Here is a 72089-nt window from a genome sequence, read left to right as displayed (position 1 = left end):
ATTATAGTAGTTATACTCTTGTACATAGGAGCAGTATTATAGTAGTTACATTCTTGTACATAGGGGCAGTATTATAGTAGTTATATTCTTGTAAATAGGGGCAGTATTATAGTAGTTATATTCTTGTACATAGGAGCAGTATTATAGCAGTTATATTCTTGTACATAGGGGCAGTATTATAGCAGTTATATTCTTGTACATAGGAGCAGTATTATAGCAGTTATATTCTTGTACATAGGGGCAGTATTATAGTAGTTATATTCTTGTACATAGGGGCAGTATTATAGTAGTTATATTCTTGTACATAGGGGGCAGTATTATAGTAGCTATATTCTTGTACATAGGAGCAGTATTATAGTAGTTATATTCTTGTACATAGGGGCAGTATTATAGTAGTTATATTCTTGTACATAGGGGCAGTATTATAGTAGTTATATTCTTGTACATAGGGGGCAGTATTATAGTAGCTATATTCTTGTACATAGGGGCAGTATTATAGTAGTTACATTCTTGTACATAGGGGCAGTATTATAGCAGTTATATTCTTGTACATAGGGGCAGTATTATAGTAGTTATATTCTTGTACATAGGGGCAGTATTATAGTAGTTATATTCTTGTACATAGGGGGCAGTATTATAGTAGCTATATTCTTGTACATAGGGGCAGTATTATAGTAGTTATATTCTTGTACATAGGGGCAGTATTATAGTAGTTATATTCTTGTACATAGGGGCAGTATTATAGTAGTTATACTCTTGTACATAGGAGCAGTATTATAGTAGTTATATTCTTGTACATAGGGGCAGTATTATAGTAGTTATATTCTTGTACATAGGGGCAGTATTATAGTAGTTATATTCTTGTACATAGGGGCAGTATTATAGTAGTTATACTCTTGTACATAGGTGCAGTATTATAGTAGTTATACTCTTGTACATAGGAGCAGTATTATAGTAGTTACATTCTTGTACATAGGGGCAGTATTATAGTAGTTATATTCTTGTACATAGGGGCAGTATTATAGTAGTTATATTCTTGTACATAGGAGCAGTATTATAGTAGTTATATTCTTGTACATAGGGGCAGTATTATAGCAGTTATATTCTTGTACATAGGGGCAGTATTATAGCAGTTATATTCTTGTACATAGGAGCAGTATTATAGCAGTTATATTCTTGTACATAGGGGCAGTATTATAGTAGTTATATTCTTGTACATAGGGGCAGTATTATAGTAGTTATATTCTTGTACATAGGGGGCAGTATTATAGTAGTTATATTCTTGTACATAGGGGCAGTATTATAGTAGTTATATTCTTGTACATAGGGGCAGTATTATAGTAGTTATATTCTTGTACATAGGGGCAGTATTATAGTAGTTGTATTCTTGTACATAGGGGCAGTATTATAGTAGTTATATTCTTGTACATAGGAGCAGTATTATAGTAGTTATACTCTTGTACATAGGAGCAGTATTATAGTAGTTATATTCTTGTACATAGGGGCAGTATTATAGTAGTTATATTCTTGTACATAGGGGCAGTATTATAGTAGTTATATTCTTGTACATAGGGGCAGTATTATAGTAGTTATACTCTTGTACATAGGTGCAGTATTATAGTAGTTATACTCTTGTACATAGGAGCAGTATTATAGTAGTTACATTCTTGTACATAGGGGCAGTATTATAGTAGTTATATTCTTGTACATAGGGGCAGTATTATAGTAGTTATATTCTTGTACATAGGAGCAGTATTATAGTAGTTATATTCTTGTACATAGGGGCAGTATTATAGCAGTTATATTCTTGTACATAGGGGCAGTATTATAGCAGTTATATTCTTGTACATAGGAGCAGTATTATAGCAGTTATATTCTTGTACATAGGGGCAGTATTATAGTAGTTATATTCTTGTACATAGGGGCAGTATTATAGTAGTTATATTCTTGTATATAGGAGCAGTATTATAGTAGTTATATTCTTGTACATAGAGGCAGTATTATAGTAGTTATATTCTTGTATATAGGAGCAGTATTATAGTAGTTATATTCTTGTACATAGGGGCAGTATTATAGTAGTTATATTCTTGTACATAGAGGCAGTATTATAGTAGTTATATTCTTGTATATAGGGGCAGTATTACAGTAGTTATATTCTTGTACATAGAGGCAGTATTATAGTAGTTATATTCTTGTATATAGGGGCAGTATTACAGTAGTTATATTCTTGTACATAGAGGCAGTATTATAGTAGTTATATTCTTGTACATAGGGGCAGTATTATAGTAGCTATATTCTTGTACATAGGGGCAGTATTATAGTAGTTATATTCTTGTACATAGGGGCAGTATTATAGTAGTTATATTCTTGTACATAGGGGCAGTATTATAGTAGTTATACTCTTGTACATAGGAGCAGTATTATAGTAGTTATATTCTTGTACATAGGGGCAGTATTAAAGTAGTTATATTCTTGTACATAGGGGCAGTATTATAGTAGTTATATTCTTGTACATAGGGGCAGTATTATAGTAGTTATACTCTTGTACATAGGTGCAGTATTATAGTAGTTATACTCTTGTACATAGGAGCAGTATTATAGTAGTTACATTCTTGTACATAGGGGCAGTATTATAGTAGTTATATTCTTGTACATAGGGGCAGTATTATAGTAGTTATATTCTTGTACATAGGAGCAGTATTATAGTAGTTATATTCTTGTACATAGGGGCAGTATTATAGCAGTTATATTCTTGTACATAGGGGCAGTATTATAGCAGTTATATTCTTGTACATAGGAGCAGTATTATAGCAGTTATATTCTTGTACATAGGGGCAGTATTATAGTAGTTATATTCTTGTACATAGGGGCAGTATTATAGTAGTTATATTCTTGTACATAGGGGGCAGTATTATAGTAGCTATATTCTTGTACATAGGGGCAGTATTATAGTAGTTATATTCTTGTACATAGGGGCAGTATTATAGTAGTTATATTCTTGTACATAGGAGCAGTATTATAGTAGTTATATTCTTGTACATAGGGGCAGTATTATAGCAGTTATATTCTTGTACATAGGGGCAGTATTATAGCAGTTATATTCTTGTACATAGGAGCAGTATTATAGCAGTTATATTCTTGTACATAGGGGCAGTATTATAGTAGTTATATTCTTGTACATAGGGGCAGTATTATAGTAGTTATATTCTTGTACATAGGGGGCAGTATTATAGTAGCTATATTCTTGTACATAGGGGCAGTATTATAGTAGTTATATTCTTGTACATAGGGGCAGTATTATAGTAGTTATATTCTTGTACATAGGGGCAGTATTATAGTAGTTATACTCTTGTACATAGGAGCAGTATTATAGTAGTTATATTCTTGTACATAGGGGCAGTATTATAGTAGTTATATTCTTGTACATAGGGGCAGTATTATAGTAGTTATATTCTTGTACATAGGGGCAGTATTATAGTAGTTATACTCTTGTACACAGGTGCAGTATTATAGTAGTTATACTCTTGTACATAGGAGCAGTATTATAGTAGTTACATTCTTGTACATAGGGGCAGTATTATAGTAGTTATATTCTTGTACATAGGGGCAGTATTATAGTAGTTATATTCTTGTACATAGGAGCAGTATTATAGTAGTTATATTCTTGTACATAGGGGCAGTATTATAGTAGTTATATTCTTGTACATAGGAGCAGTATTATAGTAGTTATATTCTTGTACATAGGGGCAGTATTATAGTAGTTATATTCTTGTACATAGGGGCAGTATTATAGTAGTTATATTCTTGTACATAGGGGCAGTATTATAGTAGTTATATTCTTGTACATAGGGGCAGTATTATAGTAGTTATATTCTTGTACATAGGGGCAGTATTATAGTAGTTATATTCTTGTACATAGGAGCAGTATTATAGTAGTTATATTCTTGTACATAGGAGCAGTATTATAGTAGTTATATTCTTGTACATAGGGGCAGTATTATAGTAGTTATATTCTTGTACATAGGGGCAGTATTATAGTAGTTATATTCTTGTACATAGGGGCAGTATTATAGTAGTTATATTCTTGTACATAAGGGCAGTATTATAGTAGTTATATTCTTGTACATAGAGGCAGTATTATAGTAGTTATATTCTTGTATATAGGGGCAGTATTACAGTAGTTATATTCTTGTACATAGGAGCAGTATTATAGTAGTTATATTCTTGTACATAGGAGCAGTATTATAGTAGTTATATTCTTGTACATAGGGGCAGTATTATAGTAGTTATATTCTTGTACATAGGGGCAGTATTATAGTAGTTATATTCTTGTACATAGGGGCAGTATTATAGTAGTTATATTCTTGTACATAAGGGCAGTATTATAGTAGTTATATTCTTGTACATAGAGGCAGTATTATAGTAGTTATATTCTTGTATATAGGGGCAGTATTACAGTAGTTATATTCTTGTACATAGGAGCAGTATTATAGTAGTTATATTCTTGTACATAGGAGCAGTATTATAGTAGTTATATTCTTGTACATAGGGGCAGTATTATAGTAGTTATATTCTTGTACATAGGGGCAGTATTATAGTAGTTATATTCTTGTACATAGAGGGCAGTATTATAGTAGCTATATTCTTGTACATAGGGGCAGTATTATAGTAGTTATATTCTTGTACATAGGGGCAGTATTATAGTAGTTATATTCTTGTACATAGGGGCAGTATTATAGTAGTTATATTCTTGTACATAGGGGCAGTATTATAGTAGTTATATTCTTGTACATAGGGGCAGTATTATAGTAGTTATACTCTTGTACATAGGAGCAGTATTATAGTAGTTATACTCTTGTACATAGGAGCAGTATTATAGTAGTTATATTCTTGTACATAGGGGCAGTATTATAGTAGTTATATTCTTGTACATAGGGGCAGTATTATAGTAGTTATATTCTTGTACATAGGAGCAGTATTATAGTAGTTATATTCTTGTACATAGGGGCAGTATTATAGTAGTTATATTCTTGTACATAGGAGCAGTATTATAGTAGTTATATTCTTGTACATAGGGGCAGTATTATAGTAGTTATATTCTTGTACATAGGGGCAGTATTATAGTAGTTGTATTCTTGTACATAGGGGCAGTATTATAGTAGTTATATTCTTGCACATTGGAGCAGTATTATAGTAGTTATATTCTTGTATATAGGGGCAGTATTATAGTAGTTATATTTTTGTACATAGGAGCAGTATTATAGTGGTTATATTCTTGTACAGTGGGCAGTATTATAGTAGTTATATTCTTGTACATAGGAGCAGTATTATAGTAGTTATATTCTTGTACATAGGGGCAGTATTATAGTAGTTATATTCTTGCACATTGGAGCAGTATTATAGTAGTTATATTCTTGTATATAGGGGCAGTATTATAGTAGTTATATTTTTGTACATAGGAGCAGTATTATAGTGGTTATATTCTTGTACAGTGGGCAGTATTATAGTAGTTATATTCTTGTACATAGGGGCAGTATTATAGTAGTTATATTCTTGTAGATAGGAGCAGTATTATAGTAGTTATATTCTTGTACATAGGAGCAGTATTATAGTAGTTATATTCTTGTGCATAGGGGCAGTATTATAGTAGTTATATTCTTGTACATAGGAGCAATATTATAGTAGTTATATTCTTGTGCATAGGGGCAGTATTATAGTAGTTATATTCTTGTGCATAGGGGCAGTATTATAGTAGTTATATTCTTGTACATAGGGGCAGTATTATAGTAGTTGTATTCTTGTACATAGGGGCAGAATTATAGTAGTTATATTCTTGCAATAGGGGGCAGTATTATAGTAGTTATATTCTTGTACATAGGAGCAGTATTATAGTAGTTATATTCTTGTGCATAGGGGCAGTATTATAGTAGTTATATTCTTGTACATAGGGGCAGTATTATAGTAGTTGTATTCTTGTACATAGGGGCAGAATTATAGTAGTTATATTCTTGCAATAGGGGGCAGTATTATAGTAGTTATATTCTTGTACATAGGGGGCAGTATTATAGTAGTTATATTCTTGTACATAGGGGCAGAATTATAGTAGTTTTTTTCTTGCAAATAGGGGCAGTATATTCTTCTATTGGAGTTTTGATATATGTAATATTCAGTTCTTCCATTCATTCTTAAGTACAACATTGTGTGCAGGCCATTATAAAGGGTATTACGATTGAAAAATCTCCTCTCTTTGAAGTTCAGTGGGCACCCCTGGTCAAAATTACTGTTTTGAAGATGAAATGTAATCTCTATAAGGGTTAAAGTTAAAGCTGACACATTTCCTTTGTATTTTAGGAAGAAAAAAAATATTTTTATACTGTAACAGAATCACTGGCTTTGTAAAGGAAGGGAGGTACATGTCACTGCGCATGTCAGTGATGTGAAACCGAAGTGTTTTTGTGCTTCCAGCACACTAGGTGCTGAGAGGCAGTGTACAGAGTTTAATGGGCTGGTTTCATAGAGCACCCGCAGTGTGAGTGGGAGGGTGCTCACCATACCCCTTTCCCTGCAGGACTTGCAGGTGTTTGAGGACCTGCAGTGATGTCATGATCACGTGACCAGCATCAGTCGGTGTGTGGTGCTTTGGGGAGAAGTTGTACTTCCCACAGAAGTAAGGACTAACAGTGGGTTTCTTCCTAACTGTGTGCGGGAGGAACCCGCACCAAGGAGGACTGAACTGTATGTTATATTTTTGTTTTGTTTCCTACCGTGCCCAGAGGGCTGTGTTTTTTTTTTTTTTTATGCATCGTGGTTTATGCTGCACACAATAAAACCTCTGGTGTTTTCAAGTGCATGTGCTCCTTAGTCTACCTGAAGGCTTCTACCGAGAGTGGCAACCCCTCACAATATATATAGTATATGTACAGTATATATATATATATATATATATATATATATATATATATATATATATATATATATTTATATATATATATATATATATATATATATATATATATATATATATATATATATATATATATATATATATATATACAGTGGGGCAAAAAAGTATTTAGTCAGTCAGCTATAGTGCAAGTTCCACCACTTAAAAAGATGAGAGGCGTCTGTAATTTACATCAAATGTAGACCTCAACTATGGGAGACAAACTGAGAAAAAAAAATCCAGAAAATCACATTGTCTGATTTTTAACAATTTATTTGCATATTATGGTGGAAAATAAGTATTTGGTCAGAAACAAACAATCAAGATTTCTGGCTCTCACAGACCTGTAACTTCTTCTTTAAGAGTCTCCTCTTTCCTCCACTCATTACCTGTAGTAATGGCACCTGTTTAAACTTGTTATCAGTATAAAAAGACACCTGTGCACACCCTCAAACAGTCTGACTCCAAACTCCACTATGGTGAAGACCAAAGAGCTGTCAAAGGACACCAGAAACAAAATTGTAGCCCTGCACCAGGCTGGGAAGACTGAATCTACAATAGCCAACCAGCTTGGAGTGAAGAAATCAACAGTGGGAGCAATAATTAGAAAATGGAAGACATACAAGACCACTGATAATATCCCTCGATCTGGGGCTCCACGCAAAATCCCACCCTGTGGGGTCAGAATGATCACAAGAACAGTGAGCAAAAATCCCAGAACCACGCGGGGGGACCTAGTGAATGAACTGCAGAGAGCTGGGACCAATGTAACAAGGCCTACCATAAGTAACACACTACGCCACCATGGACTCAGATCCTGCAGTGCCAAACGTGTCCCACTGCTTAAGCCAGTACATGTCCGGGCCCGTCTGAAGTTTGCTAGAGAGCATTTGGATGATCCAGAGGAGTTTTGGGAGAATGTCCTATGGTCTGATGAAACCAAACTGGAACTGTTTGGTAGAAACACAACTTGTCGTGTTTGGAGGAAAAAGAATACTGAGTTGCATCCATCAAACACCATACCTACTGTAAAGCATGGTGGTGGAAACATCATGCTTTGGGGCTGTTTCTCTGCAAAGGGGCCAGGACGACTGATCCGGGTACATGAAAGAATGAATGGGGCCATGTATCGTGAGATTTTGAGTGCAAACCTCCTTCCATCAGCAAGGGCATTGAAGATGAAACGTGGCTGGGTCTTTCAACATGACAATGATCCAAAGCACACCCCCAGGGCAACGAAGGAGTGGCTTCGTAAGAAGCATTTCAAGGTCCTGGAGTGGCCTAGCCAGTCTCCAGATCTCAACCCTATAGAAAACCTTTGGAGGGAGTTGAAAGTCCGTGTTGCCAAGCGAAAAGCCAAAAACATCACTGCTCTAGAGGAGATCTGCATGGAGGAATGGGCCAACATACCAACAACAGTGTGTGGCAACCTTGTGAAGACTTACAGAAAACGTTTGACCTCTGTCATTGCCAACAAAGGATATATTACAAAGTATTGAGATGAAATTTTGTTTCTGACCAAATACTTATTTTCCACCATAATATGCAAATAAAATGTTAAAAAAACAGACAATGTGATTTTCTGGATTTTTTTTTCTCAGTTTGTCTCCCATAGTTGAGGTCTACCTATGATGTAAATTACAGACGCCTCTCATCTTTTTAAGTGGTGGAACTTGCACTATTGCTGACTGACTAAATACTTTTTTGCCCCACTGTATATACACAGTTATATTTATTTATTTTTAATGCATTTTCAAGCTGCCCTTTCCCTAGTTTGAATGGTAATTAAAGGGAACCTGTCACCTGAATTTGGCGGGACCAGTTTTCGGTCATATGGGTGGAGTTTTCGGGTGTTTGATTCACCCTTTCCTTACCCGCTGGCTGCATGCTGGCCGCAATATTGGATTGAAGTTCATTCTATGCCCTCCGTAGTACACGCCTGCGCAAGGCAGACCTTTGTCTGGCATACCGTGTAGGCCGAAAATATGCTTGATAAACAACGTTACCATTCCCGCGCAGAAGGTAGCCGTGGAAGAGGCACCAAGTGCACCATTTTGGAGAAGTGGTCGGTGACTACCCAAATAATGGTGTAGTTACGGGACTTTGGTAAGCCCACCACGAAGTTCATCCCGACTATTTCCCAGGGCCTGTCTGTCACCGGCAGGGGGTTAAAGTAGCTCAGCAGGCCGTTGTCGAGGAGACTTATTCTTGGCACAGGAGACACACGCCCGAATATAGTCTCTGACATCATCGGCAATATGTGGCCACCAGTACGTCCTCACCAGAAGCTCAGCTGTCCTCTTCGTCCCAAAATGGCCACCCACCCTGGACACGAGTGGGCCCAAGAGAGAACCTCCGGTTGCAAATTAGATGGCACAAAAGTCTTGCCCGGGGGCACAGACTCTAGAGACAATTAACTGAGACAATTAACTGAGGCTCCTCCTCAACTGATGATACTATGGAGCGCGAGAGAGCGTCGGCATGAATGTTCTTCTCCCCAGAAAGATAATGGAGAGTGAAGTGGAAACGGGAGAAGAAAAAGGACCATCTAGCCTGGCGAGAATTTAGCCGCTGGGCAATCTGCAAGTAAACCAAATTTTTGAGGTCGGTATAGACTTGGAAGGGAAAACGAGCTCCCTCCAGGAGGTGTCTCGACTCTGAGAAGGCCAACTTCATAGCTAGCAACTCCCTGTCCCCAATGGAATAATTCCTCTCCGCCGGTGTGAATGTCTTAGAGAAAAAGAAGCAAGGATGCTTCCGACCTTGAGCATCCTTTTGGAATAGGATTGCTCCAGCACCGACTGATGAGGCATCCACCTCCATTATGAAAGGTTTATCTACATCGGGGGGATGTAGAATGGGAGCGCTAGCAAAGTGGGACTTAATAGAGAGGAAGGCCTTGGAGACCTCTTCCGACCACAATTTGGGATTTGCTCCCTTCTTGGTGAGGGCTACGAAGGGAGCTACCAAAGTAGAGAAGTGGGGAATGAACTGCTGATAATAGTTAATGAACCCCATAAAGCGCTGCACCGCTTTGAGAGAATGGGGTTATTGCCAGTCCATCACAGCCTGTAGCTTGGCAGGATCCATAGCCAATCCCTGGGCGGAGATAATATGGTCCAAGAAAGGCAAGGACTCCTGCTCACACACTTCTCCATCTTGGCATAGAGGGAGTTTGCCCATAGGAGGTCAAAGACTTTGCAAACATCTCTCTGATGGGAGTCTATATCTGGAGAGTAGATGAGAATATCATCCAGATAGACTACGACCTAGGTGGATAACAGATACCGGAAGATGTCGTTCACAAAGTCTTGGAAAACGGCAGGAGCATTACAAAGCCCAAAGGGCATCACCAGGTATTCATAGTGCCCGTCCCTGGTGTTAAATGCCGTCCTTAATTCATCCCCCTCATGGATGAGAATCAGGTTGTAAGCACCCCGCAGATCAAGCTTAGTAAATACCCTTGCTCCCCGCAACCTATTGAAGAGCTCAGATATCAGGGGCAGAGGATACTTGTTCTTAATGGTGATGGCGTTAAGACCCCTGTAATCTATGCATGGACATAATTCTCCATTCTTTTTCTGCACGAAGAAGAACCCAGCCCCTGCAGGTGACACTGACTTCCTAATGAATCCTCTTGCCAGATTCTCCTGGATGTATCGGGACATCGCCTCTGTTGTCTCCGGGAGAGATAAGGGATAGACTCGACCCCAGGGAGGCACCAGGCAAGAGGTCAATAGGACAGTCATAGGGGCTGTGGGGCGGAAGGGTCTCCGCAGTCCTCTTGGAGAACACATCCGCATAGGGCCAATAGTGCTTGGGGAGAGAGGAAAGATCTGCGGGTACCTCAGTAGTAGCAACCTGAACGCACTCCCTCAGACATCTACCCTCACAGGATTCACTCCATCCCAGAATTCTCCCAGAGGACCACTCTATATGAGTAGAGTGGTAGCGTACCCATGGTATCTCTAACAGTACCTCACCAATTCCCTCGGGAATGACTAGCAGGGAGATAATTTCCTGATGGGATGGCGACATAGAAAGAGTAAATGGGATGGTCTGGTGTGTTATCTGTGAGGGCAGTGTCGACCCATTCACCACTTGTATGGTCACTGGTTTGGCGAGCATCACCAGACGTATTGCGTGCCGTTGGGCGAAGGCAGAAGACATGAAGTTACCCTCCACCCCGGAATCCACGCAAAGCTCTACCATATGAGTGGATGGGCCTAAGGAAATTGTCCCCTTGAAGGAAAATTTGGAGGAAAACATTGCCTTGTCTAGTGTACCTCCTCCTACAACCACTAGACGCTGATGTTTTCCTGACCGCTGGGGACATTACCTGGCATAATGTCATTACCTGGCATAATGTCCCGACTGCTGGCAGACAGGACAGACCTTGAGTGCACGAGTGGTTCGGGACTTAGACCCCGCTCGTGACACCTCCATGGCCTCATGTGACTCGGACACCTGCATTGGAGATTCCAGAGGTTTGGCGAATGTGGGAGCCAGCATAAACCCCTGCCTACACTGGGCTCGCTCCAACCTCCACTCGTTAAAACGAAGGTCGATGCGGGTAGATATAGCTATTAGCGTCTCCAGTGTGGCAGGAATCTCCCTAGTGGCCAAGGTGTCCTTCACATGGTCAGCCAGTCCTCTCCAGAATACAGGAATGAGGACTTTATCCGGCCACTCCAGCTCAGATGCTAAAGTCCGGAAGTGGACAGCAAAATGACTGACCATGGATGAACCCTGTGCCAATGCCAGCAGTTGGAGCGCCGTATCATGGGTGACATGAGGTCCCAAGAAGACCTGTTTCAGAGTGCCCAAGAACCGTGGAGCACTCTGCACCACATAATCGTCGCCCTCCACAGCGGCGTTGCCCACTCCAATGCCCTGTCCGACAGGAGGGATATGATAAATCCCACCTTAGCCCACTCTGTGGGAAAACGTGAAGCCAGGAGCTCAAGATGTATAGCACACTGGCTCACGAATCCCAAACACAGTTTACTGTCACCAGCAAACTTGCCTGGCAATGGGAGACGGGATAATGTCAGAGCAGTGGTGGCAGTGAACAAGTAGCTGCAGCCACGCCAGCAGCCTGAACAGCAACTGCGGTAACATCTACGGCTGAGGTTGTGCGCTTGAGAGCCGCCAACCTGCCCTCCAGCTGCTGGATGTACCGCTGTAGTCACTGTTCGTCCGCCATTACAAGCCAGACCCTGGTGCTAGTATAATGTTAGGGCTGGCGGAACGTACCAAATAATTATAAGGATGGTATAAGGTGTGTTCGGAGCCCGGGGTCCACCGTGCAGAGATGACACCTGCTGCTCGGTAATGGCGGACAGTATATGGCGGTATAATGTGAACACACATGGGTTAGCTTCACCCAGTCTGTAAGGAAGTGAACCCTGTTGCGTCACAGGGCCGCAGTACTGCAGAGTGAATGCTAGTATTGGGTCACAGGACTCTGCCCAGAGGACACGGGGTTAGAGTCCCTCTAGACCACTAGCGCTCGGCGCCGCAACTGCGGTGCCAGGGAAAAACTTAAATAATGATTTACCGCACTGAGTGCGTGCAGTGCCGCTCTGGCGAACACCACTAACCGCCCTAACAAGGGACAGGTAAGCGCACTAGTTGCGCACGGTGCCACACTTGCTAATGCTGCTGTTAGACGCTATAGATTGTGCCTCGTGCTGGATGGCACTATCTGGCGCTAGACAGCTCCAACATTCACAAGCACTCATCAACATTAGGGATGGGAATGATTCGGAGCTTTCACTAGAACACACACACACACACATATACACACACGCACACTTATACTAGCCATGCGAGCCTTTTCTATCTGTAGGCTTCAGGACCTTCCCAGTGCTCCAATTGGAGCCGCTACAGCACCTGAGCATGTGACCCCCGACCACCAATGAGAGGTTGTCCCGTGGGCATGCTCAGTAGAAGAAAAGCAGGACTTAGTCCCTGGAATGTCTGCTCGCCTCTGATCAATGCTGGTTACAAAGGCTGAGCCTGGAATGGTAGCTGCAACCAAATGCACAGGATCTGCTTGAGCTAGATGCTGGGACCAATGTCTCTGCTGAGCAGGCTCCACTGCGGCTGAAGGAGCATGGGAGACCGCAGCGGACATGGTTTGAGATTCCCCCTGTGCAGCGGTGGGAATTCGACACCTAGCTTCTCTCTTTGCTTCCAATCTTTCAGTTGAGCAATTTCCCACTGGCACTATCTGTTACACCTGGATTTGACTTCATATTCTATGCTAGAATCTTTGGTGGAAATATAAGAGATCTTAATCTCAGTCGAGTACTTGTTGAGAAGCAGAGAGACATGGAAGATGTTAAGAATTTTAAGATTAGGAGGCAGTTACAGACGAAAGGTGACCAGTGACCACTTGGATTTATTTAATCAACTTGCATGGACTAATGATTCTGAAGGCAAGCTTTTTTCAAGCATTTGACAAACCTTTTACCCAGAAGTGATATTTGGAGTGGAACGTCTCTGTTTATCTGCTTTCTTTTTTGTCTTATGGCTGCAGATGTCATGATTGTCAATATAAAACTTATCCATAGCAAGAATTTGGCTCTGAGAGATGTTCGGCTAAGGAAGACGAAGCTCTCGACAGAACACAGCGAAGAATGGAGATTTTTCAGTGGTCTCCAATACTAAGTTTCTCTGAGCAAATTCAGCCCAAAGAAGAAGATACAGCCAATTGTTTTTCCATGTGGATTCAGCAAAAGGTCGAGCTGTCCGCCATTTTTATGGATGGTCATAATCATCAAAATGTTAAAATATCAAAAAAATATCCACCTCTCCAGCCCCTCTTCTACTCCTCGCCACCCTTCAGTCCTTGTCGCATCATCAACATTGAAATTCCTGGGGTTTTTGTCACTAGGTCAATGCTTCCCGGTTTTCTAAGCATGGGAGGTTATCTTTGCATGAGCCACAAATAACTTCTCTGGGAATTGAATTTCCCAGGAAAAACATGGTGGCCCAATAATGGCCCAATGAATCAGAACCTTGTTTCAAGCAAATAAGGGCATCAGTCGTCAAATTAAACTGGCCCATCTCATCAAAGACCCCGTAAGAGACCAAGAGCGGACTAATTGCTCACAGAACAGGGGTAGGTAGATGAGGATCTCCAAGAAGTAGATCCTGAAAATAAGTTTCTGGAATTAGTTGACAGACAGGAGTTGATGTATCTGGAGTTAGTCCTTTAGCATCCATATACAATGGCTTGCTAAAGTATTTACCAACCACCCCCCCCCCCCCCCTTGGCATTTTTCAATGTTTTGCTACATTACAACCTGGAATTTCACTGTTTTTGTAGGGTTTGCATCAGTCCATGTAAAGACCATGCCTACAACTGTGAACATTTGGTTTTCTTTTTTTGTGAAACAAACAGGACAAAATAACTGAAAACTTCAGTGTGCATAACTATTCACTCCTAAAGTCAGGAGTGTAGAGCTTACATTTTGGGGTAATTACAGCTGAAAGTCTCTTTGGATTAGTCTTTATGAGTTGTTGTCCATTCCTCAAGGCAAAACTCCTCCAGCTCCTTCAAGATAGATAGTTTTTTCTGGTGAACAGCAATTTTCAAGTCAGACCGTGGCTGGCTGCCAGTAGGAATTTCAGGGCCCCATACTGGCAAAATTTTCGTGCCCCCTTGACACTCTACCCAAGCTCCATTCTAGCTCTGCCTCTACCCCTCGAACCTTTCAAAGTCCCACTGCCTACTCTTGCAAAAGCTCCACTTCGGCACCACATCCTCACAATCACACATTATCAGTTCCCATCGAACACCATATCATATACATAGCCATCAGCTTTTGTTTTGGACAAAAGATTTTTTTTGCCACCATCATGACAAGATAAGCTCTTTTGGATGGACCATACTCTACTCTAACCTATAAATAATTTCTTAAATTATCCCATATTCTTTTAGGTATATTTATATTTAGTATACTTTAAGGGAATGGGTCACATACAGTTTTTAAAATGACCAACACTTCCACATACAAGTGACAAATACTGCCACACCATAGCGAGACCATATAATACCACCACATAGTGACCCAATAATACCACATACAAGGGACAAATACCACCACACCATGGCCAGATCACATATTGTATAATACCACATATAAGGATGAAATATCACCACACTATGACCAGACCACATATTACCACCACATAGTGACGGAATACTACAATACTGATCATTAAGAAAACAACACAAAGATAGTATTACCATAAGGGACATTATACACAGGAACTCTTTACATAGTATACAGTGTAAGGTAATACAGGAATCACGGTGACATTATATGCAGGAGCTCTGTATATAGTGTCCAGGTAATACAGTGATCACCAGTGACATTAGAAACAGGAGCTTTGTACACAGTATACAGTGTATAGTGTCAGTGTACAGAAAACACACTGACTCAACGGTGACGTCTTTAGTTGAAGTCCATCATCTTTGCTTTTCTCCATCATCCAGCACAGACCGCCAATCAATTCTTCCAGCCAGGACTCGTCTCTACATAAAATAACATACAGTTATCTAGAGCACCGCTTCCAGATCACATTCCCCAACTTCTACTCTACATAGCTGAATACAGACATGCACTCACTATTAATATATAATTAGTTATTATGCAACCCACCATTCCAAATATAAATTGTAATCCACTACTGTGCCCCCACTAACTATAATTAGCCACTCTCCCCAAACAATATATAAATTAATTAGCACCTTTACTCTTTTCCCCAATTCATTACCAGTAACTCTGTCATCCTCAACACCCCCACTCTGTTCCCCCCATTCCCCCAATTCATTTTAATTTAATGCACCCCTCTGCCCCAATTCATTATTGTCATGTCCTCTCTCCCACCCCCACCCCCAATTCATCATCATATGTTGTCCTTAACCCTCAATTCATGATTTGCTCTCCCCCCACCCTCAATTCATTATCATTTGCTCTCCCCAACCCCACCTTCAATTCATCGTTTACTTTCCATAATCCTCCACCCTCAAATCATAATTGTCACGATCCATGTTTGGATCTGTGGCAGATCTGGTTTCCCTCTGATTTAAACCTTTTTTCCTTTCTGGTCATTGGGGGTTAATGCAGTTCCCCTTCCCCCCCCCCCGGTGGCCGCTGGTGTTATTGCATTGCATTGCTGCTGGGTCAGCTGATGTTTGTGACCACTCCCACCATCCTTTATAAGGTCACCTGGTGCATCAGCTGACTGTTGGTAATACAGGTCCTTTTTGGAGACCAACCTCGCAGTAGCAGCTCCCTGGTGTCAGCCAAGTCTGGTGTTTGGAGCTCAGTTGCTGTACTATCTATGTTGTGGAGTCTACAGCGGCGTGCACAAGCTAAGTTCTGAGTTTTGTTTCTTTGTAGTTTGTGCATTCACCGTTTGGTATTGTGTTCCCTTCACTGTTATATTGTTTATTCCTGTTTATTTACTTTGTGGTGCTGTTTACACTGTTCACCTCCTGGGGTGGGGGTTGGGGGTTTAGTTCAGGGTTTAACAGGAGACAGGGACAGGTCGGTGACTTGGGCCTCCCTACTTTCAAGGGTATCCCCAAGTTAAGGAAAGACAGGGCTTCCCCTAGCCTGAGGGGCAGTTCAGGGGCCCAGATTCCTAATCTCCTGTCTTCCTAAACCTTGCTCCGTGACAATAATTTGCTGTCCCCACCTTCACTCCCAATTCATCATTTGCTCTCCCCCCACTCCCAATTTGTCATTTGCTCCCTCCCACTCTCAATTCGTCATTTGCTCTGCCAACCCCCACTTCATCATTTCCTCTCCCCACCCCACCCTCCCAATTCATCATTTTCTCTAACCCCACCCCACCATCCCAATTCATCATTTTCTCTTCCCATCCCACCTTCCCAATTCATCATTTGCTTTCCTCATATTTCCAATTAATCAAGACCATTTAATTGTATTAAAATAAAAGTTTTATATACTTACCTCTCATATGATCTCCTGCAGGCTCCACTTTTGAACTGGCATTCTGGCTCTCTTACATGTGTTGTGAATTCAGCTTTTGGGCTCCCTCCGGTGGTTGTAAAGGGTAATGCAGTTGTGCCTGGACTGCAGGAGTGGCCAGGTGTATCTACTAATTGCAAAACTGACTGGGGTATATAGCTTTGCAGGATCCTTTAGTCAGTGCCAGTTGTCCATTGTTCTTGAAGGATTCACTTCCCTGCTGGTCTCTCCAGTTTGCTGTGCTTTTCTACAAAGATAAGTCCTGGCTTTGTTTTTGCTGTCCACCTGCAGTGGACCTTATAGTTCTGTGCATTTTCATGTTTTTGTCTTGTCCAGCTTGGTCTGTGAAGCATTTTTTGCAGCCTAGCTATTTCTCTGGAGATGCAGATATACCCCCCATGTCTTTAGTCAGATGTGGTGATCCGTATTTTCTGCGGTGGATATTTTCTAGCGTTTTTATACTGACCGCATAGTACTCTGTTCTATTCTTTCTTTTTAGCTAGTATGGCCTCCTATGCTAAAATCTGATTTCATATCTGCGTATGTTTTTTCCCTCTCCTCTCACAGTCAATATTTGTGGGGGGCTATCTATCCTTTGGGGATTTTCTCTGAGGCAAGATAGGTTTCCTGTTTCTGTCTTTAGGGGTAGTTAGATCTTAGGCTGTGCCGTGGGTTCTAGGGAGTGTTAGGTACCACCCACGGCTGCTTCTAGTTGCGCTGCTAGGTTCAGGGTTTGCGGTCAGTACAGGGACCACCTTCTCCAGAGTACGTCTCATGCTGCTCCAAGGCCACCAGATCATAACATACATGACAGCTCGTACGTGATTATGTAATAGCATATGCGCCATTAACAGTGCATTAAAGAGGAGGCAAAGGGACTCCCTTGGAGCTGCACAGCAATTTTTGATGGCTGTGAGAGCTCCAAGCCCCCCCTGTGCCAAGATGTGCTCCACCGACACACAATAGCCTGGGGCCCGGTGAGCAGAAGCACAAGAGGGGAGCCTGTAGTGGGTCGAGGCCCCCCCCCTGTACTCCTGTTCACCAGGCCCCATACAGCAGTGAGGGCAATAATTCACTGACCCTGAGTCAGACTACAGATTCTCAATTGGATTAAGGTCTGGGCTTTGACTACTACATCACTCCAAAACATTTACAGTTGTGGCCAAAAGTATTGACACCCCTGCAATTCTGTCAGATAATACTTTACTATAATACTACCCCTATGTACAAGAATATAAATACTATAATACTGCCGCTATGTGCAAGAATATAACTACTATAATACTGCTCATATGTACAAGAATATAACTACTATAATACTGCCCTTATGTACAAGAATATAACTACTATAATTCTGCCCCTATGTACAGGAATATAACTACTATAATACTGCCCCTATGTGCAAGAATATAACTACTATAATACTGCATCATATGTACAAGAATATAACTACTATAATACTGCTCCAATGTACAAGAATATAACTACTATAATACTGCCCCTATGTACAATGATATAACTACTATAATACTGCCCCTATGTACAAGAATATAACTACTAGAATACTGCTCCTATGTACAAGAATATAACTACTATAATACTGCCCCTATGTACAAGAATATAACTACTATAATACTGCTCCTATGTACAAGAACATAACTACTATAATACTGCTCCTATGTATCAGAATATACCTACTATAATACTGCTCCTATGTACAAGAATATAACATACATGGGGCAGTATTTTAGTAGTTATATTCTTGTACATAGAAGTATTATAGTAGTTATATTCTTGTACATAGGAGCAGTATTATAGTAGTTATATTCTTATACATAGGGGGCAGTGTTATGTTAGTTATATTCTTGTACATAGGAGCAGTATTATAATAGTTATATTCTTGTACATAGGAGAAGTATTATAGTAGTTATATTGTTGTACATAGAGGCAGTATTATAGTAGTTATAGTCTTGTACATAGGGGCAGTATTATAGTAGTTATATTCTTGTACATAGGGGCTGTATTATAGTAGTTATATTCTTGTACATAGGAGAAGTATTATAGTAGTTATAGTCTTGTACATAGGGGCAGTATTATAGTAGTTATATTCTTCTACATAGGGGCAGTATTATAGTAGTTATATTCTTGTACATAGGAGCAGTATTATAGTAGTTATATTCTTGTACATAGGGGCAGTATTATAGTAGTTATATTCTTGTACATTGGAGCAGTATTATAGTAGTTACTAGATGGTGGCCCGATTCTAACGCATCGGGTATTCTAGAATATGCATGTCCACGTAGTATATTGCACAGTCACGTAGTATATTGCCCAGCCACGTACTATATTGCCCAGCCAAGTAGTATATTGCCCAACCACGTAGTATATTGCCCAGCCACGTAGTATATTGCCCAGCCACGTAGTATATTGCCCAGTCACGTAGTATATTGCCCAGCCACGTATTATATTGCCCAGCCACGTAGTATATTGCACAGCCACGTAGTATATTGCCCAGTCACGTAGTATATTGCACAGCCATGTAGTATATTGCACAGCCACGTAGTATATTGCACAACCACGTAGTATATTGCCCAGCCACGTAGTATATTGTAGTCACGTAGTATATTGCCCAGTCACGTAGTATATTACTCAGCCACGTAGTATATTGCTCAGCCACGTAGTATATTGCCCAGCCACGTAGTATATTGCCCAGTTACAAAGTATATTGCCCAGTGACATAGTATACAGCACAGAGCCACGTAGTATATTGCCCAGCCAGGTTTGTCACAGGTTAAAAAATAAAAAATAAACATATACTCACCTTTCCGAGGGCCCATTGTAGTCCACGGCTTCCGGTCCCAGGGTTGGTATGAGCGCAGGACCTGTGATGACGTTGCGGTCACATGACCGTGACGTCATGGCAGGTTCTTCTCCCATACCATCTTTGCCACCGGAACTTGCAACGGAAGATGGCGGCCGGCGCGAGCGACTACAGAGGGTGAGTATAGCAGGTTGTTGTTTTTTTTTTAAATTATTTTTAACATTACATTTTTTACTATTGATGCCGCATAGGCAGCGTCAATAGTAAAAAGTTGGGGACACACAGGATTAATAGCGGCGGTAACGGAGTGCGCTACCCGCGGCATAACGCGGTCCGTTACCCCCGGCATTAACTCTGTGTTAGCGGTGACCAGAGGGGAGTATGCGGGCGACAGGCATTGACTGCGGGGAGTAAGGAGCGGCCATTTTCTTCCAGACTGTGCCCGCCGCTGATTGGTCGCGTGTTATGACCTGGTGGTTAGGAGCACCCGGAATGACCTGATAGTTAAACCTCATACAGGACGAGCTCTGAGATGTGGGAACTCTGCTGACCGCAAGCCCTAATCCTATCACACACACTAGAAATAGCCGTGGAGCGCTCCTGACCAGACCTAGGCGCCTCGTCACAGCCTAAGAACTATCTAGCCCTAGAGATAGAAAATAAAGCCTACCTTGCCTCAGAGAAATTCCCCAAAGGTAAAGGAAGCCCCCCACATATATTGACTGTGAGTAAAGATGAAAGTCACAAACGCAGAAATGAAACAGGTTTCAGCAAAGGGAGGCCAGACTTACTAAATAGACAGAGGATAGGAAAGGTAACTTTGCGATCAGCACAAAAACCTACAAAAGACCACGCAGAGTGTGCAAAAAGGACCTCCGCACCGACTCACGGTGCGGAGGGGCCACTCTGCATCCCAGAGCTTCCAGCTAGCAAGACAAAATCATGATAACCAGCTGGACAAGAAAACAGTGAACAAATAATGACGATCAGGAACTTAGCTTCTGCAGGAGAAGGCAGGTCACCAGAGAGATCTAGGAGCGAACTGAACCAATGCAAAAACATTGACAGCTGGCATGGAGTAACGATCTGAGAGGAGTTAAATAGAGCAGCCAACCAAAGGATAAATTACATCACCTGTGTAAGGAACCTCAGAAGCAGCAGCTTCACTCATAGCCACCAGAGGGAGTCCATAGACAGAACTCGCCGAAGTACCATTCACGACCACAGGAGGGAGTTCGACAACAGAATTCACAACAGTCGCGGCAGCCATGACAGGCAGCTGGCGAGACCAATCAGCGAATGACTAACCGTGACAGAAGGACAGACAGAAAGACGGAAGTGACCCTTAGACAATTATATAGTAGATATTCTTGTACATAGGAGCAGTATTATAGCACTTATATTCTTGTGCATAGGGGCAGTATTATAGTAGTTATATTCTTGTTCATAGGGGCAGTATTATAGTAGTTATATTCTTGTACATAGGGGCAGTATTATAGTAGTTATATTCTTGTACATAGGAGCAGTATTATAGTAGTTATATTCTTGTACATAGGAGCAGTATTATTGTAGTTATACTCTTGTACATAGGGGCAGTATTATAGTAGTTATATTCTTGTATATAGGAGCAGTATTATTGTACTTATATTCTTGTACATAGGGGCAATATTATAGTAGTTATATTCTTGTATATAGGAGCAGCATTATATTAGTTATATTCTTGTATATAGGGGCAGTATTATAGTAGTTATATTCTTGTATATAGGAGCAGTATTATTGTAGTTATATTCTTGTACATAGGGGCAGTATTATAGTAGTTATATTCTTGTATATAGGAGCAGTATTATTGTAGTTATATTCTTGTACATAGGGGCAGTATTATAGTAGTTATATTTTTGTATATAGGAGCAGTATTATAGTAGTTATATTCTTGTATATGGGGCAGTATTATAGTAGTTATAGTCTTGTACATAGGGGCAGTATTATAGTAGTTATATTCTTGTATATAGGAGCAGTATTATAGTAGTTATATTCTTGTATATAGGGGCAGTATTATAGTAGTTATATTCTTGTATATAGGAGCAGTATTATAGTAATTATATTCTTGCACATATGAGTAGTATTATAGTAGTTATATTCTTGTATATAGGAGCAGTATTATAGTAGTTATATTCTTGTATATAGGAGCAGTATTATAGTAGTTATATTCTTGTACATAGGAGCAGTATTATAGTAGTTATATTCTTGTACATAGGATCAATATTATAGTAGTTATATTCTTGTACATAGGATCAGTATTATAGTAGTTATATTCTTCTACATAGGGGCAGTATCATAGTAGTTATATTCTTGTACATAGGAGCAGTATTATAGTAGTTATATTCTTGTACATAGGGGCAGTATTATAGTAGTTATATTCTTGTACATTGGAGCAGTATTATAGTAGTTACTAGATGGTGGCCCGATTCTAACGCATCGGGTATTCTAGAATATGCATGTCCATGTAGTATATTGCACAGCCCTCGTAGCATATTGCCCAGCCACGTAGTATATTGCACAGTCACGTAGTATATTGCCCAGCCACGTACTATATTGCCCAGCCAAGTAGTATATTGCCCAACCACGTAGTATATTGCCCAGCCACGTAGTATATTGCCCAGCCACGTAGTATATTGTAGTCACGTAGTATATTGCCCAGCCACGTAGTATATTGCCCAGCCACGTAGTATATTGCCCAGCCACGTAGTATATTGCACAGCCACGTAGTATATTGCCCAGTCACGTAGTATATTGCACAGCCACGTAGTATATTGCACAGCCACGTAGTATATTGCACAACCACGTAGTATATTGCCCAGCCACGTAGTATATTGTAGTCACGTAGTATATTGCCCAGTCACGTAGTGTATTGCTCAGCCACGTAGAATATTGCTCAGCCACGTAGTATATTGCTCAGCCACGTAGTATATTGCCCAGCCACGTAGTATATTGCCCCGTTACAAAGTATATTGCCCAGTGACATAGTATACAGCACAGAGCCACGTAGTATATTGCCCAGCCAGGTTTGTCACAGGTTAAAAAATAAAAAATAAACATATACTCACCTTTCCGAGGGCCCCTTGTAGTCCACGGCTTCCGGTCCCAGGGTTGGTATGAGCGCAGGACCTGTGATGACGTTGCGGTCACATGACCGTGACATCATGGCAGGTTCTTCTCCCATACCATCTTTGCCACCGGAACTTGCAACGGAAGATGGCGGCCGGCGCGAGCGACTACAGAGGGTGAGTATAGCAGGTTGTTGTTTTTTTTTAAATTATTTTTAACATTACATTTTTTACTATTGATGCCGCATAGGCAGCGTCAATAGTAAAAAGTTGGGGACACACAGGATTAATAGCGGCGGTAACGGAGTGCGCTACCCGCGGCATAACGCGGTCCGTTACCCCCGGCATTAACTCTGTGTTAGCGGTAACCAGAGGGGAGTATGCGGGCGACAGGCATTGACTGCGGGGAGTAAGGAGCGGCCATTTTTTTCCAGACTGTGCCCGCCGCTGATTGGTCGCGTGTTATGACCTGGTGGTTAGGAGCACCCGGAATGACCTGATAGTTAAACCTCATACAGGACGAGCTCTGAGATGTGGGAACTCTGCTGACCGCAAGCCCTAATCCTATCACACACACTAGAAATAGCCGTGGAGCGCTCCTGACCAGACCTAGGCGCCTCGTCACAGCCTAAGAACTATCTAGCCCTAGAGATAGAAAATAAAGCCTACCTTGCCTCAGAGAAATTCCCCAAAGGTAAAGGAAGCCCCCCACATATATTGACTGTGAGTATAGATGAAAGTCACAAAAGCAGAAATGAAACAGGTTTCAGCAAAGGGAGGCCAGACTTACTAAATAGACAGAGGATAGGAAAGGTAACTTTGTGATCAGCACAAAAACCTACAAAAGACCACGCAGAGTGTGCAAAAAGGACCTCCGCACCGACTCACGGTGCGGAGGGGCCACTCTGCATCCCAGAGCTTTCAGCTAGCAAGACAAAATCATGATAACCAGCTGGACAAGAAAACAGTGAACAAATAATGACGATCAGGAACTTAGCTTCTGCAGGAGAAGGCAGGTCACCAGAGAGATCCAGGAGCGAACTGAACCAATGCAAAAACATTGACAGCTGGCATGGAGTAACGATCTGAGAGGAGTTAAATAGAGCAGCCAACCAAAGGATAAATTACGTCACCTGTGTAAGGAACCTCAGAAGCAGCAGCTTCACTCATAGCCACCAGAGGGAGTCCATAGACAGAACTCGCCGAAGTACCATTCACGACCACAGGAGGGAGTTCGACAACAGAATTCACAACAGTCGCGGCAGCCATGACAGGCAGCTGGCGAGACCAATCAGCGAATGACTAACCGTGACAGAAGGACAGACAGAAAGACGGAAGTGACCCTTAGACAATTATATAGTAGATATTCTTGTACATAGGAGCAGTATTATAGCACTTATATTCTTGTGCATAGGGGCAGTATTATAGTAGTTATATTCTTGTTCATAGGGGCAGTATTATAGTAGTTATATTCTTGTACATAGGGACGGTATTATAGTAGTTATATTCTTGTACATAGGAGCAGTATTATAGTAGTTATATTCTTGTACATAGGAGCAGTATTATTGTAGTTATACTCTTGTACATAGGGGCAGTATTATAGTAGTTATATTCTTGTATATAGGAGCAGTATTATAGTATATTCTTGTATATGGGGCAGTATTATAGTAGTGATAGTCTTGTATATAGGAGCAGTATTATTGTAGTTATATTCTTGTACATAGGGGCAATATTATAGTAGTTATATTCTTGTATATAGGAGCAGCATTATATTAGTTATATTCTTGTATATAGGGGCAATATTTTAGTAGTTATATTCTTGTATATAGGAGCAGTATTATTGTAGTTATATTCTTGTACATAGGGGCAGTATTATAGTAGTTATATTCTTGTATATAGGAGCAGTATTATTGTAGTTATATTCTTGTACATAGGGGCAGTATTATAGTAGTTATATTCTTGTATATAGGAGCAGTATTATAGTATATTCTTGTATATGGGGCAGTATTATAGTAGTTATAGTCTTGTACATAGGGGCAGTATTATAGTAGTTATATTCTTGTATATAGGGGCAGTATTACAGTAGTTATATTCTTGTATATAGGAGCAGTATTATAGTAGTTATATTCTTGCACATATGAGTAGTATTATAGTAGTTATATTCTTGCATATAGGAGCAGTATTATAGCAGTTATATTCTTGTACATAGGAGCAGTATTATAGTAGTTATATTCTTGTACATAGGAGCAGTATTATAGTAGTTATATTCTTGTACATAGGAGCAGTATTATTGTAGTTATACTCTTGTACATAGGGGCAGTATTATAGTAGTTATATTCTTGCATATAGGAGCAGTATTATAGTATATTCTTGTATATGGGGCAGTATTATAGTAGTGATAGTCTTGTATATAGGAGCAGTATTATTGTAGTTATATTCTTGTACATAGGGGCAATATTATAGTAGTTATATTCTTGTATATAGGAGCAGCATTATATTAGTTATATTCTTGTATATAGGGGCAATATTTTAGTAGTTATATTCTTGTATATAGGAGCAGTATTATTGTAGTTATATTCTTGTACATAGGGGCAGTATTATAGTAGTTATATTCTTGTATATAGGAGCAGTATTATTGTAGTTATATTCTTGCACATAGGGGCAGTATTATAGTAGTTATATTCTTGTATATAGGAGCAGTATTATAGTATATTCTTGTATATGGGGCAGTATTATAGTAGTTATAGTCTTGTACATAGGGGCAGTATTATAGTAGTTATATTCTTGTATATAGGAGCAGTATTATAGTAGTTATATTCTTGTATATAGGGGCAGTATTACAGTAGTTATATTCTTGTATATAGGAGCAGTATTATAGTAGTTATATTCTTGCACATATGAGTAGTATTATAGTAGTTATATTCTTGCATATAGGAGCAGTATTATAGCAGTTATATTCTTGTACATAGGAGCAGTATTATAGTAGTTATATTCTTGTACATAGGATCAGTATTATAGTAGTTATATTCTTGTACATAGGAGCAGTATTATAGTAGTTATATTCTTGTACATAGGGGCAGTATTATAGTAGTTATATTCTTGTACATAGGAGCAGTATTATAGTACAGTAGTTATATTGTTGTACATAGGAGCAGTATTATAGTAGTTATATTCTTGTACATAGGGGCAGTATTATAGTATTTATATTCTTGTGAATAGGAGCAGTATTATAGTAGTTATATTCTTGTACATTGGAGCAGTATTATAGTAGTTATATTCTTGTACATAGGAGCAGTATTATAGTACAGTAGTTATATTGTTGTACATAGGAGCAGTATTATAGTAGTTATATTCTTGTACATAGGGGCAGTATTATAGTATTTATATTCTTGTGAATAGGAGCAGTATTATAGTAGTTATATTCTTGTACATTGGAGCAGTATTATAGTAGTTAATCTTGTACACTGGAGCAGTATTATAATAGTAATATTGTCCACCTTTGGGCCAGAATTATATATTATTTAATTGCATGTAAGGGCTCATACTCACTCCAGAGCGGAGCGTGCGGCCGCATAGCAATACATGGAGCTGCACGCTCCGCTCCCAAGTGCCGGCAGCAGAGCCGGGTTTTAACATGCGAGACTCGGCCGTATTTCACGTATGTGAGTATGAGCCCTCTTTTTCCTTTCGCCCGCTCATGTGTCTATATACGGTAATCTTTACTGAATTATCACAATTGACCTTCACTTCTCCACCTGGAGATATGTTCTGCAGATCTTGACCCTCTATCCGGTTATGATAACATCTGTCACTCGTGGAATTAAACAATGTTGTACGGATATGTGTAACATGCGATTGTAGATGATTAACAGACAGATGTAATCAGCTACTCTGTGACGAATTGTTCATGTCCACCCTTGTTTTGTCACCTGCCTGGAGTATCTGTGTATCCTGTGCCTGACAAAGAGGAGGAGAGGGATGAATTGGGTGCAGGGATGAAAGCTTTACGATTGGAGCAAGGTCATAATCAGCCACTGAATGATGCCAGTGAAAGATTGTGCGGCATACATCCATTAAAGACCCATTTATTGAGCGGCCATGGTTACACACAAATATTGTTCTTCATCGGCTATAATTCAACAATGGCGATTGTTGACATCTTGCAGAAAATTCGGAAGGCAGTATGTCTGTCCTATCAGCAAAAAACATTTTCCTTGGTTATCAAAATGTATAATGGAGAATTGGATGAAATTCCAAATATCACAAAGGAAACCAAAGACGGACTGATCTGCAACCACTTCTATTGCCCCGTTGCATGTAGAATAAAAATAAGCAAGCTAACAAATATTAGTATTGTGCCCCTCTCAACATCCCACTTCTAGGAGCTTTTCTGACCTCACATCCTACATCCATAGACATTAATATGGAGTCTTCCCCTCTGCAGATGTAACGGCTCCTGCTCTCCTGGGAAGGATTTCTAGAAGATTTGGGGAATTTTTGCCCCTTCAACCAAAATACCATTAGTGAGGTCAGACCCTGATGTTGGGGGGAGGCCGGGACCAAAATCTCCATGTTGGATGGGGCTGAGGTCCGGCCTCTGTGTGGCCACTCATGTTCTCCTCCTTCCATGTCTGTATGGATCTTGTAGACATGAGGAACAGAAAAGGGTCCTTCCCCAAACTGTTCCCACAAAGCTGAAGCTACAAGTGTCCGCAGTGTCTTGTTCTGAAGAATTAAGATTTATTTTCTCTGGAACTAATGGGTGTGACGACACAGTACTTCTTCTCAATTATGCCAGACATCTTTTCCATAAGCCCAGAATCATAGACTATAGTCTGAATTTTTGATTCTTCTTCTAGGTGAATAGATATTTGTAAATTGATGAATGGTTATTAGTTACCTCTTATATCAGGTCCTAAAGTTCATTGCACTGTTATCTCTGCAAAACAGGGATGCAAGATCACTGAGCAATGATGTTTGCTAATATGTTGATTACACATTATATCAAGCCATGCAGTTTGTTGACTTGCAAACATTGAATAAACTATAATCAAACAATGCGAGCTAACCTCATCACCCCTTTCCCTTGACTTGTCAGTTATGGCTTGAATGACAGTTGAGAACTATATAAGGAGACTATGCTTCTGTTTCAAGTGACTCTACAGGATGTCAGCTTACGGGACCACGGCCCCGGCTGGAAGAACACAGATCTGTGCCAATGACCATCGCTGAACCCTCAGAAAAGTCTTGAAGGATCCAGGTTGGGACAATCAGGTCACCTGGTCACATACCTGATTGCTTTCAGTTAGCTTCCTAAGCTTGTTCGTATCTCCTCTCTGTGGGTGGCCACCAAAAGTGCGGTGCCACTGGTGGGGTAGTCAGCCCTGGAAGTGGCTCTAATACCATCAAGTCAGAGGAAGGGTGAGACTGTAATTTGCACCATCTTGGGTATTTGCTGAACTGTTCTATATGTTGTTTGTTAGTGGTTCAATATATTATTGCCACACTGTTTAACCCTCGCCCTGTGTTGTCTGTGGTGTTATGCCCACAGTAAAAGCAGAGCGAGCGTTCAGTTTGATGATTCCGTGCTACATACTTGCTCGAGCCCTCAGACTAGAGAACCCACTGACCTCCATGTCTCCACACTTGGCAGCAGTGGGATACTCAGCCCGGCTGATCCAGGGGAGCTGCAGGGACTGGTGTTCATAGACACCGTCCAAGGGCTCCACATCCAGGGAAGCCTATAGACAGACCCAGCAGACCATACAATAGTGTTCAAAATAATAGCAGTGTGTTCAAAAACATGAGTAAATCACAAAATCTTTCTCCAAATTTTTATTTCCAGCATCGGGAACATTGCACACTTTTGTCTAACTCAAAACATGACGATAAATGTATATACTTTTTAACTACTTTACAGAAAATAACAAAAAATTAACATTTGGCTGTTCTAAAAAATATCAGCGTCTGCATTTGTCTTTGCAAACTCACAATATGTATTTTTTAGAGGATTTGGCATAGCTCTGAATCACTAACCTAATATTTAGTTGTCTACCCACAGTATTTTAGAACTGCTTCACATCCATATTGCATAGAATCAACCAAGTTCTGGCACCTGCCATCCGTTATTCCAGCCCAGGATGCTTGGACTACATTCCACAATTTTTGGGCATTTGTTGGCTTTCCCTCAAAAATGGCATTTTTAATGTCACCCCACAAGTGTCTATCGGATTAAGGTCTGGGGATTGGGCTGGCCGCTCCATAACCTCAATTTTGTTGGGACTGGAACCAAGATTTTGCTTGTTTATTGGGGTGTTTAGGGTCATTGTCTTTTTGAAACCCTCATTTCAAGGGCATGTTCTCTTCAGCGTAAAGCAACATGACCTTCTCAAGTATTGTAATACTGTATATGCAAACTGGTCCATGATCCCTGGTTTGCGGTAAATAGGTCCGGCACCATAGTAAGAGAAACATGCCCATATCATGATGCTTCACCACCATGCTTCACGGTCTTCAGTGTCATGATGCTTCACCACCATGCTTCACTCTCTTCAGTGTCATGATGCTTCACCACCATGCTTCACGGTCTTCAGTGTCATGATGCTTCACAACCATGCTTCACTGTCTTCAGTGTCATGATGCTTCACCACCATGCTTCACTGTCTTCAGTGTCATGATGCTTCACCACCATGCTTCACTGTCTTCAGTGTCATGATGCTTCACCACCATGCTTCACTCTCTTCAGTGTCATGATGCTTCACCACCATGCTTCACTCTCTTCAGTGTCATGATGCTTCACAACCATGCTTCAATGTCTTCAGTGTCATGATGCTTCACTCTCTTCAGTGTCATGATGCTTCACCACCATGCTTCACGGTCTTCAGTGTCATGATGCTTCACAACCATGCTTCACTGTCTTCAGTGTCATGGTGCTTCACTGTCTTCAGTATCATGATGCTTCACGGTCTTCAGTGTCATGATGCTTCACCACCATGCTTCACTGTCTTCAGTGTCATGATGCTTCACCACCATGCTTCACTCTCTTCAGTGTCATGATGCTTCACCACCATGCTTCACTCTCTTCAGTGTCATGATGCTTCACCACCATGCTTCACTCTCTTCAGTGTCATGATGCTTCACCACCATGCTTCACTCTTCAGTGTCATGATGCTTCACCACGATGCTTCACTCTCTTCAGTGTCATGATGCTTCACCACCATGCTTCACGGTCTTCAGTGTCATGATGCTTCACCACTATGCTTCACTGTCTTCAGTGTCATGATGCTTCACCACCATGCTTCACTGTCATGATGCTTCACCACCATGCTTCACTCTCTTCAGTGTCATGATGCTTCACCACCATGCTTCACTCTCTTCAGTGTACTGTGGCTTGAATGCAGAGTTTGGAGGTCGTCTGATGAACTGTAAGTGACTCAATGAAGTCACCATTATAGACGCCTACCCCACGCCCCGGGTGGATGAACTACTAGACAGATTAGGCGGATCCTGGTTTATATCTACCCTTGATCTGAGCTAGAGATACTGGCAGATCCCACTCACAAAAGAGGCTCAAGAGAAGTCTGCATTCATCCCCTCGTTTTGACCTGAATGAATTTACCAGCAAGCCATTTGGGATGAAAAATGCAGCAGCTACCTTCCAAAGAATGGTGGACCAGTTACTTGAGGGATGTCAAGAGTATGCCCAGGCCTACCTGGATGACATAGCTATCTTCAGCCACACCTGGGAAGAGCATCTTTGCACAAGTCCCAATGTGCTGCAGAGGGTAGCAAAGGCCCAGCTTACCACCCGTCCCAACAAGTGCCAGATGGAGATGGCAGAAGTACTATACCTGGCACATCGGGTGAGAAATGGGTGCATTCGTCCACAACCTGCAAAAGTAGAAGCCATTACCCAGTGGCCTCATCCAGCCAACCAAAAACTGGTCTGCGCATTCCTAAGGGACCGCAAACTATTATCGAAAGTTTATCCCCAATTATAGTACAATGTCCCTCACTGACCTTACCACCATGGTAATAAAAAAATTACAAATTGTGAATTGCGCTTGCAATTTTATCGCACTTGCAATTTTTTTTCAGTTTTCCAGTACACTATATGGTAAAATCAATCGTGTCATTCAAAAGTACAACTCGTCCTGCAAAAAACAAGCCCTCATACGGCCATATTGATTGGGGTGGGGGGGGGGGGGAAATGATGGCTCTGGAAAGAAGGGGAACAAAAAAAACGAAAACGCAAAGATGGAAAGTTGCAAGGTCGTAAAGGGGTTGAAGAATATTTGAAGCAGTTTTGGGATTTTTGGAGAGAATACTCTTAAATATCCTTGGGTAAAAAACTCTGAATATACTCTTAAAGGGGAAATGTCAATTTTCTTATTGGACTAAAACTGGCCAATGGGGAGAGAAAAATACGCTGCAACACCCTACTGACAGCGGCTTATTTTCACTGAGAACAGAAGGTTGGGGTATTGAAATCTGGTCCTCCTTTTCCCTGACAGATGGTTATTAGTGATGAGCGATCGTGCCGGGATAAGGTGTTATCTGATCATGCTCGGGTCCTAACAGAGTGTCTTCAGCGTGCTTGAAAAATATGTTCGAATCCCTGTGGCTGCATGTTCGACGGATTCAACACATGCAGGAATTGCCTAACAAACAGGAATTTCCAAGTTCCCATCCCAATATGTAGTAGGTGTAATAATAATATTAGCAAATACCTCCAATTACAAATGGAGTATAGTTCTTCTGATAAACTATGCTGCTCACCCCATCTGCAGGAAATTACAGTAGCTTCGGTATTTATGGTTATTATGACCACTAGCAACTGTCACTATATGAGTGGTCGTAATCATGGATACCTAAGCTACTGCAATGCCTTGCACATGGGGTAAGCAACATAGTGAATCAGAAGAACTATCCTACATTTCTAATTGGAGGTATTTGCTAATATTATTATTAGTACACCGACTCCATATTGGGAGAGTATTTTGGAGATGGGAATACCCATTTAATGATGGCATTGCTGGAGGTGGGCAGCAAAAGAAGATGCGAGATAAAGAACAAGAGATGCCTATTTTTTGTCAATTTTTATTGGGTCAAATTTAAAAAAAATATGCATTGTATCATAAAATTTGACGTATAACTTGACGGTTCAAAAAAAATAAAATAAATACATAACAGGCAATTCCTCAGAGGATGTTAATTGGTAACGTCTGATGACTGTTCGTGATGGAAATTAAGAAACCATGAAACAGGATCTTTCCTCCTCATCTCACTTCTTCCTCAACTTGGCTTAAGATTCACGTTTCAAAAGTACAAACGCTCCCATGATGGCCAAAACCGCATACTGGAAATAAAAAAAAAAAAAGGAGAGGTAAAGTCTGCTGTAGTAGTAGCAGGAGGTTAGTACAGAACACTGGGAGAGACAGATCTAGAAAAAGGCACAGGAGAGGCAACAGGCTATGCCATGTGGAGCAGCATCAACTGCACAAGTGGGGGATAGACTCAAGTCATCTGCAGCACAAAAAAAGCCATGAGGAAACAATATTATGATCAAATTCGTTTCCAAATATTATGGTATAACTGCTGAGCTGTTCCTATTACAAGCAGAGGCGGGTCTTCGCAATTCAGCTTTCTAACAAAGAGTCTCAGTGTGACCGAGACACTCTCGTGATCAGCTTTTTTTTTGTTAAATAAATAATGGCATAGAAACTAGAAATGGTGAAATAGGTGTGTAATATTTAGTTACCTTAAATTTTGGATAATCATTCATCACAATCGTTACCATTCCGACGTACGGTAAAAACCTAAAAGAAAAGGTTAACGGTTAATGCCTAAAAGTAAAGTATGATATTGTTCAAATCAAGTTTTCATGTTATGCATTTTATTTTATATACAGTTGACTTTTAAAAAAAAAAAAAAATGTTCATTGTCATTTATATTAAAAAAAAACAAAAAAAAAAAAAAACACACAAATACCACTCAGGCTATCATCCAATCAAATTTTCCTTTTTTCTTGGCCATCACAGGGTATGAAATATTTAGGTATACGCATACATAGTGATCTTTCGCGACTGTTTGACCTCAATTACAATCCCTTAGGCTACTTTCACACATCAGGTTTTTTTTGCATCAGGCACAATCCGGTGAATGTTGGAAAAAACGGATCCGGCGCAGATTGTGAAAAACTGATGCGATGGATCCGTTTTTTCGATGGATCCGACTAGCATATCCAGATTATTGGATTAAAAAAAATTGGAGCATGCTCAGTTTAAAAAAAAACAGAATCCAGCACCGGAATCCATGAATTTACGGATCTGGCACCCATAGGCTTCCATTCTAGCAAACAGCCAGAAGCGCCAGATCCGGCGCTTCTGGCTTTTTCGCCGGAGACAAAAAACGTTGCTATGGACGTTTTTCCCAGAAACCGGAAAAGGCAGGTTTGCCGGATCCGGCGAAAACCGCATGAAACGCAATGTCATCTGGTGCAATATGGCACTAATACATGTCTATGGGGAAAAAAAACGAATCCGGCAGCAACATTTGGTTTTTTTGAAATTTAGCCGGATTGAGCCTGACAGCGAAAACCTGATGTGTGAAAGTAGCCTTACTTGGTCAAGTCCATAAGGACTTTAATTCATGGACTGTGAAGGATTTCTCATGGTTTGGCAGAGTAAATATATTAAAAATGAATATTTTACCTAGACTGCTTTACCTTTTTCAAACTATCCCGACCAGAATCCCTTTAAATTTTTGGAAACATCTATGTAGTAGCTTTTGTAAGTTCATCTGGCCGACTGGTCATCCACGTATTCGTGTGATATATTAGTCAGGTCTAAACAGATGGGAGGCCTCGGTCTCCCAGATTGTAGAAAATACTACATGGCAGCAGTCCATGCCAGAATACTTGATTATTTTCACCATCAGCATTGGAAGGTTTGGGTTCGTATAGCACAAACTATATGTCCAAGGGCATTAACTACACTCCCCTGGAACCCACATTCCTCAGCCCTTAAACTCTCTCAACAATCCTACAGCACATACTGTACAATCCTATCTCTACGTCAAGACAATAAGACAATCTCTCTAATTGACCCTCAGGACCCATTATACCCAATATCAGACAATCCCACTCTTTTACCGGGGCTATCTTCCAATCGATTTTTGGGTAGAAGTAAATATCACCCTCTTCACCTTATCTAACGCATGTTTAATACCCCTCAAGGAGATATTTCGGGACTGCTCTATCCCTCCAAGAGCCCCCTATGCCTATAGACAGTTGCAACATTTTTATTGCCATGTTAGAAAAGATGGGCTGTGCTATACACGGCGTGGGCTGTGCTATATACTGCGTGGGCTGTGCTATACACTACGTGGGCTGTGCTACACACTGCGTGGGCTGTGCTACACACTGCGTGGGCTGTGCTACACACTGCGTGGGCTGTGCTATACACAGCGTGGGCTGTGCTATACACAGCGTGGGCTGTGCTATACACTGCGTGGGCTGTGCTATACACTGCGTGGGCTGTGCTATACACTGCGTGGGCTGTGCTACACACTGCGTGGGCTGTGCTACACACTGCGTGGGCTGTGCTACACACTGCGTGGGCTGTGCTATACACAGCGTGGGCTGTGCTATACACAGCGTGGGCTGTGCTATACACTGCGTGGGCTGTGCTATACACTGCGTGGGCTGTGCTATACACGGCGCGGGCTGTGCTATACACTACATGGGCTGTGCTATATACTGCGTGGGCTGTGCTACACTGCGTGGGCTGTGCTATACACAGCGTGGGCTGTGCTATACACAGCGTGGGCTGTGCTATACACAGCGTGGGCTGTGCTATACACAGCGTGGGCTGTGCTATACACTGCGTGGGCTGTGCTATACACTGCGTGGGCTGTGCTATACACTGCGTGGGCTGTGCTATACACTGCGTGGGCTGTGCTATACACTGCGTGGGCTGTGCTATACACTGCGTGGGCTGTGCTATACACTGCGTGGGCTGTGCTATACACTGCGTGGGCTGTGCTATACACTGCGTGGGCTGTGCTATATACGGCGCGGGCTGTGCTATACACTACATGGGCTGTGCTATATACTGCGTGGGCTGTGCTATATACTGCGTGGGCTGTGCCATATACTACATACATACTCTAGAATACCCGATGCGTTAGAATCGGGCCACCATCTAGTTACTTCATAAGTGGTTTTCCGCAGTATCAGATAGATGCTGGAGATGTGGCGTGGAAGAGGGGACGATGACACACATTTGGTGGAGCTGTCCCAAAATAAGAGGTTTCTGGACTCAGGTAATTCAGGCTATTAAAAAAAATGTTAATTTGCAGTTCTCCAAAAAAGGAAGAAATTTCTCACTAGGAAACTAACTTTCTTCGTAGAAAAAAAAAAAGCAACATTTTACTGTACCGGCAAAAATGCAACGTGTGAACATACCCTTTATCAACATACGGTCTTTACTGGCCAATCGCCGCAGATTTGAGGTTCACGCCCCTCACGGTTCTGGCGATCCAGAAGGTTTCGGAGCACTTGACCATTGAGTTCTAGAACAATATTTCTCCTTGCGGAGACCCAGCAGGTACAGGGACTCCAACAGGGACCCTAAAACTTCTATTATAAAGCCAAAATAATGCAGGATCCAACAATGAAAAGAGATGATGGTCACAGCTCACCTTCTCCCCCTCCCTACACAGTGACCTGTGCACAGAGCATGCCCACAACACTCTCCCAAAGGAGTCAATGAGAGACCCCGTTTTACATGGTTGCTGTGAAGAAAACCTCTGAACAGCAAAAAAACAAAGTGGCAAAAGCTTAGGTAAGATGGCCACCCCCATAGTCATGTATGGAACGATATACGGATTAAAAAAAAGTGAAAGGTGAAATTCATCTTCATTTTCAGCTTTTTAGCAGAGTTCTGATGATGCAAATTTGCCCAACAATTTATACTGCAATTTTGCTTTAAAGTGTAACATTATTTTTTTTATTACATATGCCACAAAACAAAACAAAAAACACACAAAAAAAAAGAAGTAATTTTCGGATGTCACTCATGTTATTTAGGTCTATGTGCAATCCTCATTCACCAGTGTAAAAAACAAAACAATTCGTCATCCAGATGCCAGTAAACACCTACATAGAAGAACCCTCCTATATGTATCATATTTGAAAGAGGGTGATAACATGGAGAAAAGCTCCTGTAGTCCCCTCCCCTGGGATCATATAGTGAGAACTTTCTTCTTGCTATCAGCCCAATAGTATAACAAACCTCTAGGTCCATTTGACTTGGCCATGGACAAGACATTTACAACCCTAGGAGAACATCTCATTGGAATTACTGTAAAATAACCATCAGGCTACAACCAACTCTAGGCTAAACTAATTTCTTAAAGGGGTTGTCCACTACTAGGACAACTCATTCTCATTATTCATGATTGGCCCTGATAAAATAAAAACACTTACACTCGCCATCCGTGCCGACGCCGTTATAGCGGTGTCGCCACTCGAGTCCTCGGCACCCAATCAGCGCTGGACAGTCGGTGCTCCAAATCCTTCGCAGAGACCCAACGAAAGCATACTATTTTGTCTTCTTGCAGCCTCCACTAGAGGGCGCTTACAAGCTTCCTGCATAGTGGTTTATTATGTAGTATGCGGTGCGCTCCTGAGCTCCCCCTAGTGGTGGCTGCAGTTAGGCCGAATGTTCTCTTTTACATCCAATGTGAAGCAGAGGATTTTTAGCCTATTTAGATTATGTAAAAGAATGATTTACAAGGGCAAACATTTACTGGAATTTTTGGAGTCTCAAATTCTGTTTTCTTTCCCAATAATCACATTTAATGGCACTGGATAAATAAACAGCCTCTCAAACTCATACTGATGTGGGAGTAAATATATGTCCTATGTAAGGAGTGTGCAATATGGAGCTCAAAACACGGCAAATACCGGCTGTGATGTATGGCTGGCGCCAGCTGCAGTCTATTTAACCATTTATAAACGTATGAAACGTCTGTCCCCCACTGGACCCATATCGCTGGCATCTTGAAGTACCGCAGTATATAGTACAAGTGATCAAATAATTCCAAAAAATGGCGGTGAAAATACAAATGTATTTTTTTATATTTATTTTTGATTTTTTTTTTATTATTTATATATTTTTTTATTTTTTTATTTATTATTTTTTTAACACATTTTAACCACATTTAAAATTTTCTTCAGTAAATGATATGGTTAAAGTACAACTCATCCCCAAAAATAAAAAAAAAAATTGACAAGCCCTAGTATTTCTATGTGAAAGGAAAAGTAGAAAAAAAAAATATCGCTCTTTGAGGAAGAGGAGGAAAACAACAAAAGTGTAAAAATGAAAATTGTCTTTGATTCTCCATATAATTTGTTATGAATTATCTACATCCTAAAGGGACTTCTGAGAAGAATGATGTCTGGCGTTAAGCAGTGTGATGGGATCTCGCTCCCCCGGCCAGACGAGCGGTGACGGCAGTGGAATTACCCAGCTCTGTCTGCTTAGATCACACGGACATTCATCTGCGCCGCTTCGGGTGCAACATGTAAAGACTTTCACCAGGTTCTTGAGAGAAGAGCTGCTCGCGATCTCTCTCGGGTCCTTCCCGCTGTGTTCTCAAGTCATTTACTCTGGATTTTCTACGTGTGCAAAATTGTCCTTTCCGAAGCTGTAAAAGTTGTTTGCTCGGCCATAATTTATACGATCACTGGAGGCCGGGCTGTCTCCATTAAAATTTTGTAGATTTGTAAAAATCCTTCTTTGGCAACAGTTCTGTTTGGTAGTCCACACATCCAAACTACAGGATAGAAGAAATACGAAGGACCTTCCAAAGAGAAGATTAAATTTAAGAAATATTCTCTACATGACAAAGCCTTCTTTTTGATACTGGTTCATAGGGGAAAAAAAAAAATTGCTCTCTCCTGCTTGTGTCTTCTGGTGCAGAAAGTCCACTCTTGACCACGAGTCTAGAACATCCACCACCTCCTCCAAAATATACATCGCTTGCAATGTAAAAAGTGACCACACACTTATAAAACGCTCGTTTGCCAGATAGTGATTCTTAATGGCTTACTTCTCTTAGCGTATGCATGCTCGATTCAGCTTAGCATACATAGGTCTTCAATCGAAAGTGGGAACTGGCAGTAACTTAACGGTAGCGATTTATCTTCCTTAAGAACAAAAGGATAGGGAACCTATGGTCGGACATCACACGCACACTTGGTCCGACATCACGCGCACACTTGGTCCGACATCACGCGCACACTTGGTCCGACATCACGCGCACACTTGGTCCGACATCACGCGCACACTTGGTCCGACATCACGCGCACACTTGGTGCGACATCACGCGCACACTTGGTCCGACATCACGCGCACACTTGGTCCGACATCACGCGCACACTTGGTCCGACATCACGCGCACACTTGGTCCGACATCACACGCACACTTGGTCCGACATCACACGCACACTTGGTCCGACATCACACGCACACTTGGTCCGACATCACACGCACACTTGGTCCGACATCACGCGCACACTTGGTCCGACATCACGCGCACACTTGGTCCGACATCACGCGCACACTTGGTCCGACATCACGCGCACACTTGGTCCGACATCACGCGCACACTTGGTCCGACATCACGCGCACACTTGGTCCGACATCACGCGCACACTTGGTCCGACATCACGCGCACACTTGGTCCGACATCACGCGCACACTTGGTCCGACATCACGCGCACACTTGGTCGGACTGCGTGCAACATGGAGTCAGGACAAGTACAGGAGGTTGGGGAGACTTGAGTCACTCGAAATCTGTTCTTAGTTTTTATTATTTTGATGCGTAAATGATGAAAGACAGAATACAGAAGCCTTGAAAGGAGAAGTAATCCACCTTAAATTCTCTGAAGCTGCAACCCCCAGAATGAAGGGATCTACTTTTAATGGTGGTGTACTGACCATCTGCAATGTGTTTGTTTTTTTGTTTTTTTTTTTACAATACATCACTCTGATGCAGAATTGAAAAGAAGACATCCATGAGGGTAAGGCCGGGATCACACATGCGAGATAAACGTCCGTGTCTCGCATGTGAAATCCAAGCTCTGGCGCCGGCACTCCAGAGCGGAGCGTGCGGCTCCATGTGTTGCTATGCGGCCGCACGCTCCACTCCACAGTGCCGGCGCCAGAGCTTGGATTTCACATGCGAGACACGGACGTGTTTCTCGCATGTGTGATCCCGGCCTAAAGAGCCAGGCGGTGCTTCAGCAATGTGTCAAGTATCTACAGTACCGGGCAAAAGTTTTAGGCAGGTGTCGGAAAAAAGAAAAAGAGGATTTTTGGTACTCGCTATAAACATCTTATTCCTGTAGCCTTCCTCCCCAAACAGACTACACTTGGCCTGATGACAATCAGCTATACAGCTAGTGCAAAAGCAATAGGAGCAAACTCAAGCAAGGAATGGTGATGGCCAACATTGAAGAATATGAGGAAAAAAAACATGGAGCATCAAAAATAGGCTTTTCTCAGGCGCTTCATTGGGGGCGAACACAAACCATGCAAAGGTAAGAGCTTAACGGAAAAGTAGAATAAACGCCATAGGAAAAAAAACAGGTCTGAAACGTAGGCCCGTGTCTGCCTCCGTCATGACACTACGCTAAACTGAATAACTGTAGGGTCGGTAAGCCAAACCTCCGACTCAGACATTTCCATGACACCGACTCCACCAAAATGGGCTCAGACTCCGCGACTCCGACTCCACAGCCCAGGGTCAACAGGACAGGTGTAGACAACAATTTTTTTTTTTTCTTAGGTAAAAACGGGTGTGAAATTAAGGCCAGTATCTGACTCCTACTTGACACTAAGCTAAATCTGAACAGCTGGGTGTCGACAGGACATGCGTAGCCCGTGAAAAAGGAGCAAACATTTCTCCCCTTAACGTCAGCCTCCAGATGGCATCACATAAATCACGGTTTGATGTCATGCTGCAAAGTAAAAAAACGCTACATCCAAAACATATGGAGCAACCACCGCGCAGAGTTTCTCCAAAAACCGCGTGCAAGTGTTCCTAGAATTGATGAAAGTGACACGCTGTCACCAAATATTGAAGAGATTTAGATTTCTCCTTCATAAACTTAGAATTTTGTTAATTAATTGAAAAAAATGTATTAATATCACGATTTTTTTTTTGTTTTGTTTACTCCTTCTTAACTTTTTGCAACACTTATTTATATGACTGCCTAAAACTTTTGCGGAGTACTAAAACTTTAGAAAACTTTAACAATTGTCTCAGTAGCACAAAAAAAAGTTAAAGTGAAGGGGAGATGAAAAGTCAGAATTTTGGCCCTAGAATGTTTGTACTTTCTCTTTTTGCATCCTAAAAATAAGATATGTAAGCGAAGTGCCGGCGTCTCGTAGGAGCAGACATTAAAAGTAACGTCGCCTTAGGAATGAGGAGCCGGCGTCGCCGATTGCTCGGCTCGGAGGAGCCACTAAAGCAGAGGTTTTATTCTATTCATGCACAGAAGGATTCCTCAGCTTACATAATGCCGCCACGCAAGGCTGAAGAACACAAAAATGCAATTACATTTATGGTCGGCCACAATGAAAGCTAAAACAGCCGCGAGGACCTTTGTTACTCTGACTGCGCCAAACTGAGCGAATATGAAAAAATGAATATCAACAGCTGGACGGATCCACCATGATCTATAGCTACAGCAGCTGCCGCCTCCACGCGGGATCCTCTTAAAGGGAACACACCCTATTCATTAGCCCCGATAATGGCCTAGCCCCAGTCAGAGCCGTAAGTAACCCTCCCCGCACCCCGCTTCATAGAAGGGAGCCGCAGATGATCACTGAGGCTACGTTCACATTTGCGCTGTTCGGTGCTGCATCGGCGACGCAACGCACAACGCAAATAAGAACGCATGCAAAACGCATCATTTTGTGATGCATGCGTCCTTTTTTGGCATGATTTTGGACGCAAAAAAAATGCAACTTGCTGCGTCCTCTGTGCCCTGACGCTTGCGCCAAAAAAGATGCATACGTCACAAAACGCAAGACAACGCATGTCCATGCGCCCCCATGTTAAATATAGGGGCGCATGACGCATGCGTCGCTGCGGCTGCGCCCGACGCAGCCCCGCAAAACGCTAATGTGAACGTAGCCTGACTCTAGCTTAGCTACAGCGTCTACTGGAGTCTCAGGTTGTCCAAAACCGACCTCCTGTCAGAAGGGCAGACGGCGGCTCTGTCTCCTGTGACCAAATACTGCACAAAAGCTGCTATGGAGTCCTGCAAAATCTCAGCCGTCCACTACTCACCCTCGTGCTCTGCCCACAACATCCTTCTTTTCAAGCCAGTTCTGTCCTTCCTTATAGAGGCCTCGGTCATCAACTTCATTATTGTCTCCCTTGGTCAGGAATTTAATATCTCCGTTCTCTCTGAAAATTAAATATACAGAATTAATCTATGAAAAGGACCTAAGACTCAATTCCTCTGAACATTACATTACTGACCCTGTACTGATCCGGAGTTCCATCCTGTATTATACCCCAGAGCTGCACACACTATTCTGCTGATGCAGTCACTGTGTACATACATTACTGATCTTGAGTTACATCCTGTATTATAATCCAGAGCTGCACTCACTATTCTGCTGGTGCAGTCACTGTGTACATACATTACATTACTGATCCTGAGTTACATCCTGTATTATACCCCAGAGCTGCACTCACTATTCTGCTGGTGCAGTCACTGTATACATACATTACTGATCCTGAGTTACATCCTGTATTATACCCCAGAGCTGCACTCACTATTCTGCTGGTGCAGTCACTGTGTACATACATTACATTACTGATCCTGAGTTATATCCTGTTTTCTCTTCGCCACGACAGCACCCACTTGAGAGAGGGGATCCGCCCCTAGGAACAGGAAACCCTATGGAGAGAATAAAAGGGGCGGTCCCCCTCGCTCCCACAGTTGGTTTCCTGTTCCTACGGGAGACCTGGAGAGAAGAGGATTCCCAGCCTGGACGCCGCTTGCGCTGTTTACCTGCATAGGGACGGCAAGGGCTCCAGAGCTGGAAGCAGCGTCGGGGGTCCTATGGCAGCTTCCCCCCTCTGCTGGCAGGTACCGTGAGGCCAGGATCGGGAAGTCGCCTGGCTCACGGAGACGCATCCAGCAGACCTGCAGGGCCGGACCGCTGGGGTAAGAGCCCTGTGTCGCCATCTTCGGAGGCGCACAGGCAGCGTGGGGCCCGGTGTTTTCTCCCCCGGAAGTATTGCCACAACTTCCGGGGTGACGTAGGAGGAGGACGGCGCCTGCGCGATTGCTGGGTGGAGGCGCAGGCGCGCACAGCAGAGCCGCAACCCGGATGTGGAGTTACTTCCGGGTGCGGCAGGAAGAAGATGGCGGCCCCCATTTACAAAAGGACGCCGGCGCTGATACCCGGCGTCCATCATGGCATCTCCTAAGGACACAGCGTTACCTTCATCTGAAGTCACCGCTGTTACACCTGGAAGCCGGACTAGCAGCAGCCGCAGATCATCGTCTAAGAGCGCCAGAGAAAAAAGATCGGACCGGTCAGCTCCTCCATCTGTGCCTCCGTCTCCTCCTCTCCAGCTGGTATTACGACAGCTTCAGGGGTGAGTGTTTGTCTACCCTATTTTAAGCTGATTATACTCCCTCTTTCATCTAATTCCCTAGGTTAAAAGAACAGGGAAATCCAAACATAAGCAATGTGCCTTATGCTCTCAGCCGCTCCCGGATACCTATTTAAAAAAGTTATGCCAGTCTTGCATCGAATCCACCTTACGAGAGGAGTCTTCAGTAAGGTCGGATGATATACGTAGCATGATAAGAGAGGAGTTGCGAGCTTTTCGAAACTCGGATAAAATTCCTGGAAGTAGGAAGAAATACAGCTCTCCTATATCTGAACAGTCATCTGAGGCTGAGGATAAGGAGTCGGACAGTTCCCAAGAGGTTATATCCTCGGAAGGTGAACAGGATACATGTTTCCCTACAGAAAGCATTGACAATTTAGTCAGATCAGTACGTAACACCATGGGTATAGAAGATACTAAGACCCTTAAAACACCCCAGGATGTGATGTTTGCTGGCCTGTCTGAGAAAAAGAGACCCTCCTTTCCTATTATTCCAGCAATAAAGGAGTTAGTCAAAAAAGAGTGGGAAAGTCAGGGGCAAAGAGGGTTGCCGTCTTCTTCAAAACGTCGCTATCCCTTTAATGATGAGGATTTCTCCAAATGGGTAAAAGCCCCAAAAGTAGATGCGGCAGTGGCATCCACTTCTAAGAAATCTTTATTGCCTGTTGAAGATTCAGGATCCTTGCAAGACCCGCTCGATCGGAAAGCAGACTCCCTTTTAAAAAGAGCTTGGGAATCCTGTACAGGAGCTTTTAGACCAGCTATCTCGGCCACATGTACTGCTAGATCTATGATGGTTTGGTTGAATGATCTGGAAGAAGGCTTAAAAGGTGGCCTTTCCCGTAATAAACTCATGTCATCTATTCCGTTAATTAGAGGAGCTACTGCCTTTTTGGCAGATTCTTCGGCTGATTCCATCCGATTAGCAGCCAAATCAGCAGGTCTAACCAACGCGGCTCGCTGCGCCTTGTGGCTGAAGGGGTGGAAAGGAGATCCACAAACAAAATCCAAGTTATGTGGTCTGCCCTGCCAGGGTGAGTACCTATTTGGTACTCAATTGGATGACATTCTTACCAAAGCGGGTGAGAGGAAGAAAGGGTTCCCCAATAACAAACACTTATCTTCCATCTTATAGGAGAGCGTTCCGAAAGCCCATGTTCAACAGAAGACGGGACTATAAAAACCAGGACCGTTGGGCTAATAAGGACTTTAAGCAGAAAGGAGCCTTCTTCGGAAAACACCCTTTCAAACCTGAGGATAAACCCTGCTAGGACAGATCTACCCGTTGGTGGTAGGTTGTCCTTCTTCTCCACACAATGGCTGGCAATAACCTCTAATTCATGGGCAACTAGCCTTATAACTACAGGCCTAAAACTAAGATTTTCTCAAGTTCCCCCGGACTCGTTTTGTTTGACTTCCTTAGGTTCACCATCACAACAAGAGGCCTTGGAACAGGAAATAATAACTCTCCTGTCCAAAGGAGTATTAGTGGAAGTACCTTTTCATCAAAAAGGAAGGGGATTTTATTCCCCTTTATTTTTTATTTCAAAACCCGACGGATCATACAGAACAATAATTAACCTTAAGAGACTAAATGTCTTCTTAGAGAACCAAACTTTTAAAATGGAATCCATTCGGTCAACTATTAAGCTTCTGTTTCCCCATTGCTTCATGGCAGTTCTTGACCTTAAAGATGCATACTATCATCTTCCAATCTTCAGAGAGCATCAACAATATCTACGGGTGGCAGTTATGGTCAAAGGTCAGATACGGCATTATCAATACACATCAATGCCCTTTGGACTATCAATAGCCCCTAGAGTTTTCACAAAACTAATGTCAGAGGTAATGTCATATTTGAGGTTAAAAGATACCCTCATAATACCCTATTTAGATGACCTATTGATAGTCGGGAACTCTCTTTCTCAATGTCATCAACGCTTATCTGATTCAATTTCATCCTTACAGGGGTTAGGGTGGTTAGTGAATTGGGAAAAATCTAAATTGTCCCCAACAACTGAGCAAAAATTTTTAGGAATTATTCTAGACTCTACAAATCAAATGTGCTTTCTTCCCGAGTCAAAACAAATAGCAATCATAAACAAAGTACAATCGGTGATTAACCACCCCCTAATTTCCCTAAGAGAAGGTATGTCCCTTCTTGGTTCCTTCACTTCTTGTATTCCAGCTGTTCCGTGGGCCCAATTCCATAGCAGGAAATTGCAGTATACAATACTTCGTGAGGAAGAAAGATTACTTGGCCGATTAGATGCTCGTATTTCCTTAACGACAGATGTCATACAATCTCTCGCTTGGTGGTTAAATCCGAATCATCTTTCCAGTGGGGTCCCCTGGGTGGTTAAACCATCAAAAACTGTTTTCACTGACGCCAGTCCTAAGTGGTTGGGGAGCACATTTAGAAAACCAAATAGTGCAAGGTCTGTGGTCTCCTAGAGAATCAGATGATTCTTCTAATAAAAAAGAGCTGAAGGCTGTTTATCAAGCCTTATCTGAATTTCTTCCGCAGCTACACGGAACGCATACAAGAGTCTTCTCAGACAACATGACAGCGGTAGCATATATAAACCACCAAGGAGGAACAAGATCGGAAGGACTCATGTCTATAGCCAACGATATTCTAGCCATGGCAGAGGAACACCTCCTGTCCCTATCAGCGCTACATGTGAGAGGAATCGACAATTCGAGAGCAGATTTCCTCAGTCGCCACACTCTCCACCAAGGAGAGTGGGTTCTAAATCGTCGTATCTTTTGTATGATAATAAAAAAGTGGGGCACTCCCGAGATAGATCTCTTTGCGATAAGACAAAACAGGCAAGTCAAAAAATTTGCATCATTGTTCCGATCCGACAATCCAGATATCTTCGACGCCCTACAAGTACCTTGGGTATTCAAGAAGGCATATGCCTTTCCCCCGCTGATACTACTTCCGACAGTGATCAGGAAGATAAGGGAGGACAGAGCGAACGTGATCCTAATTGCTCCGTTCTGGCCCAAGAGGCCATGGTTTTCCTGGCTGAGAGCCATGTCAATCTCAGACCCATGGATCCTCCCGGAGGATCGGGATCTTCTCTTCCAGGGCCCCTTCAACCACCCTCAGGTGAAGGGTCTACGGTTAACAGCCTGGAACTTGAGAGGCAGCTGCTAAAGATGAGAGGGTTCTCAAACAAAGTGATTGACACTCTGCTGCTAAGTAGAAAAAAATCCACTACCTCCATCTATGCAAGAGTGTGGAAAAAATTTCTAAACCTCTACCCAACGGCCCTGTCAAACGAAATTCATATTCCTATAATTCTAGAATTTCTTCAAAAAGGGCGCGATCTAGGTCTGGCAGTCAGTACCTTAAAAGTACACATTTCTGCGCTGGGGGCTTTATATGGTCTTGATATCGCAGGTAATAAGTGGGTAGCCAGATTTGTTGCAGCATGCCAGAGGTCAGAGACAGTTCGAATTCCCCATGTACCACCTTGGGATGTTAATTTAGTTCTCGAAGCTCTTACAGATCACCCTTTTGAGCCTCTACATTCAGCTCACATAAAACATGTCTCCCTCAAGACAGCTCTTCTTGTCGCCTTAGTATCAGCAAGAAGAGTAAGTGACATACAGGCACTATCGATAGATCCTCCCTTTATGTCTATATTCCCAGATAGAGTTGTCCTTAAGACAGACCCTTCATACTTACCCAAAGTATGCACCAAATTTCACAGAACACAAGAAATTTTCCTTCCCTCCTTCTATGATAACCCTACAAGTCAGGAAGAACAAAAATACCACACATTAGATGTGAGGAGAGCCATATTATCAGATTTGGATAGGACTAGTGCCTGGAGGAAGAGCAGGGCTCTCTTTGTTTCTTTCCAGGGTCATAGAAAAGGAGCCGGAATCACGAAGGGTACTTTACCTCGGTGGATTCGAGATGCAATATGACTGGCCTATTCATCCAAAGGGGAGAATCCGCCTGAGACCGTAAGAGCACATTCCACCCGGGCGATTGCATCATCCTGGGCTGAACGAGCGGAGGTTCCGTTAGAACAGATATGTAAGGCCGCAACCTGGTCTTCTCCTACTACCTTCTATAACCACTATAGATTACATCTATCTGCCTCATCTGACTTGTCCTTCGGTAGATCAGTCCTTAACACGGTGATCCTTCCCAAATGACCATCTCTGAAAGTCTCTCAAGTGGGTGCTGTCGTGGCGAAGAGAAAACACCGGATTACGTACCGGTAATGCTCTTTTATAGAGCCACAACAGCACCCCTTCACTTCCCACCCTTATAGGTTTTTTATTTAGAAGCACGGTTAAGGGTGTTTGGTTCTTGTAGTTAGCCATACTTAAGTTAACTAGTTATAAACGATGATATTGAATGACCTACTAAAGTCTGGTGGGCAGTTCCTCGCAATCTCTGTAAACCCAACTGTGGGAGCGAGGGGGACCGCCCCTTTTATTCTCTCCATAGGGTTTCCTGTTCCTAGGGGCGGATCCCCTCTCTCAAGTGGGTGCTGTCGTGGCTCTATAAAAGAGCATTACCGGTACGTAATCCGGTGTATTATACTCCAGAGCTGCACTCACTATTCTGCTGGTGCAGTCACTGTGTACATACATTACATTACTGATCCTGAGTTACATCCTGTATTATACCCCAGAGCTGCACTCACTATTCTGCTGGTGCAGTCACTGTGTACATACATTACATTACTGATCCTGAGTTACATCCTGTATTATACTCCAGAGCTGCACTCACTATTCTGCTGGTGCAGTCACTGTGTACATACATTACATTACTGATCCTGAGATACATCCTATATTATACTCCAGAGCTGCACTCACTATTCTGCTGGTGCAGTCACTGTGTACATACATTACTGATCCTGTACTGATCCTGAGTTACATCCTGTATTATACCCCAGAGCTGCACTCTCTATTCTGCTGGTGCAGTCACTGTGTACATACATTACATTACTGATCCTGAGTTACATCCTGTATTATACCCCAGAGCTGCACTCACTATTCTGCTGGTGCAGTCACTGTGTACATACATTACTGATCCTGAGTTACATCCTGTATTATACTCCAGAGCTGCACTCACTATTCTGCTGGTGCAGTCACTGTGTACATACATTACTGATCCTGTACTGATCCTGAGTTACATCCTGTATTATACTCCAGAGCTGCACTCACTATTCTGCTCTACTCATAGTCTCCTAAATAATACTTTACTTTTCATGAACTTTGATGACTCTGTGAACTATTGGGATGTCTCTGCCTTCCACTTTGAAAACCACAATCTCTCCGGCCCGGATGGGGTCTTCCTGGAAGTTTGTGAGGAACAGCAGATCTCCTCGATGGAAGGCCGGCTCCATGCTGCCGCTGTGGAAGGAGCAGACGGGTCACAAACCAACAGCAAACACAAATTAAATGACGCAAATAGACCTAGTAACTTGACTTGCTACAGATGTAGCAGAGCTTTATTAGCTTCTCAAAGTTTTGACTTAAGACTGTGGCTGTTGGGGACTTCAGGATAACAGATTAGGACTTCAGCAGTCCTATGTAAAACTACTAATCGCACCACCGAGCGATGGCAAGGACTCGCGAGGGACCAAGAACAAGCCGCAGAAATCTGTTAGTGGATAAATTAGATAAATGGCTGGGGATATTCTATACGTAGCGCTCCTGCCCCGACGCTCCAGCGCCCCCCACTATGATCGCACGTGATGTCATCCTATCCAGTCCGTCCCCGATTGGCTGTAGGGTGAGGTGACTGATGGACATGACATCATCACTTCTGACAAAGACCATCGGAGAGGAGTGGCCCTTCAATGTAGCCAGCTTTTAAAAGGGATGGAAAACTCCCTTTAACCCCTTTACCCCCAAGGGTGGTTTGCACGTTAATGACCAGGCCAATTTTTACAATTCTGACCACTGTCCCTTTATGAGGTTATAACTCCGAAACGCTTCAACGGATCCTGGTGATTCTGACATTGTTTTCTCGTGACATATTGTACTTCATGATAGTGGTAAAATTTCTTTGATAGTACCTGCGTTTATTTGTGAAAAAAACGGAAATTTGGCGAAAAATTTGAAAATTTCGCAATTTTCAAACTTTGAATTTTTATGCAATTAAATCACAGAGATATGTCACACAAAAATACTTAATAAGTAACATTTCCCACATGTCTCCTTTACATCAGCATAATTTTGGAACCAATTTTTTTTTTGTTAGGGAGTTATAAGGGTTAAAAGTTGACCAGCAATTTCTCATTTTTACAACACCATTTTTTTTTAGGGACCACGTCTCATTTGAAGTCATTTTGAGGGGTCTATATGATAGAAAATGCCCAAGTGTGACACCATTCTAAAAACTGCACCCCTCAAGGTGCTCAAAACCACATTCAAGAAGTTTATTAACCCTTCAGGTGTTTAATAGGAATTTTTGGAATGTTTAAATAAAAATGAACATTTAACTTTTTTACACAAAAAATTTACTTCAGCTCCAATTTGTTTTATTTTACCAAGGGTAACAGGAGAAATTGGACCCAAAAAGTTGTTGTCCAATTTGTCCTGAGTACGCTGATACCCCATATGTGGCAGTAAACCACTGTTTGGGCGCATGGGAGAGCTCGGAAGGGAAGGAGCGCTATTTGACTTTTCAATGCAAAATTGACAGGAATTGAGATGGGACGCCATGTTGCGTTTGGAGAGCCACTGATGTGCCTAAACATTGAAACCCCCCACAAGTGACACCATTTTGGAAAGTAGACCCCCTAAGGAACTTATCTGGATGTGTGGTGAGCACTTTGACCCACCAAGTGCTTCACAGAAGTTTATAATGCAGAACCGTAAAAATAAAAAATCATATTTTTTCACAAAAATTATATTTTTGCCCCCAATTTTTTATTTTTCCAAGGGTAAGAGAAGAAATTGGACCTCAAAAGTTGTTGTCCAATTTGTCCCGAGTACGCTGATACCCCATATGTGGCAGTAAACCACTGTTTGGGCGCATGGGAGAGCTCGGAAGGGAAGGAGCGCCGTTTGACTTTTCAATGCAAAATTGACAGGAATTGAGATGGGACGCCATGTTGCGTTTGGAGAGCCACTGATGTGCCTAAACATTGAAACCCCCCACAAGTGACACCATTTTGGAAAGTAGACCCCCTAAGGAACTTATCGGGATGTGTGGTGAGCACTTTGACCCACCAAGGGCTTCACAGAAGTTTATAATGCAGAGCCATAAAAATAAAACAAAATTTTTTTCCCACAAAAATTATTTTTTAGCCCCCAGTTTTGTATTTTCCCTAGGGTAACAGGAGAAATTGGACCCCAAAAGTTGTTGTCCAATTTGTCCTGAGTACGCTGATACCCCATATGTGGGGGGGAACCACCGTTTGGGCGCATGGGAGGGTTCGGAAGGGAAGGAGCGCCATTTGGAATGCAGACTTAGATGGAATGGTCTGCAGGTGTCACATTGCGTTTGCAGAGCCCCTAATGTACCTAAACAGTAGAAACCCCCCACAAGTGACACCATTTTGGAAAGTAGACCCCCTAAGGAACTCATCTTGATGTGTTGTGAGAGCTTTGAACCCCCAAGTATTTCACTACAGTTTATAACGCAGAGCCATGCAAATAAAAAATATTTTTTTTTCCACAAAAATTATATTTTAGCCCCCAGTTTTGTATTTTTCCAAGGTTAGCAGGAGAAATTGGACCCTAAATGTTGTTGTCCAATTTGTCCTGAGTACGCTGATACCCGATATGTGGGGGGGAACCACCGTTTGGGCGCATGGGAGGGTTCGGAAGGGAAGGAGCGCCATTTGGAATGCAGACTTAGATGGAATGGTCTGCAGGCGTCACATTGCGTTTGCAGAGCCCCTAATGTACCTAAACAGTAGAAACCCCCCACAAGTGACCCCATATTGGAAACTAGACCCCTCAATGAACTTATCTAGATGTGTTGTGAGAACTTTGAACCCCCAAGTGTTTCACTACAGTTTATAACGCAGAGCCGTGAAAATAAAATATCTTTTTGTTTTCCCACAAAAATTATTTTTTAGCCCCCAGTTTTGTATTTTCCCAAGGGTAACAGGAGAAATTGGTCCACAAAAGTTGTTGTCCAATTTGTCCTGAGTACGCTGATACCCCATATGTTGGGGTAAACCCCTGTTTGGGCACACAGGAGAGCTCGGAAGGGAAGGAGCACTGTTTTACTTTTTCAACGCAGAATTGGCTGGACTTGAGATCGGACGCCATGTCGTGTTTGGAGAGCCCCTGATGTGCCGAAACAGTGGAAACCCCCCAATTATAACTGAAACCCTAATCTAAACACACCCCTAACCCTAATTCCAACGGTAACCCTAACCACACCTCTAACCCTGACACACCCCTAACCCTAATCCCAACCCTATTCCCAACTGTAAATGTAATCTAAACCCTAACCCTAACTTTAGCCCCAACCCTAACTGTAGCCCCAACCCTAGCCCTAACCCTAGCCCTAACCCTAGCCCTAACCCTAACCCTAGCCCTAACCCTAACCCTAACCCTAGCCCTAACCCTAGCCCTAACCCTAGCCCTAACCCTAGCCCTAACCCTAACCCTAGCCCTAACCCTAGCCCTAACCCTAGCCCTAACCCTAACCCTAATCCTAGCCCTAACCCTAGCCCTAATGGGAAAATGGAAATAAATACATTTTTTTTTATTTTTCCCTAACTAAGGGGGTGATGAAGGGGGGTTTGATTTACTTTTATAGCGAGTTTTTTAGCGGATTTTTATGATTGGCAGCCGTCACACACTGAAAGACCCTTTTTATTGCAAAAAATATTTTTTGCAATACCACATTTTGAGAGCTATAATTTTTCCATATTTTGGTCCACAGAGTCATGTGAGGTCTTGTTTTTTGCGGGACGAGTTGACGTTTTTATTGAAAACATTTTTGGGCACGTGACATTTTTTTATCGCTTTTTATTCCGATTTTTGTGAGGAAGAATGACCAAAAGCCAGCTATTCATGAATTTCTATTGGGGGAGGCGTTTATACCGTTCCGCGTTTGGTAAAATTGATAAATCAGTTTTATTCTTCGGGTCAGTACGATTACAGCGATACCTCATTTATATCATTTTTTTATGGTTTGGTGCTTTTATACGATAAAAACTATTTTACAGAAAAAATAATTATTTTTGCATCGCTTTATTCTCAGGACTATAACTTTTTTATTTTTTTGCTGATGATGCTGTATGGCGGCTCTTTTTTGCGGGACAATATGACGCTTTCAGCGGTACCATGGTTATTTATATCTGTCCTTTTGTTATTCCACTTTTTGTTCGGCGGTATGATAATAAAGCGTTGTTTTTTGCCTCGTTTTTTTTTTTTTTTTTCTTACGGTGTTTACTGAAGGGGTTAACTAGTGGGACAGTTTTATAGGTCGGGTCGTTACGGACGCGGCGATACTAAATATGTGTACTTTTATTGGTTTTTTTTTTTTATTTAGATGAAGAAATGTATTTATGGGAATAATATTTTTTTTTTTTTTCATTATTTTGGAATATTTTTTTTTATTTTTTTTTACACATTTGGAAAAAAATTTTTTAACTTTTTTACTTTGTCCCAGGGGGGGACATCACAGATCAGTGATCTGACAGTTTGCACAGCACTCTGTCAGATCACTGATCTGACATGCAGCGCTGCAGCCTTCACAGTGCCTGCTCTGAGCAGGCTCTGTGAAGCCACCTCCCTCCCTGCAGGACCCGGATCCGCGGCCATCTTGGATCCGGGGCTCGAGCAGGGAGGGAGGTGAGGAGACCCTCGCAGCAACGCGATCACATCGCGTTGCTGCGGGGGGCTCAGGGAAGCCCGCAGGGAGCCCCCTCCCTGCGCGGTGCTTCCCTGCACCGCCGGCACATCGCGATCATCTTTGATCGCGGTGTGCCAGGGGTTAATGTGCCGGGGGCGGTCCGTGACCGCTCCTGGCACATAGTGCCGGATGTCAGCTGCGATAAGCAGCTGACACCCGGCCGCGATCGGCCGCGCTCCCCCCGTGAGCGCGGCCGATCGGCTATGACGTACTATCCCGTCCAGGGTCAGATAAGCCCAGGGCACCTCGACGGGATAGTACGTCTAAGGTCACAGAGGGGTTAAACACATCTCTTGGTGTTCCCTATGCCTGTATACATCATCACCTAGGATTTACGTCTACAAGGACAACCCCGGACCTACCTCAGTACAACAACAATGGGGCTCTCGCTGCCCGTGACCACGATCAGGCCTTTCCATATCATCAGGGCAGAGGACACAATCATGGCGAAGTTCAGCACCTGATAGTAAAGCTGCAGATAAAAGAAACAACATTAACAGGAGATATCACATAAGTCAGGCCATGACTGTAAGGCGACTGTCAGCAGCAGTCTGTGCACCACATCTGTGCACTTTATGGATGGAAACTCCATCCTCATCCTCCAGGAAGTCCTGCAGACGTATACTATACATACCTGGGCACTGCTGTGTACGACACTACTATATACACTACATGGGCACTGCACTGTGTACTATACTACTATATACACTACCTGGGCACTGCTCTGTGTACGATACTACTATATACACTACATGGGCACTGCTCTGTGTACAATACTACTATATACACTACATGGGCACTGCTCTGTGTACTATACTACTATATACACTACATGGGCACTGCTCTGTGTACGATACTACTATATACACTACATGGGCACTGCTATATACGATACTACTATATACACTACATGGGCACTGCTCTGTGTACGATACTACTATATACACTACATGACAACTGCGGTGTGTACGAAACTACTATATACACTACATGGGCATGGCTCTGTGTACGATACTACTATATACACTACATGGGCACTGCTCTGTGTACGATACTACTATATACACTACATGGGCACTGCGGTGTGTACGATACTACTATATACACTACATGAGCACCGCGGTGTGTACAATACTACTATATACACTACATGGGCTCTGCTCTGTGTACGATACTACTATATACACTACATGGGCACTGCTCTGTGTACTATACTACTATATACACTACATGGGCACTGCTCTGTGTACGATACTACTATATACACTACATGACATCTGTGCACTTTATGGATGGAAACTCCATCCTCATCCTTTGCCTCCAGAAAGTCCTGCAGACGTATATTATACATACCTGGGCACTGCTCTGTGTACGATACTACTATATACACACTACCTGGGCACTGCTCTGTGTACGATACTACTATATACACTACCTGGGCACTGCTCTGTGTATGATACTACTATATACACTACCTGGGCACTGCTCTGTGTCCGATACTATTATATACACTACATGGGCACTGCTCTGTGTACGATACTACTATATACACTACATGGGAACTGCTCTGTGTACGATACTACTATATACACTACATGGGCACTGCGGTGTGTACGATACTACTATATACACTACATGGGCACTGCTCTGTGTACGATACTACTATATACACTACATGGGCACTGATCTGTGTACGATACTACTATATACACTAGATGGGCACTGCTCTGTGTACGATACTACTATATACACTACATGGGCACTGCTCTGTGTACGATACTACTATATACACTACATGGGCACTGCTATGTACGATACTACTATATACACTACATGGGCACTGCTATGTACGATACTACTATATACACTACATGGGCACTGCTGTGTACGATACTACTATATACACTACATGGGCACTGCTCTGTGTACGATACTACTATATACACTACATGGGCACTGCGGTGTGTACGATACTACTATATACACTACATGGGCACTGCTCTGTGTACGATACTACTATATACACTACATGGGTACTGCGGTGTGTATGATACCGCCATATACACTACATGGGCACTGCTCTGTGTACGATACTACTATATACACTACATGGGCACTGCTAAGTACGATACTACTATATACACTACATGGGCACTGCTAAGTACGATACTACTATATACACTACATGGGCACTGCTGTGTACGATACTACTATATAAACTACATGGGCACTGCTCTGTGTACGATACTACTATATACACTACATGGGCACTGCGGTGTGTACGATACTACTATATACACTACATGGGCACTGCTCTGTGTACGATACTACTATATACACTACATGGGCACTGCTGTGTACGATACTACTATATAAACTACATGGGCACTGCTCTGTGTACGATACTACTATATACACTACATGGGCACTGCGGTGTGTACGATACTACTATATACACTACATGGGCACTGCTCTGTGTACGATACTACTATATAAACTACATGGGCACTGCTCTGTGTACGATACTACTATATACACTACATGGGCACTGCGGTGTGTACGATACTACTATATACACTACATGGGCACTGCTAAGTACGATACTACTATATACACTACATGGGCACTGCTCTGTGTACGATACTACTATATACACTACATGGGCACTGCTAAGTACGATACTACTATATACACTACATGGGCACTGCTAAGTACGATACTACTATATACACTACATGGGCACTGCTGTGTACGATACTACTATATAAACTACATGGGCACTGCTCTGTGTACGATACTACTATATACACTACATGGGCACTGCGGTGTGTACGATACTACTATATACACTACATGGGCACTGCTCTGTGTACGATACTACTATATACACTACATGGGCACTGCTGTGTACGATACTACTATATAAACTACATGGGCACTGCTCTGTGTACGATACTACTATATACACTACATGGGCACTGCGGTGTGTACGATACTACTATATACACTACATGGGCACTGCTCTGTGTACGATACTACTATATAAACTACATGGGCACTGCTCTGTGTACGATACTACTATATACACTACATGGGCACTGCGGTGTGTACGATACTACTATATACACTACATGGGCACTGCTCTGTGTACGATACTACTATATACACTACATGGGCACTGCGGTGTGTACGATACTACTATATACACTACATGGGCACTGCTCTGTGTACGATACTACTATATAAACTACATGGGCACTGCTCTGTGTACGATACTACTATATACACTACATGGGCACTGCGGTGTGTACGATACTACTATATACACTACATGGGCACTGCTCTGTGTACGATACCACTATATACACTACATGGGCACTGCGGTGTGTATGATACTGCTATATACACTACATAGTAACATAGTAAGGCCGAAAAAAGACATTTGTCCATCCAGTTCAGCCTATATTCCATCATAATATTCCATCATAATAAATCCCCAGATCTACGTCCTTCTACAGAACCTAATAATTGGATGATACAATATTGTTCTGCTCCAGGAAGACATCCAGGCCTCTCTCAAGACTGAGTTCGCCATCACCACCTCCTCAGGCAAGCAATTCCAGATTCTCACTGCCCTAATAGTAACATAGTACTGCACTGCTGTGTACGATACTACTATATACACTACATGGGCACTACAGTGTATACGATACTACTATACTGCTCAAAAAAATAAAGGGAACACTTAAACAACAGAATATAACTCCAAGTAAATCAAACTTCTGTGAAATTAAACTGTCCACTTAGGAAGCAACACTGATTGACAATCAATTTCACATGCTGTTGTGCAAATGGAATAGACAACAGATGGAAATTATTGGCAATTATCAGGACAGCCTCAATAAAGGAGTGGTTCTACAGGTGGGGACCACAGACCACATCTCAGTACCAATGCTTTTTGGCTGATGTTTTGGTCACTTGAATGTTGGTTGTGCTTTCACACTCGTGGTAGCACGAGACGGACTCTACAACCCACACAAGTGGCTCAGGTAGTGCAGCTCATCCAGGATGGCACATCAATGCGAGCTGTGGCAAGGTTTGCTGTGTCTGTCACCGTAGTGTCCAGAGGCGCTACCAGGAGACAGGTCAGTACACCAGGAAACGTGTAGGGGGCTGTAGGAGGGCAACAACCCAGCAGCAGGACCGCTGCCTCCGCCTTTGTGCAAGGAGGAACAGGAGGAGCACTGCCAGAGCCCTGCAAAATGACCTCCAGCAGGCCACAGATGTGCATGTGTCTGCACAAATGGTTAGAAACCGACTCCATGAGGATGGTCTTTGTGCCCGACGTCCACAGATGGTGGTTGTGCCCACAGACCAACTCCGTACAGGACGCTTGGCATTTGCCACAGAACACCAGGATTGGCAAATTCACCACTGGCGCCCTGTGCTCTTCACAGATGAAAGCAGGTTCACACTGAGCACATGTGACAGACGTGACAGAGTCTGGAGACGCCATGGAGAGGGATCTGCTACCTGCAACATGCTTCAGCATGACCGGTTTGGAAGTGGGTCAGTAATGGTGTGGGGTGGCATTTCTTTGGAGAGCAGCACAGCCCTCCATGTGCTCACCAGAGGTAGCCTGACTGCCATTAGGTACCGAAATGAGATCCTCAGACCCCTTGTGAGACCATATGCTGGTGTGGTTGGCCCTGGGTTCCTCCTAATGCAGGACAATGCCAGACCTCATGTGGTTGGAGTGTGTCAGCAGTTCCTGAAAGATGAAGGCATTGAAGCTATGGTCTGGCCCACCCGTTCCCCAGACCTGAATCCGATTGAGCACATCTGGGACATCATGTCTCGCACCATCCTCCAACGTCACGTTGCACCACAGACTGTCCAGGAGTTGGCGGATGCTTTAGTCCAGGGCTGGGAGGAGATCCCTCAGGAGACCATCCGCCGCCTCATCAGGAGCATGCCCAGGCATTGTATGGAGGTCATACAGGCACATGGAGGCCACACACTGCTGAGCATCATTTCCTTGTCTTGAGGCATTTCCACTGAAGTTGGATCAGCCTGTAACTTCATTTTCCACTTTGATTTTGAGCATCATTCCAACTCCAGATCTTCGTGGGATATTAGTTGTGATTTATGTTGATCATTTTTAGGTTTTATTGTTCTCAACACATTCCACTATGTAATGAATAAAGATTTACAACTGGAATATTTCATTCTGTGATATCTAGGATGTGAGATTTGAGTGTTCCCTTTATTTTTTTGAGCAGTGGGCACTACGGTGTATATGATACCACTATATAAAGTGGGGAAAAAAGTATTTAGTCAGCTACCAATTGTACAAGTTCTCCCACTTAAAAAGAGGAGAGAGGCCTGTAATTGACATCATAGGTAGACCACAACTATGAGGGTCAAAATGAGAAAGCAAGTCCAGAAAATCACCTTGTCTGATTTGGTAAGATTTATTTTGCAAATTATGGTGGAAAATAAGTATTTGGTCATTAACAAAAGTTCATTTCAATATTTTGTTATGTATCCTTTGTTGGCAATGACAGAGGAGAAACGTTTTCTGTAAGGCTTCTTTCACACTTCCGTCTTTGTGTCCCATCGAGATACGTCGCTTTTTTAGAAAACAGGATCCTGCAAAAAAAATTTGCAGGATCCTGTTTTTTTCCCATAGACTTGTATTAGCGACGGATTGTGAGGGATGGCCGTCCGTTTCATCCGTCGTGCACTGGATCCGTTGGAAAATAGCGGTCCATCATGCAGAGAAAACGTTCAGAGGAACGTTTTTTTCTGTACATCCGAAAATCGGTCAGCGATTGGTCCTTCACTGTCCGTCGTCTGCTACAATGGATCCGTCGCTGACCGTCACACGCAGGAATCCAGTGACGGATCCTGTTTTTTTCATTCTGAGCATGCCCAGAACGATTTTGTAGTCAGGGGGGAAAAAAATAAATCTCTCTCGGCAGCGCATCAGTCATAACACTGGATGCGTTGCAAATGTTTTAACACTATTTTCTGAACATCCGTTAGTACGTCTTCCCGACGGGACACTGCCGATGGAAGTATGAAAGAGGCCTATGTTGGCCCATTCCTCCATGCAGATCTCATCTAGAGCAGTGATGTTTTGGGCCTGTCGCTGGGCAACACGGACTTTCAACTCCATAGGCGCCCTGCTGAAATCGGCACTACCCCCTATAGGCGCCCTGCTGGGACCGGCACTACACCCTATAGGCGCCCTGCTGAAATCGGCATTACCCCCTATAGGCGCCCTGCTGGGAGCGGCACTACCCCCTATAGGCGCCCTGCTGGGAGCGGCACTACCCCCTATAGGCGCCCTGCTGGGAGCGGCACTACCCCCTATAGGCGCCCTGCTGGGAGCGGCACTACCCCCTATAGGCGCCCTGCTGGGAGCGGCACTACCCCCTATAGGCGCCCTGCTGGGACCGGCACTACCCCCTATAGGCGCCCTGCTGGGACCGGCACTACCCCCTATAGGCGCCCTGCTGGGAGCGGCACTACCCCCTATAGGCGCCCTGCTGGGACCGGCACTACCCCCTATAGGCGCCCTGCTGGGACCGGCACTACCCCCTATAGGCGCCCTGCTGGGACCGGCACTACACCCTATAGGCACCCTGCTGGGAGCGGCACTACCCCCTATAGGCGCCCTGCTGGGAGCGGCACTACCCCCTATAGGCGCCCTGCTGGGGGCGGCACTACCCCCTATAGGCGCCCTGCTGGGAGCGGCACTACCCCCTATAGGCGCCCTGCTGGGACCGACACTACCCCCTATAGGCACCCTGCTGGGACCGGCACTACACCCTATAGGCACCCTGCTGGGAGCGGCACTACCCCCTATAGGCGCCCTGCTGGGACCGACACTACCCCCTATAGGCACCCTGCTGGGACCGGCACTACACCCTATAGGCACCCTGCTGGGACCAGCACTACCCCCTATAGGCACCCTGCTGGGACCGGCACTACACTCTATAGGCACCCTGCTGGAGCGGTAGCAGGGAACTTCTATATAATATTTGTATTGCACAGCTCGCTCTTTCTGGGGTCTTTCTTAGCACAGCTGGCATGGTGCCCTCTGATTCCAGCGCTGCTGTTCATGAAAAATCATTAAATAATCGGTGCCGGAATTAATCACTCAACGTTGGCAAGAAATGCGGGCGCAGCTCCTGCTCCGTCCTGATGAATTGGGCTATGTGTGCCACCTTTCCCCCATACAGTAAGATTTCTATTTTTTTCTCCGAGAACACGAAGCGAATATGCGGCCAGAAAAATCGCTCCGATGTTGCCAGCTCGAGAGTTACCCAGGAAACCGGCTCATTACTGCCCATCTGTGCCACCTCCATTTACATCCCTGCCTTACAGGGCGCTCCGGACAGTGCGGGCTAGAGACAGCGTTCAGGGAAGTCGCTGCAGCACGGGCAAATGTAACCCCCTGCTCTAAAGAAATGATTTTGCAGTAAAAAAAAAAATATATATATATACATCTATAATTATGATTTTGCTGGCAGGCTCCTTGCTCCTATACCATGCCCATGTTTGCTGCTTCTCACAAGCAGCGAGGAGTGGTAAAAATCTGCAATTTTCTTTATGACAAGACAGTGGTGCACGTTACGTGTGACATACATTATTAAACAGATCTCTCAGACCAGATGAGGCCAGTGTACTTACGTTATAAATGTCAGAATGGCTGTATAATGCTTAAATGTAATGTGCACCCACCTAGCCTGATTGACAGTGCCCCTGCTTCGACTCTGCCCACCTAGCCTGTGACAGCTCCTCAGTGTCCCTCCTCCCTGCTGCGACTCTGCCCACCCAGCCTGTGACAGCTCCTCAGTGTCCCTCCTCCCTGCTGCGACTCTGCCCACCCAGCCTGTGACAGCTCCTCAGTGTCCCTCCTCCCTGCTGCGTCTCTGCCCACCCAGCCTGTGACAGCTCCTCAGTGTCCCACCTCCCTGCTGCGTCTCTGCCCACCCAGCCTGTGACAGCTCCTCAGTGTCCCTCCTCCCTGCTGCGACTCTGCCCACCTAGGCTGAAAGCTCACTAGCAAAGTGGAGCAAATCGATTTATGGTACCCTGGACCAACAGTCAAGTCAGTATCCTGCAACTGGAGCAGAACTCCTTCGAACCGCTTCTTACATATCGGCATCCATGGCTCCTCTCGATTATCCGGCTTGGTGTGACATCATTATTACACACAACGCCAGGCCAGCTAATCAGAAGAGGACTCATAGATGCCGACCGGGCTCCCGTCCAGCAGCAATGGAATACTGATCCGGCTGCTGAAAAAACCATTCAGCAAATTATTAACTAATCTCTTCTCCTCAGGATTCCTCCTTCCTACTAAATATCCATCCACTGAGCCATATGGAGAGTTCCTCAGGGTCCCTCCTCCCTGCTGCTGAATCTCTTTCCACCTAAACAAACAGCTCCTCAGTGCCCCTCCTCCCTGTTACTGACTTAACCCTCCCAGCCTGACTGACAGCTCTTCACTGTCTCTTACCTGCTACTGAATCTCTGCCCACCTACCCTATCGGACAGCTCCTCTCCTCCTACCGCTGTGTTCTCACCTCTCTCAGTACAAGCTGCAGCTGTCAGTCAGGCCGGGTAAGTCGTGACTAAATAGAGGTCATTTAGACTCCTGAGCTCTCACTCATATCAGGCAGTTGTGTACTGGGGCCTCTGATAATTTGCCCGTGGCTTCTACAATAAATTTCTCATGACTGGCACATCGGATCTCTACAAAGAAGGCCTCATATTTATTGGGTGACCAGCGCCTACACAGCAACACCCCCTGCTTCAATATAGCAGAGCGACAGGTTCCCTTTCACAATCCTCTGCGTCCAGTACCACCAGATGAAGGATCTCCGACCTTCAAGTGTCTGGCGAGGGAGCAGGAGACATTTATCACGGGTGGTCTCGGTGGGAGCGGTCAGGCATTGACCGTGGCTGAGAAATGCAGCAGTACCGTATAAAATGCATCAGATCTGCTGCTGTAGAGCAAATCTACCTCCCTGGATTCGCTGCCTAAAGCCTAGTTTGCAGATTCACCTCCTAAAATTTTCATGCAATCTCTGCATTTTTTTCCCCATAGGTTTGTAGGAGCCAAACCGAGCCAAAACTTGGGGGCAACCGCTGAAGCACTCACAAGGGCCCCCCCCCCACTAATCCTTGATAGGGTCCCTATCTCAGGGACTTCAGACCTAGAAGGTCAGGGGGGCTCTTCTTCTAGACCTCATCCATGTATTTTGGAGTGACAGACGGCACCGCTGAAAAATTTGGAAAAATTGGCAAAACCGTGACAACTCCTAAAAGGAAGACGATTAGGGTGTCAGCCGAACTCTCAAGAAAAAAATAAATAAATAAATTTAAAAAAATATGCAGTACACACCAAAAATTTGGATGCACCTTCTCGTTTAAAGATTTTTCTGTATTTTCATGACTATGAAAATTGTAACTATGAATTAACACATGTGGAATTATACAATTAACAAAAAAGTGTGAAACAACTGAAATTATGTCTTATATTCTAGGTTCTTCAAAGTAGCCACCTTTTGCTTTGATGACTGCTTTGCACACTCTTGGCATTCTCTTGATGAGCTTCAAGAGGTAGTCACCGGGAATGGTCTTCCAACAGTCTTGAAGGAGTTCCCAGAGATGCTTAGCACTTGTTGGCCCTTTTGCCTTCACTCTGCGGTCCAGCTCACCCCAAACCATCTCGATTGGGTTCAGGTCTGGTGACTGTGGAGGCCAGGTCATCTGGTGTAGCCCCCATCACTCTCCTTCTTGGTCAAATAGCCCTTACACAGCCTGGAGGTGTGTTTGGGGTCATTGTTCTGTTGAAAAATAAATGATGGTCCAACTAAACGCAAACTGGATGGAATAGCATGCCGCTGCAAGATGCTGTGGTAGCCATGCTGGTTCAGTATGCCTTCAATTTTGAATAAATCCCCCAACAGTGTCACCAGCAAAGCCCCCCCACACCATCACACCTCCTCCTCCATGCTTCACGGTGGGAACCAGGCATGTAGAGTCCATCCGTTCACCTTTTCTGCGTCGCACAAAGACACGGTGGTTGGAACCAAAGATCTCAAATTTGGACTCCTCAGACCAAAGCACAGATTTCCACTGGTCTAATATCCATTCCTTGTGTTTTTTTAGCCCAAACAAGTCTCTTCTGCTTGTTACCTGTCCTTAGCAGTGGTTTCCTAGCAGCTATTTTACCATGAAGGGCTGCTGCACAAAGTCTCCTAACAGTTGTCGTAGAGATGTGTCTGCTGCTAGAACTCTGTGTGGCATTGACCTGGTCTCTAATCTGAGCTGCTGTTAACCTGCGATTTCTGAGGCTGGTGACTCAGATAAACTTATCCTCAGAAGCAGAGGTGACTCTTGGTCTTCCTTTCCTGGGGCGGTCCTCATGTGAGCCAGTTTCTTTGTAGCGCTTGATGGTTTTTGCCACTGCACTTGGGGACACTTTCAAAGTTTTCCCAATTTTTCGGACTGACTGACCTTCATTTCTTAAAGTAATGATGGCCACTTGTTTTTCTTTACTTAGCTGCTTTTTTCTTGCCATAATACAAATTCTAACAGTCTATTCAGTAGGACTATCAGCTGTGTATCCACCAGACGTCTGCACAACACAACTGATGGTCACAACCTCATTTATAAGGCAAGAAATCCCACTTATTAAACCTGACAGGGCACACCTGTGAAGTGAAAACCATTCCCGATGACTACCTCTTGAAGCTCATCAAGAGAATGCCAAGAGTGTGCAAAGCAGTCATCAAAGCAAAAGGTGGCTACTTTGAAGAACCTAGAATATAAGACATATTTTCAGTTGTTTCACACCTATTTGTTAAGTATATAATTCCACATGTGTTAATTCATAGTTTTGATGCCTTCAGTGTGAATGTACAATTTTCATAGTCATGAAAATACAGAAAAATCTTTAAATGAGGTGTATCCAAACTTTTGGTCTGTAATGTATATATAGGACTATAACCTCTATAGTCTGATAAAAAAAAGTGACCCAGAGGTCGGGATGTGGCCCGTAAAATGCCGCCCTCCAGTCCCTGGTGCCGAGCGGACCGTCACATCGACAGTGACTAATGATGGCGGATTACAGCTCCGGTGCAGGTTAACGCACATATGATCCAGATATTGATTTCCTGGCAGACGGAGGAGCGCAGCTCTGTGCCACTAATGAGAAGGGCACTCATTAAAATTCTGTCATCCTGTCGAGTGGAGATGTAACGTGGCCGACCTTACACTACCGTACGGTGCTGGGTGCCGCATTACTACAGCCATTAATGGATCAGATCATCGGCACAGCGCTGATGTTCCCATTCACTGACTGCAAGCAGAGATATTGCCAATGGATAGGGACAGAAATGATATATTTAAGAAGGAAAAATTACTTATCTTTATAATATAAAGGGGGAAACGTTGGCTGCAAGTGACAGTCGGCGCATTCTCAGCCGGGGTCGCCCACTCCCTGATCAGATCATTATTACACGGTGACGGTGTCTTTTCTTTATTTCCCAGTAACCAGGCAGGAATTATGTGCATAAAAGCCTCTTTACAGCCTCGCCGCAGGGAGACGAGTGGAAAAAGACACCGAAAACAATACAAAACACTCCGACGTTCGCTGCATTGTAATGCGGCTAAATACATCAGAAAATAAATGCCAGCCTGCTGAGACCGGAGGAACGGCTAAGAAGGCTGTGATAGATTGCTTAGCGCTCGGCAAGTAACCGGGGGCTTTAATCACAGATTTCGGCAGAAGTCTGGGCCAATGCCGCTGCCGCCATTTATATCAGCACTGAAGGGGATGTGTAACTAGGATGACCTCGGTCGGCGCGGACCTAAAGGAGCACTCCAACTCTGTTACATTATATATTTTGAAGCTACAAGGTTAGATGTATTTGCAGATACTTTATATTACACCCTCCTGACATTTAAAGGAATATTTCCATCCTTTAAGGGGGCCTATGACTCGTGATAAATACGTACATTTTTTTACCCGGTGTGAATACCGCTGGTCTCCAGAATCCGGCGTAGTTTTTCTTTTGTTCCTGAGCATCTCCTTTCCTGAGATATGGCCTCCTCTTCTCTGTATGTAAATCTAATCTTTTAAGAGAAGTGGGCGTGGTACTCAACTGTTCTCTTGGTGTGACTACTTGGGGGGTCACGCCCACTTCCCTAACAAGACTAGATTTATACACTGGGGAAAAAGGGGCCATATCTCAGGAAGGGAGAGGCGCAGGAACGAAAGAAAAACATCGCCGGATTCAGGGGAACAGCAGCAATTACACCAGGTAAAACAAAAAAAATATATATTTTTTTTAAATCATATAGTTGGGCAAATTACAAATCTTTTTTATTTTATTTTTATTTTTTAAAGGGGCTGCCCAATTGCTAGGTTATACCATACGATCACTCCTATGGGACTCTCACCAATCCTGAAAATCCAATGCATCTTCATCCTCTTCATTGTTTTTCCCTACCACCCCAGGCCATCCACCCTGCAGAGAGCAACATCATGGACCCCTTCAAGTACTCAGAGAGCTGTTCATCCTGAGCAACCTGCTACATAATAACAGGAGCACTCTGGCATATACAGTGAAGCAGTAGTAGTACAAGGTACTAGGGTTGGGGGGAGGTTAAGAACTTCTGGGAGTATGGGGTGCAGTTATTCACTCATTTTTAATTAATTTTTGCCCTAGAAATGCGACCACTATAGATAATAGATTCCGGACAGATCCTGAAAAATGTCTCTAGGAAGGGAAATCGGCAGCGGACGCTCTAAAGTCAACTCCGCAACGCTAATGAAAATAGCACAAAATTCAGACGTGCTGCAAAATTATGGTGGAAACACCATCTTGGGGCAAAGGGGGGGGGGGGGGGAACGTTCCACTGTCCCATAGAGAATGAATGTTGCGGCGGCGGAGCACAAGTGCGGGAACCACTCCAAACTGGTTGAGTCCAATTCTTGGGATGGTCAGGGACTTTTCGGGGGGCGCCCGGTCATACCCCGGAGTCACACTGCACAAACTATAGATCCAAGTAAATAATAGGTAACAGGTCCCTTTCAGAATAAGACGCGCTCGCAGTGGGAGACGGAGGCATGGTACCGCTCTAATGCGCCCTATAAACCATCATCATAGTGCAGCATATGGGAAATGACTGGAGGGGACATTATTAGGGATGATGTCTGTGCAACCGCAGGAGAACTCTGCACCGAGGCGGCCGTAATGCTCCGGATATGTAATGTGCCCCGACACTGATATGATTCAGGATACTCCGTCATCACGGCGGCCGTACGGAGGAGGAACGCGATAATCACTTCCCATTAATGACCCCCCGTGCCTCATAGAACGGAACGGCACAGGGCTTCCTACAAAAAGGGAGAAAAATTATATATTTAATAATAATTAAAAAAAAAAAGTAGGTTATCTCCACATGAGACCGGAGGAGCACGGAGGCGGCCCACCCCCAAACAGACCGGAGGAGCACGGAGAGGGCCCACCCCCAACCAGACCGGAGGAGCACGGAGGGGGCCCACCCCCAACCAGACCGGAGGAGCACGGAGGGGGCCCACCCCCAACCAGACCGGAGGAGCACGGAGGGGGCCCACCCCCAACCAGACCGGAGGAGCACGGAGGGGGCCCACCCCCAACCAGACCGGAGGAGCACGGAGGGGGCCCACCCCCAACCAGACCGGAGGAGCACGGAGGCGGCCCACCCCCAACCAGACCGGAGGAGCACGGAGGGGGCCCACCCCCAACCAGACCGGAGGAGCACGGAGGGGGCCCACCCCCAACCAGACCGGAGGAGCACGGAGGGGGCCCACCCCCAACCAGACCGGAGGAGCACGGAGGCGGCCCACCCCCAACCAGACCGGAGGAGCACGGAGAGGGCCCACCCCCAACCAGACCGGAGGAGCACGGAGAGGGCCCACCCCCAACCAGACCGGAGGAGCACGGAGGGGGCCCACCCCCAACCAGACCGGAGGAGCACGGAGGCGGCCCACCCCCAACCAGACCGGAGGAGCACGGAGGGGGCCCACCCCCAACCAGACCGGAGGAGCACGGAGGGGGACCAACCAGACCGGAGGAGCACGGAGGGGGCCCACCCCCAACCAGACCGGAGGAGCACGGAGGGGGCCACCCCCAACCAGACCAGAGGAGCACGGAGGGGGCCCACCCCCAACCAGACCAGAGGAGCACGGAGGGGGCCCACCCCCAACCAGACCAGAGGAGCCCACCCCCAACCATAGACCGGAGGAGCACGAAGGGGGCCCACCCCCAACCTAGAGACCGGAGGAGCACGAAGGGGGCCCACCCCCAACCTAGAGACCGGAGGAGCACGGAGGGGGCCCACCCCCAACCTAGAGACCGGAGGAGCACGGAGGGGGCCCACCCCCAACCTAGAGACCGGAGGAGCACGAAGGGGGCCCACCCCCAAACAGACCGGAGGAGCGCGGAGAGGGCCCACCCCCAACCAGACCGGAGGAGCGCGGAGGGGGCCCACCCCTAACCAGACCGGAGGAGCACGGAGGGGGCCAACCCCCAACCAGACCGGAGGAGCACGGAGGGGGCCCACCCCCAACCAGACCGGAGGAGCACGGAGGGGGCCCACCCCCAACCAGACCGGAGGAGCACGGAGAGGGACCAACCAGACCGGAGGAGCACGGAGGGGGCCCACCCCCAACCAGACCGGAGGAGCACGGAGGCGGCCCACCCCCAACCAGACCGGAGGAGCACGGAGAGGGACCACCCCCAACCAGACCGGAGGAGCGCGGAGGGGGCCCACCCCCAACCAGACCGGAGGAGCGCGGAGGGGGCCCACCCCCAACCAGACCGGAGGAGCACGGAGGGGGCCCACCCCCAACCAGACCGAAGGAGCACGGAGGGGGCCCACCCCCAACCAGACCGGAGGAGCGCGGAGAGGGCCCACCCCCAACCAGACCGGAGGAGCGCGGAGAGGGCCCACCCCCAACCAGACCGGAGGAGCACGGAGGGGGACCAACCAGACCGGAGGAGCGCGGAGGGGGCCCACCCCCAACCAGACCGGAGGAGCGCGGAGAGGGCCCACCCCCAACCAGACCGGAGGAGCACGGAGGGGGACCAACCAGACCGGAGGAGCGCGGAGGGGGCCCACCTCCAACCAGACCGGAGGAGCACGGAGGGGGCCCACCCCCAACCAGACCGGAGGAGCGCGGAGAGGGCCCACCCCCAACCAGACCGGAGGAGCGCGGAGGGGGCCCACCCCAAATCAGACCGGAGGAGCGCGGAGGGGGCCCACCTCCAACCAGACCGGAGGAGCACGGAGGGGGCCCACCCCCAACCAGACCGGAGGAGCGCGGAGAGGGCCCACCCCCAACCAGACCGGAGGAGCGCGGAGGGGGCCCACCCCAAATCAGACCGGAGGAGCGCGGAGGGGGCCCACCCCAAATCAGACCGGAGGCACATAGGGTCATAAATATTAGGTCTAAAGGGCACGGGGGTCTCCACATAACATCAGAGGGGTCCTCCACAAAAGATCGGAGGCGCATGGAGGTCCTCCACAGGAAATCAGTAGCAAAAAATAAAAAATAAGAAATTACCGCTTTTCAGTCGCCGCACCTCCTTTAAGAAATACAATAAAAGCGATAAAAATGTTGTACGCACTGTAAAAAGTGATGAATAAACGACGGCTGTGAGCAAATAACAAAACAAGCTCCCTGCATGGAGGGAAAAGAAAAAAAGCGGAGAAAGAAAAGAAAGAAAAGAAAGAAAAGAAAGAAAAGAAAGAAAAGAAAGAAAAGAAAGAAAAGAAAGAAAAGAAAGAAAAGAAAGAAAAGAAAGAAAAGAAAGAAAAGAAAGAAAAGAAAGAAAAGAAAGAAAGAAAGAAAGAAAGAAAGAAAGAAAGAAAGAAAAAAAGTTGGTCCAGTCCTGAAAAGGTTAATCTGCTATTCACTTCTGAGGACATAACACAAAATCCTGAGCTTTAAAATGAAAGACAAAGAAGAAGCGCAGGGTCACCATATGGAAACCAGCACACGACCGCTGCAGCCGGTCACTGTCTGCAGCGGTCACGTCTGGATGTTCCCTGGTCACGGCGGTTAGACTTCAATTTAAAGGGCCGGATCTGCCATATTTATTGTAGTAGCCCATTATATATATATCATTTTTAGGGTTTTTTCTTAGTACACGCAGCTCCGGCTCATCTATAATATGATCAATAACATAATAGATGCCAACCAATCCCCCTATAAGTGCCCGGTGATGCCAATGTGCCCCCCACCACCCCGGCCCCCACTTCTCAGCAGCACCGGTAACTTTTGTGAGTGTGGCCCCCGGCTGGCAGCGCTGTGTGGCCCCCGGCTGCTGTCACTCACCTGCCTCTTGTTCATTCTCCGCAGATCCCCGAGCAGATCCATGTCTAGGGATGGCATGGCCGGGGGTGCTGGGTGGCAGCTGCTGCCACTATCCGGGAGCTGGCAGGAGGAGAGGAGGCGCCCGCCGCTGCCAACATCCCCTCCCCGGCTCCCCCCTGTTCCATGTGGTGCTCGTTCATAGGCCGCTCGCAAAGGATGACGGGACTCGTAGTCTGGGCAGGTCAGGCGCACGCTCTCTGGAGCCTGTTTTCAACTACACAGACCATGATGCATTTTGCCGGTTTTAATGCATAAAGAGAACCCAGGTTCATCCCCGCAGAGTTGTCATGGGGTCTTTGTGCTTCTGGTGTGGTGACAGAATATGTACCCTGGGAAAGATGTATGAGGGTCCCCAGCTCCCACAAGGGTGACCACCCAGCTATCCTACAATTAGATATGTCCCTGGGCAAAGTTGCAAGTCTGGAATCGGGGAAAGCTGGGTGACCACTTTTTATTCCTATTTTTTATTCTCTTTATTGGGTACTAATATTTTTTTTTTACCTTGACGTTCAATGTGCGGACTAAATATAAGATTGTATTAGTTCAGACAGTTACAAAGTTGTTTTTATTAGATTTTATATGGTCAAGAGATATGAACTTTTTTCTATAATTTTTTCCCCATTTTCTTCTATATTTCTTTCAGGGATTTTTTTCCCTTATTTTTGTCATTTTCTTCATATATATTTTTTCAGTTTTTTTTTACCATTTTCTTTCTATATTTTTCAGGAGTTTTTTTTTTTCCTTTATTTTTTCATTTTCTTTATATTTTTCAGGATTTTTTTTTACTTTTTTTTCTTTTCTTCGTGTATTTTTCAGGGTTTTTTCCTTTTTTTTCAATGTCTTCATATTTTTCAGTTATTTTTTATCCCTTTTATTTTTTCATTTTCTTTCTATATTTTGGGGGGATTTTTGTTTCCTTTTTTTCTTTTCTTCGTGTATTTTTCAGGGTTTTTTCCTTTTTTTTTTTTTTTCAATGTCTTCATATTTTTCAGTTATTTTTTTTTCCTTTATTTTTTCATTTTCTTCCTATATTTTTCAGGGAGTTTTTTTTTCCCTTTTTCACTCTTATATTTTTCAGGGTTTTTTTTTTTTCTTTCTCCTTTCCATTTTTTTTTCAATCACACTTTCCATTTCCGAGCTTTGAAGTAGCGGCCGCTTGCACAGCGCCATTGGCGACATTGAATGGCTAGTCTGGTGAAGGGGACAGTCGCCAGATACAGGCGACATCCTGCCCCCATGTCCGGGATTGGAGTCATCTTTGATTCTAGAGCCATTTAACCCCTTGGTGACTGTGCAATATATTAGGAGTATGATAAAAGGACGGAGGGCTCCCTTTGTTTTCTGCAAGAAACCCAATTGTGATGGATTAGCAGGATGCGGCGTAAATGAATGGGTTATTTGATAGTAGCCATAGTGTATCATTATGGCCTCATTCCAATGCCCATTTTATTTTTCTGTGCCCAAGAAAAGAAAAGGATAATTTTCATAAAAAAAAAAACATATGTGACTGTACTCAGGGCCGGACTGACCATCGGGCAGTTCTGGCAAATGCCAGAAGGGCTGGTGCCAGTAGTGGGCCGCTTCATGCTGACTCACCTTTCCCTCCCCCAGCGCTGCCGCCGCCATCGCATTCAACTATACTGGCGTCTATGACGCCGATACAGTTTAATGCAATGATGGAGGAGAGAGCGTCACCTGACGCTCCCTCTCCCATTATTCCCCGCGCTGCCTCTGACACTGCGGGTGCGCGCGCACTCACTGTGTCCCAGGCAGAGCAACGGCAGCCGCCCAGAAAGGAGCAGGGAGCAACGCGGGCATGAGGAAAGGTGAGGAGCGTGTGTTTTATTTTTTTTTACTGGACTGTAGGGCCATTCTGGGGGGGAGATATGGGGGCTTTGCTGTATACTACTGTGTGGGCAGTGCTGTATACTACTATGTGGGCTTTGCTGTATACTACTATGTGGGCAGTGCTGTATACTACTGTGTGGGCTGTGCTGTATACTACTGTGTGGGCAGTGCTGTATACTATTATGTGGGCTGTGCTATATACTACTATGTGGGCAGTTCTGTATACTACTATGTGGGCAGTGCTGTATACTATTATGTGGGCTGTGCTATATACTACTATGTGGGCAGTTCTGTATACTACTATGTGGGCAGTGCTGTATACTACTGTGTGGGCTCTGCTGTAAACTACTGTGTGGTCAGTGCTGTATACTACTGTGTGGGCTGTGCTGTATACTACTATGTGGGCTGAGCTATATAATAGTGTGTGGGCTCTGCTGTATACTACTATGTGGGCAGTGCAGTATACTACTGTGTGGTCTCTGCTGTATACTACTATGTGGGCTCTGCTGTATACTACTATGTGGGGTGGCACTGGGCCCCTCTTACAGGCCCCATAGTGGCCTCACTGGCTGGGGGCTCCTGGAGGAGCGGGGGCCCTAGGCAGCTGCCTGGTATGCCTGCCCTGAACTGTGGCACAGGACAATGTAGTAGAATAGTAGGAAACAACTCATAATGAACAAAACCATCCATATACATGTGTCCGTCTTTAACCCCTTAGTGACGGAGCCAAATTTTTGAAATCTGACCAGTATCACTTTATGTGGTAATAACTTTGCAATGCTTCAACAAATCCCAGTGATTTTGAGATTGTTTTTTTCGTGACACATTATACTTTATGATAATGGTAAATTTAGGTCAATATGTTTTGTGTTTATTTATAAAAAATATTAACAATTTGAGAAAAATGTTAAATTAGCAATTTTCAAAATTTAATCCAGATGGCCATACCACAGCAAACTATTAATAAATAACATTTCCCACATGTCAGCTTTACATCAGCACCATTTGTAAAATGTTGTTTTATTTTGTTAGCATTTTAGAAGGTTTAAAAATGTAGCAGCAATTTTTCATTTTGTCAAGGAAATTTACCACATTTATTTTTTTAGGGACTTATCCATGTTTGAAGTGACTTTAGGGGTCCCATATATTGGGAACTCCCAAACGTGATACCATTTTAAAAACAGCACCCCCTGACATATTGAAAACTGCGGTCAGGTAGTTTATTAACCCTTCAGGTGCTTTACAGGAATTAATGCAAAGTGGCATGACAGAAATGAAAATGTGTATATTTACCACCTAAATGTTGCTAACTTCTAAACAGATTACTGCAGCCGTCAG

The 72089-nt window shown here is 44.0% G+C and overlaps 1 protein-coding gene across 1 annotated transcript; it reads right to left on the bottom strand.

Moving 5' to 3' along the window:
* Positions 1 to 31964: 31964 nt before the first annotated feature.
* SEC11C (SEC11 homolog C, signal peptidase complex subunit) lies at positions 31965 to 69023 on the bottom strand. The gene is made up of 6 exons (XM_069746150.1): positions 68865 to 69023; positions 52816 to 52925; positions 47830 to 47979; positions 41248 to 41367; positions 32642 to 32699; positions 31965 to 32239 (listed from the first exon to the last, which is right to left on the bottom strand). The coding sequence occupies exons 1-6, from the start codon at positions 68919 to 68921 to the stop codon at positions 32186 to 32188; spliced, it is 549 nt and encodes a 182-aa protein (XP_069602251.1). The 5' UTR covers positions 68922 to 69023; the 3' UTR covers positions 31965 to 32185.
* Between the last annotated feature and the right edge of the window lie 3066 nt (positions 69024 to 72089).

Source organism: Ranitomeya imitator, chromosome 1, assembly GCF_032444005.1.
Source record: "Ranitomeya imitator isolate aRanImi1 chromosome 1, aRanImi1.pri, whole genome shotgun sequence".
NCBI classification, from domain to species: Eukaryota; Metazoa; Chordata; class Amphibia; order Anura; family Dendrobatidae; genus Ranitomeya; species Ranitomeya imitator.
This window is presented reverse-complemented; position numbering and strand designations above follow the sequence as displayed.

Bases quoted from the DNA above. Each gene is read 5' to 3' on its own strand.
- SEC11C (XM_069746150.1), bottom strand. From the start codon at position 68,921: ATGCCATCCCTAGACATGGATCTGCTCGGGGATCTGCGGAGAATGAAC. The intron at 52,926-68,864 runs GTGAGTGACAGC...TTTTATCTGCAG, and splicing joins GGAGAATGAACAAGAGGCAG to CTTTACTATCAGGTGCTGAA. The intron at 41,368-47,829 runs GTAAAGTATTAT...TTTAATTTTCAG, and splicing joins GTCATCAAAGTTCATGAAAA to AGAGAACGGAGATATTAAAT.